This window comes from Myotis brandtii, unplaced genomic scaffold (genome assembly GCF_000412655.1).
Source record: "Myotis brandtii unplaced genomic scaffold, ASM41265v1 scaffold213, whole genome shotgun sequence".
In the NCBI taxonomy this organism is placed as follows: Eukaryota; Metazoa; Chordata; class Mammalia; order Chiroptera; family Vespertilionidae; genus Myotis; species Myotis brandtii.
The window spans coordinates 493,772-552,288 of NW_005357962.1; the positions used below are offsets into that span (position 1 = coordinate 493,772).

The 58,517-nt window shown below is 43.3% G+C and overlaps 1 long non-coding RNA gene across 1 annotated transcript; it reads left to right on the forward strand.

The window, feature by feature from the left end:
• The first annotated feature begins 48,387 nt into the window (after positions 1 to 48,387).
• On the forward strand, positions 48,388 to 54,659 carry LOC106726014. Its single transcript, XR_001362030.1, has 3 exons — positions 48,388 to 48,485; positions 53,026 to 53,037; positions 54,650 to 54,659. It is a non-coding gene; the product is annotated as an uncharacterized LOC106726014 (long non-coding RNA).
• Positions 54,660 to 58,517: the final 3,858 nt, after the last annotated feature.

A 58,517-nucleotide genomic window follows, 5' to 3' on the forward strand; every position in this document is an offset into this window, starting at 1 on the left:
GCGGGGGGAGGGCGGGAAGCAGAGTGTTCTTAATGGCACCACCCACTGCCTGGGGGAGCAGTACTAGGGGCAAAGCAGATTCCTGAGGCCCAACCGTCTGTTTTCTTGGGACCGGTGTCCAGTGGAAAAGATGAGGGATTGTGCACGGGGTCCGGGAGCCCAGCCTGGCTCAGCCTCGGAAAGCTGTGGGACTTCGCCTAGGACTAGGTCATTGCCTCAGTTTCCCCTTCTTCAGGTATATTTCTGGCCAGTTGGGATGAGGAAAGCTCCACGTTGTTTATCGAGGGAGCAGATCCGTGGGAGCCAGATCTTCCCAAACAGGAGAGCAGGGGTGAGGTTTGCATGTCCTCTTCCCACGCCACCAATAAAACACAAGTGTCCTGCAGTGAGTCTTGTCTCCCAGCCACCATCACAGCCTCCCGCCGGCCCCTCGTCACGTGCTCCGGTCCCTGCCCCAGCTTCTGTTGCTGCTGTTCTCAGCGGGGCTCCCCAGGCAGCTCCGCGGCCGCGCAGCACAGGCTGTGCTCAGCGATGTGGTGCTGCACCCGGCTCACTGGCTGCAGGCAGCTTGTTCTCTGCCCCTGCAGGGACCTGGGATGGATTTAGCCTGTTTCCTTGGCGGCCTGGTTGCAGTGGCAGCATCTGCTTCCCCACGAGGCCGAGTGAGTCACGGCCGCCCACGCTAAGCCTTGGCACAGCACAGCCCTGTGGGGACCAGGGATAATACGTCCGCAGGAAGATGGAAGGTGCGAGGTGCTTTGCACTGCCTGGTGGCATCCTGTCCTGGGTCTCAGGCCTGGTACAGAGAGTGCCCTGGGCAGAGGGCCCTGGGCTGGGCTTACCCACCCGGAAACCTGGCAGCATCTGCCTAGGGGCGCTGTTAGATCGGCCTCGGTGACCTCAGAGTGCCTCATCTTGGCTGCTGACACCCCTCAGCCCTCCCCTCTGGGTTTTTCCCAGACCCTCCCCTCCCTGAAACTGACTTTGCTCCATCCTTTTCCCACTTCTGATCCGGGTAATCTGGGGGGTGGGAGGGGAGAGTCCATCCTGTATCCTTAATGGCTGAGAGCAGGTCATAGTGCTCATCTCAGTGGCATTGCATTTAACCTTGACTTCCAGAGGCAGGGCCTGTCTAAGCAATGCTTTCTCACAATATGGTCCCTGAACCCCAAAGCACCCAGGAGCTTGTTAGGAATGCACGTTCTCAGGCCCCACCCCAGACGCACTGCAGAGTCACAGACTCTGGGGTGAGGGCTGGCAGTGTGTGTTTGAACAAGCCCCCCAGGTGATGTGGGAACCCCTGGTCCAAGGAAACGGACCTGTCCCCGTGTATTTCCGACCCCGTGGGGAAGGGAGCGCGTGGGTCCATACCTCTGTCTGCACACAGCACAGCTGCAGTGTCTGTTTTGAGTGAGCCACGCTGGGGGCTTGGGTAGGCAGTGACCCCGATCCCCTGGGGGCTTAGAGTTTCTCTAAATCACGCCCTTTCTCTGGGTTGGTTGCATCACAGGGAAAGGAGCTGCTGTGGTTTCTGTCCTAGCGGAAAGGACAGCATTACCTCACCAGAGGGGCCTCGAGGGTAAAAGGAAACCCACCCACAGGAAACGAACAGTCCAGCCATTGTGGAAGGGCCCAGGGCCCAGGGGTACATTCCCTAAGAGCTGAGGCATTTCAGCGGAGGGAAAAGGCACTGATAAACCTTATGAATCAGTTATGATTACTAATTGCTCTTTTTTACTGATCACCTCTGTGGGGGCTGGATAAATGGCCCCGTGGTCCATCCTCAAAGAGTTTACAGGAGGGTGAGAGCATGAGTCAGACTAGATTAGGCCGTGCCAAGCAGCAAACCACCCCCAAAGTCTCAGTGGCTTAACATAACAAAGGCTTATCTCGAAAATGCTCCATATCCAGTGAGGGTCTCCTCTGCTCCACGGAATCAAATCACTCAGGGGCTCGGTGATAGGGAATCCACATCTTGTACAGCCTGGGTCTGCAGCAGGAGAAGAAATAGCTGGGGTCAGACCCCCCAACACCTCCCCCCCCCCCCCAGGGGGGAAACCAACACCCCCCCCCCCCCCACAGGGGTGAATCCCATCACGTTGCTGACATTTCACTGGGCAGAATGAGTCATACGGCCTGCCTGACTTTAAGGGGCCAAGAAGTGTATGCAGAAAGGACAAAAAAAATAGGACATTAAAAAAACATTACCACACTGAGAAAGGCCACTCATTTATTTATTCACTTACTCCTTAATAATCTTTCCAGAATGCTTACCACACTTCAGGCACTGGGCCAGGCCCTGGGGAGAAGGAATTACCAGGGCAGCTGCCCTTGCACAATCCAGGGAGCATTGTATTGGGTAGGAAGAGCACCCCCTGGAGTTGTGGGGTGCAGGAGTCCTGCTTTTATTTTTCTTGTAGATGTTATGGTCTGTCATTATTATCTACCTTCCACACCAGAGAGAAAACTCCGTTACTGCAGAGCCAGGTAGGATCAGCCAATACTTGTCAAGTGAATGATTGAAAATGAATAATTATTGACTATGTTTCCCACCAGCCCCTGCCTTCGTGGAGCTTATAATCTTCTGGGTCAGAGTTGTGTAAACAACCAACTGATATATTTTTAAAAATCTCATGTCAGATAGAGTGAAATATATGTCGAGTGAAAATCCAGGCCTTGTGGCGTGGGAGCACAGAGAAACAAAGGTCGTGTTGACCACGGCTGGGGTCGGAGAAGCTGTCCTTGTTCTGTAAGTGAGAAGACTGAGGTCCAAAGAGGTTAGTGAGCCTGTCTGACAGGCTGAGTGGCAAAGTGGTTGGAGGGACCCTGCCATTTCTCTTGGTTTGGTGTTTTTTTCTACACTAATAACTAACATGCCTTTATATGTATGGAGCAGCTTACCGTTTCCCACAGCTTTTGTGTGTAACTACAGCTTCTCTTGAACACTTAAAAGCCCGAGGGCCCCCAGCCTGGGGGCGGGGGGGGGGCGGGCAGTCTGGTTAGCCTTCCGTGTTTTGTTCACCGCTGGTAGGAGATGTAGGAGGTGTTTGGTTGTGAGGCTGGGACATCCAGTCCTCCCTGCCCCGCAGCAAACACCTCCCCACGCCGCCCAAAGGAGGAGGCAGCCTTCCAGAAGGGCCCCTGCAGAGCGGGTGGGAAGGCTCATCTTCGCAGTGCTGGGCAGAGGCGGAGGGTGCCTGACCCTCCCCTGCGGGCAGTAATGGGCTCATTCTTTTCAGTTGAGCTTGCAAGTGAAAACAATGACATAAGTTCCCATCTGGTTTCCAAAGCACCTTTGAAACCGTTCCATCACAAGTCCTTCACTTTACTGGCGCTCTAAAGACAGGGCAAAGTTGGAGTTAATCATCTGGAACCTCCCTCATTCAGGCTCTGTCATCTGTGTCCTTCCTCCCTGTCAGCTGCCTCTGTCCTGCCTCTCTCTTCTCCCCTCCCTCCCCTGCCTTCCTTCCCTTCTGGGAACCTCTCCCCAACTGGGGCCCAGCTACGGCTCCATTCAGCCGAACAACCGCTTCCTGAATGCCCACTTTAGACAAGGCCGGTCTTGGTGTTGAAGGTTCCAGCGTGCGCAGGGCACAGCTGGACCTCAAGGGGCTTGCTCTAAGGTGCGGATGGCCCAGGCCTGGCACCTTCCCAAGATGCCTGCTTTCCACCTGTTCCACCTTCAACCCCTCCCCTACCAAGCACGTGTCTTGCTCAGAGTCTGCTGTGTGCCTAGCAATGAGCTAAGGCATTCCTTCCTGTAAGTTTTCACATTGGGGATTCTATGCGCATTTTCTAGGCAAATAAATGAAGGCTTAAGAGGCTATGTAAATTATCAAAATTCACAGCTAAGGAAAGCCCCGAGGGGACCCCTCAGATCGCCTGCCTTCCAGACCCATCTTCCTCACTACCTCCCCCGAAACTTGGCAGTTGACTGCTACACCAGGGGTCCTCAAACTTTTTAAACAGGGGGTCATTTCACTGTCCCTCAGACCGTTGGAGGGCCGGACTATAGTTTAAAAAAAAACCTATGAACAAATTCCTATGCACACTGCACATATCTTATTTTGAAGTAAAAAAACAAAACGGGAACAAATACAATATTTGTATTTGCATGTGGCCCGCAGGCCGTAGTTTGAGGACCCCTGGTCTATACAAACAAAGAAATGTTTAGGCTGTAGCACTATTTCCACCACCACCTTTTTTTAGAGAGTTTCTTAGAGTCCAGTGATTCTTTCTAAAGACCAGGCACGTGGAGATCATCGTTTCCTCATATTCTTGGGGTTTAAAAAACTGGATGTTTTGATCATTTCTTTACCCCCGAGATGGTAGGAGAAATCTTTCCTGAAACCACTGTGCTAGCGTTCTGGCTCGACACCTGGGCAGTGGCTGTGTCTCGGGCGTCGTGCTGGGCATCCTGAAACCGCATGGATGCTGGGCTGTCTCTCCATGTGCTCGGAGGGGGTTTCAGTGGTCTGAGAAGTGATTCTCGCTGCCCTCTTTTCACCCTGTGGTCCCCAGAAGGGCAGGCGATGGCCGAGGCCCCGTGGAGGTTTCTGAGGGTCACATCCAGGAAAATGGACAGCACCGGACGCCTTCTGGTTGCCCTGTGATTTGCATGTTGGGTGAGGGTTCCGGGCATTCTTGTAAACTGGCTCAATACTGTTTACAGCTGGATCCACAGTAAATGTTATTCTGATGTTTGAAACTGTCAAGTCCTGATTTTTCTTCGTATTTCACCTCACGCACACCAGCAGCTCAAATTCCCTATGCCAGGAGTACGGAGAGAAGAGAAGGAAAACTGTAACAGCTCCCCGATCGGCTTTTGGGGTCACCCAGCTCTCCCAGACAATCTGGGGGCTGACTGCCCGCCTCCAGACTGCCTCAGTCTCTTGTCATTCACGCGTCCATCCACGCTCGGCCAAGCCTTCCCACTGAGCGTTGCCTTGAAGGCAGCCTGGTGGGGTGCTCATCGCGGCTGGGTTAACTGCCCCAGGAAGGGGCAGACGTGGGGCTTAAAGCATGGCAGTGGGAGTCCAGGGAAAGGCAGGAAGTCGTGTTCCCATCAGGGAAGTCTCCCAGCAGAGAGTGGAGCTGGGGATGTGGGCCAGCTTCAGAGTAAAGACCCCGGTTCCCCAGGAGTCCAGTTCCAGACAGACTGCGTTATGGGGCAGGTTCCACGAGTGGGGCCTGTGAGGTGCAGGGTGGAGAACGATGCCAGTTTCAACCTTCCAGGGAGGGGTCAGTCATTTCACCCAAGGCTCCTTTTTTAGGACTGAGGCTCAACATCTGCGTCATAGAAGTAACAACAGCACGTCCGAGCTGAGCAGCAGGAAACGAAAGTTGAGCTGCTAGAATCTCTCCAGCCGAAGTCAGGCACACTGGGCACGTATTTTTGTCTGTCCAGTTCCTCCCACCCCCGGTTACTGTTCCCTCCGCACAGTTATCGTCCCCACACAGCCATGGCTACTACAGAGTCATCAGCTATATTTTGTACGGCGTCACCTTTGCCCCGTGGCCCCAGCGGACTGGTCCCAGGGTGACATCTGACCGAAGACAGGCTGAGCGGGCCCTTCCCAGAGATGTTTAAACTTGGGACCCAGGTCACTGAGGCAGCTCGTCTACGGCGATGCTAGCTGCCCTTACCAGTGCTCAGCACCTCTCGTCCTTACTGTCTGTTGTGACTGAACATGATGCGTCGCCTTTAATGGGGTCTTCCACAATGTATCGACCGGCAGGTTCTCCAAACGGGTAATGTGCCATCGATAACCTGCAGTTGCTGCCCCGCTCCTGTGAAACGCCTGAAGATTAGAATGATTTAGTCGTTTTCTTCACGGGGTTTCACAGGGCGTCTTTCAGAGCAGCCGAAAGACCCCGACCTCATTTGGAAGCAGGATTCCTTTCAGCACTGGGCTCCCTCCCAGCCTCCAGGGTCTGTCCCAGAATTCAGGCCTTCTGAGTGGCCCTTTTTATACCAGCGCCTGAGCCAAACCTTAGCTAACTTCGGTTTAACTCCTCAGGAGATAGAAGTTAGGTGAACTTAGAGGAAGGTGACTTTTTATTTCCTTAACAGCTTTATTGAGATAAAAAACTGCATCTAGATGATATATATACAATTTGACGAGTTAGGATATATGCAAACACCCATTATACCGTCAACATAATAGACATACCAAACCCCTCTCCCAGTTTCCCTGTGTCTCTTTTTTGGTTTGTTTGTTTCGTGGTAAGAACACTCCATAGGAGATGGACATGTAGGGTGGGGAGAAGTCCTGGGCTCCCCCATCGCCTCTCCAGGTCGCGAGTGGTTCCAACTGTGTCCCTCGTTAGAATAGGTGGGACTGCGGAAGTCATTGTGGTTCTGGCCCGCCCGGTGCCCATTCCAACCTCTTCTGGTAACAACACCCTGATTCTCCTCTGGGGACCCACCTTCCCCCTCTCAGTCCTGCTCTAGGAGTGGACCCACTTCCAGCCCAGCTCTTGAAGTGGACATGTGCCCCTGTTCTGGTCAGACAGTGAGTTCCATCTTCCTGGCCACTGGGTTGATGTAAAAGGAGGGTATGTGACCCAAGCCTGACGGGTTCGCCCAGGGCAGATGCTGGGATAGGGGAAGGAGGCCCCCTTTCCCACGGGGGAAGTCCAGGGATTTGAGGTGGGAGTGGGGGAGGTTCCGGCCACTGTATGTGCAGCTGGTGAGGTTAGAACCAACACAGGGGAGCTCAAAGGGAACCATTTATTTTTTTTTTAATTAAATCTTTATTGTTCAGGTTACATTTGTTCCTCTTTTTTTCCCCCCCATAACTCCCCTCCTCCCAGTTCCCGCCCCACCCTCCGCCCTCACTCCCCACCCACTGTCCTCATCCATAGGTGCACGATTTTTGTCCAGTTTCTTCCCGCATCTCCCATTCCCCTTTCCCCCCCAAGAATAGTCAGTCCATTCCCTTTCTATGTCCCTGATTCATTATAATCACCAGTTCATTCTGTACATCAGATTATTTATTCACTTGGTTCTTAGATTCACTTGTTGATAGATGCATGTTTGTTGTTCACAATTTGTATCTTTACCTTTTTCTTCTTCCTCTTCTTAAAGGATACCTTTCAGCATTTCGTATAATACTGGTTTAGTGGTGATGAACTCCTTTAGCTTTTCCTTATCTGTGAAGCTCTTTATCTGACCTTCAATTCTGAATGATAGCTTTGCTGGATAAAGTATTCTTGGTTGTAGGTTCTTGGTATTCAGCACTTTGAATATTTCTTGCCATTCCCTTCTGGCCTGCAAAGTTTCTGTTGAGAAATCAGCTGACAGTCGTATGGGTATTCCCTTGTAGGTAATTGAGTCTCTTTCTCTTGCTGCTTTTAAGATTCTCTCTTTGTCTTTTGCTCTTGGCATTTTAATTATGATGTGTCTTGGTGTGGTCCTCTTTGGATTCCTTTTGTTTGGGGTTCTCTGCGCTTCTTGGACCTGTAAGTCCATTTCTTTCACCAGGTGGGGGAAGTTTTCTGCCATTATTTCTTCAAATAGGTTTTCAATATCTTGCTGTCTCTCATCTTCTGGCACCCCAATTATTCTGATGTTTGTACGCTTGAAGCTGTCCCAGAGGCTCCTTACACTATCTTCGTATTTTCGGATTCTTTTTTCATTTTGCTTTTCCGGTTGGGTGTTTTTTGCTTCTTCGCATTTCAAATCTTTGGCTTGATTCTTGCGCTCCTCTGGTCTGCTATTGGGTGTAATATTCTTTATTTCAGAGCGTGTATGCTTAATTTCTAGTTTCTTTATCATAGCATCGAGGGTCTCATTAGTTTTCGTGAAGCTCTCCAAAAGTTTATTGCAAGCCCTCAAAATTGCGTTTTTTAGCTCTATATCCTCCATTTCTGTCATGTTTTTTTGTCTCCGCATTTTTTATGCTTTCTTGGTGCACCCTCTAGTGGTCTTTGTGCGCAGTCTTGTTCTAGTTGAGCCTTGATTGTTGTAGTTAATACTAGAGGGATTTGACCACCAGGCCGACTGGCTGTGTGAATCAGCTGTGTCTGCCGCGGAAAACTTCTGTCCTCTGGGGAGGTGCTAATCTAGCCTTTGCCTGAGGCGATCCGGCAAATGGCTCTGCGCAGGGCTTGGGCGGGGCGGGCTCAACAGGGCGGGCGGAGGGAGCCGTTATGGTGCCCTCAGTCCTGTTCCCAGAGGCTCTGCTTCTCAGAACCCCCGGAACCGCTGCAAACCTCGGAGGGAAAGCTGCCTTCCAACTGATGCCAGACACTCCCGCTTCTCCCGTTTGGGTCCGAGTCCCCAGCGATTCGCCCGTATCTGGAGCTCAGAGTCTGAGACTCCCCCCTGACCGAAAACGACAACCGCGCTCTCAGCCACCAGCCCGCTTTGCGCGCGCACCTCCGCACCTGAGTTTTTTCCACACTGCGCCTCCTCTGAGCCTCGGTGTGCTGTTATTTTTCCTTCTAGTTGAAGAGTCTCTCCTCAGCCAGCCTTCCTTGTGGTTCTGGTGATGTCCGTTCCGTCTTTTAGTTGTATTTTTGAAGTGGTTGTTTGCGGCAGCAGTCTCTGGTGTTTACCTATGCCACCATCTTGGTCTCTCCCACTTCCGCCTCCTTGCATCACTGCCTCTGACGGGGAGGGGCGGGTTTCCCGTGAGTGCACTTAAATTCCTTCAGAGCCATTTTTAGACTTTTTATTTTATAGACAAGAAAACAACTGAAATTAGGAGATATTTGAAGTGGCTCTTCATCAAGCCCAGAGGGATCTCTGCTGTTGCTATATTTAAAAGCCCAACGCCTAGCTGGCGTAGCTCAGTGGTTGAGCGTCAACCTATGAACCAGGAGATCATGGTTCGATTCCAGGTCAGGACACATGCTTGGGTTGCGGGCCTGATTCCCAGTGAGTGTGTGGGGGGAGGGGGGCGGGCGCACAGGAGGCAGCCAATCAATGATTCTCTCTCATCATTGATGTGTGTTTTTTTAAAAAATATTTTATTGATTTTTTACAGAGAGGAAGGGAGAGGGATAGAGAGTTAGAAACATCGATGAGAGAGAAACATCGATCAGCTGCCTCCTGCACGCCCCCAACTGGGGATGTGCCACCAACCAAGGTACATGCCCTTGACCGAATCGAACCTCGGACCCTTGAGTCCGCAGGCTGATGCTCTGTCCACTGAGCCAAACCGGTCAGGGCTCATCATTGATGTTTTTTTTCTCTCTCTTCCTCTCCCTTCTTCTCTGAAATCAATAAAAGCATATTTTTAGGAAAAAAGCCCAGCAGCCAGTTGTTGGGCTTCTGTCTGTGATGTAAGGAATGTGATGGTAAGTTTTGGAAGCCCCAACACTGGTTGGGAAGGAGGAAAACAGTGACCTCGCCAGGGTATGTGCCCTGGAGATGGTTTGTGGAGGTTGGGGAGAAGATCATACAGTTTTCTGTGTCAAATAGTGTTAAAATAATAAGGTGTGCACAGATTTGCATTACGATGTAAATTCCCAAAGGAAACTACAAAAAAAAGAAGTTGTTTATTAATATATAAGCAAAATGTAATCAACAGCCCCCACGTTACCACACCTAGTTCTGCTTCTTCTAGAATTCTTTGCAGAATAGCAGACCCATAGAGAGGCCTCTGCCTTACCCCCACCCTCATGCCTCAAGCAAGTCAGATGTTTACTTTCAGCCGAGAAGGAGGAGGGGTGGGGGCAAAGACTAGGAGGAATGCTAACCATGGCTAACCTAAGTCAGATTGCCAGGCTGGCCGTTGACCAGGGTTCTGTTTCACACTCTGGGACAACATAATCTAAAAGCTGGATCTTTGCACCCTGCTCTGAAGGTTAAAGTTCTGACTCAAGACTTATTCACTCCCCCTTCAATGCTATTACCTATTCATTCCTGTGCACAGGAGGTGATGTGGTACAGACAACAACAAGAACTGGAGACTCATTTTATGAAGCCAGCATCACCCTAATACCAAAACCAGGTAAAGACAACACAATGAAAGAGAATTACAGGCCAATATCCCTCATGAACATAGATGCCAAAATCCTCAACAAAATCTTAGCAAATCGGATCCAACAGTACATCAGAAAGATCATACACCATGACCAAGTAGGATTTATCCCAGGAATGCAAGGATGGTACAACATCCGTAAATCAATAAACGTAATACATCACATAAACAAATTGAAAGAAAAAAACCACATGGTCATATCAATTGATGCAGAAAAAGCATTCGACAAAATCCAACACCCATTTTTGATAAAAACTCTCAGCAAGGTGGGAATAGAAGGATCATACCTCAACATAATAAAAGCCATATATGACAAACCCACAGCCAACATCATACTCAATGGACAAAAACTAACACCATTTCCCCTAAAAACAGGAACAAGACAGGGATGCCCACTCTCACCACTCCTGTTCAACATAGTACTGGAAGTATTAGCCATTGCAATTAGACAAGAAGAAGAAATAAAAGGCATCCAAATTGGAAAAGAGGAAGTAAAACTGTCCTTATTTGCAGACGACATGATATTATACATACAAAACCCTAGAGACTCCATCAAAAAACTACTAGACTTAATACATGAATTTGGCAATGTAGCAGGATACAAAATTAACCCCAAGAAATCTGAGGCATTTCTATACACCAATAGTGAACTTTCAGAAAGAGAGATTATAAAAACAATCCCATTTACCATCGCACCAAAAAAATTAAGATACCTAGGAATAAACTTAACTAAAGAGGTAAAAGACCTCTACTCAGAAAACTACAGGACGTTGAAAAAAGAGATAGAGGAAGACATAAACAGATGGAAGAACATACCGTGTTCATGGATTGGTAGAATCAACATCATTAAAATGTCCATACTACCCAAAGCAATCTATAAATTCAACGCACTTCCCATTAAAATACCAACGGCATACTTCACAGATCTAGAACGAACTCTCCAAAAATTCATCTGGAATAAAAAAAGACCCCGAATAGCTGCAGCAATCCTGAGAAAGAACAAAGTAGGTGGGATCTCAATACCAGATATCAAGCTGTATTACAAAGCCACTGTTCTCAAAACTGCCTGGTACTGGCACAAGAACAGGCATATAGATCAATGGAATAGAATAAAGAACTCAGAAATCGGCCCGAACCAATATGCTCAATTAATATTTGACAAAGGAGGAAAGAACATTCAATGGAGCCAAGATAGTCTCTTCAATAAGTGGTGTTGGGAAAATTGGACAGATATATGCAAGAAAATGAAACTAGACCACCAACTTACACCATACACAAGAATAAACTCAAAATGGATAAAGGACTTAAATGTACGACAGGAAACCATAAAAATTCTAGAAGAATCCAAAGGCAACAAAATCTCAGACATATGCCAAAGCAATTTCTTCACTGATACAGCTCCTAGGGCAGTTGAAACTAAAGAGAAAATGAACAAATGGGACTACATCAAAATAAAAAGCTTCTGCACAGCAAAAGAAACCATCAACAAAACAACAAGAAAACCCACTGCGTGGGAAAACATATTTGCCAACGTCATATCTGATAAGGGCCTAATCTCCAAAATTTATAGGGAACTCATACAACTTAACAAAAGGAAGATAAACAATCCAATCAAAAAATGGGCAAAGGACCTAAATAGACACCTTTCAAAAGAGGACATTCAGAAAGCCAAGAGACATATGAAAACATGCTCAAAGTCACTAATCATCCGAGAGATGCAAATCAAAACAACAATGAGGTACCATCTCACACCTGTCAGACTGGCTATCATCAACAAATCAACAAACGACAAGTGCTGGAGAGGATGTGGAGAAAAAGGAACACTTGTGCACTGCTGGTGGGAATGCAGACTGGTGCAGCCACTATGGAAGACAGTATGGAGTTTCCTCAAAAAACTGGAAATGGAACTCCCATTTGACCCTGTGATCCCACTTCTAGGAATATATCCCAAGAAACCAGAAACACCAATCAGAAAGGATATATGCACCCATATGTTCATAGCAGCACAATTCACCATAGCTAAGATCTGGAAACAGCCTAAGTGCCCATCAGTAGATGAATGGATTAGAAAACTGTGGTACATCTACACGATGGAATACTATGCTGCTGTAAAAAAGAAGGAACTCTTACAATTTGCAACGGCATGGATGGAGCTGGAGAGCATTATGCTAAGTGAAATAAGCCAGTCAATGAAGGAAAAATACCACATGATCTCACTCATTCATGGATAATAAAGACCATTACAAACTTTTGAACAATAATAGATACAGAGGCAGAGCTGCCTCAAACTGATTGTCAAACTGCAGTGGGAAGGCCAGAGAGGGTTGGGGGGCAGAAGGGAGGGGAGTAAGAGATCAACCGAAGGACTTGTATGCATGCATATAAGCAAAACCAATGGACATAAGACACTGGGGGGTAAGGGAGGGCAGGGGATTGTCAAGGGCGGGGAAAAAAAGGACACATATGTAATACCCTTTGTAATACTTTAAGCAATAAAAAAAAAATAAAATAAATAAATAAATAAATAAATGTCCAGCCACTATGCTGTTGACCTGAAACTAGCATAATATTGAATGTCCACTGTAATTGAAAAAAAAATCTCTCTAGCCCGGCCAGTGTGGCTCAGTGTTTGAGTGTCAACACATGAACCAGGAGGTCACAGTTTGATTTCCGGTCAGGGCACATGCCCGGGTTTTGGGCTTGATCCACAGTGGGGCAGGAAGCAGCCAATCGATGATCCTCTCTCATCATTGATGTTTCTATCTCTCTGTCCCTCTCCCTTCCTCTCTTAGAAATTAAAAACATTTAAAAAAAAAAAGAAGAACTGGAGACAGACCCTTATTTAGTCAGAACTGAAGGAGGTTCATTAATTTCTCTCAACCTCAGTGTCCTCATTCTAAAAAGAAGAGATAATTCCAGTTGGTTTGCCAGGTCTTTTTGGAGATTTGGAAATTATATACCTGGCGCAATTCTTGGAAACTACTACCCCCTTAAGAAAGGGTTACTACTGCTATAGCTATTATCCTGCCTGTAGGCATGTATGACTGATCTAGGCATTGAGTGTGAGAGCAGATTGGATCTGTAGTGGTGATAGCAATTACAGTGCCTGACACAGAGGAGGCGCTCGATCACTGAATAAGTGCTGAGAGTCTGGAATTTGAGCCAGGGCAGCAGCCACCAGGAAATGAGTCTACATGCAGTTACCTGCTCCATTTCCTGGGTCAGTGACTCTCATTTGTGTGTGTGTGTTTGGGACATCGGAAGGGACTGACATATTCAGACAATTATGCATCCGCCGTGATTGCAACTCAATCCTTACTGCTGAAGAACAATGCCCCCCAATACCTATAAAAGCAACCCCTGTGGTTCTATCCTTGATTAGGATGCCCCCTCATGACACTGAACTCAGGTTCAGCTGCCTGCTGCTTCAAGAGCCAAAACTTGAGAGGCAGGTGCTGGTGCAAGGAAAGACAGTTTATTCAAGTGCCAGCAGCCTGAGAAGAGAGCAGACTGCCGTCCCATAGACCATCTTAACGTCTCAGTGCAGGCAGGGGTTTTACTCAGGAAGGAGAGGGACAGAGAACAAGGAAATCGGGGGGAGGGGATTGAAAGTTCTCTACATGTAAATCAGACAATCCATTCTGATGATTATCTTGAAACTGGCCAAACAGAGGTCCAGTTTTATGGTTGAGTGTCAGCAAGTCTCCCAGAGCCAGAATGTCTGGTAGCTGGAATCAGCCTCCTCCCCGAAAGCTACTGGTAGTTCCTGGAACTATTACACAAGTATGGTGCGTATCCACGGGCTACAAATTAGTTAAAAATTCATCTTTTACAAAAACACTTCTAACAAAAACAATATTGAAAGAATTGAGGGGTGGGTTACGCTCACACTGTGGTTCAGTGGGTAGAATGTTTACTGCTCTGACCTCCCCTGCCACTAACATACACCAGAAGAATTCGCATGTGTCCAATTAACCGCCATATTTCTTGGCCCCTGATTGGACAACACACCTTTCACCTTTCACAGTGCCCCAGGTTGCAGCGTGGTGCCTTGGCCTGCAGGTCTCACTCAGGTGGACACATCAACATTGCCCTTGGAATCCCAGGATTTGACTTTACAGTTTCTACTTGTCAACAATCCCAAAGGTCCTTAACATGTAGTCATTTGTAATTTGAAGATGTTGATTTAAAAAAATCAGTTTATTACATAAGTAATACACAAGTATCAGGTATTGCCAGGTACTCATACAATAGAGAAATATACAGAAGGAAAGACGTCTTCCTTTATTTGTATCAGTCAGGGTTGGCCATGTTACACTAGAGCAGTGGTTCTCAACCTTCCTAATGCCGCGACCCTTTAATACAGTTCCTCATGTTGTGGTGACCCCCAACCATAAAATTATTTTCATTGCTACTTCATAACTGTAATTTTGCTACTGTTATGACGTAATGTAAATATCTGATATGCAGGATGTATTTTCATTGTTACAAATTGAACATAATTAAAGCATAGTGATTAATCACAAAAACAATATGTAATTATATATGTGTTTTCCGATGGTCTTAGGCGACCCCTGTGAAAGGCTACTTCATAACTGTAATTTTGCTACTGTTATGAATTGTAATGTAAATATCTGATATGCAGGATGTATTTTCATTGTTACAAATTGAACATAATTAAAGCATAGTGATTAATCACAAAAACAATATGTAATTACATATGTGTTTTCCAATGGTCTTAGGCAACCCCTGTGAAAGGGTCGTTCGACCCCCAGGTTGAGAACCCCTGCACTAGAGCAACCCCCTCTTCCCCCCACCCCGCCAAATCTCAGTAGCTTATAACAACAAATGTTTATTTCTTGTTCACACTACATGTTTTTCACAAGTCAGCTACAGCCCTGCTTCTTGCCTTTTTTACTCCAGAACCAAAGCTGATGGGAAAACCTACCTTCTCTCTGGAGCATTGTCATCTCATGGGAGAAAGAACGAGACAAATCAAATGATGTCCTGACTTCTAAAGCTTTGCACAAAAGTGACCAACGTCACTTTTTTGGTGAAAGCAAGTCATGTGATCACTCCTGAGGTCAGCAGCATGGGAACACATCCTCATGCAGAGAGGAGCGCTGCAAGGGAGAGACTGGAACATTTGGTGAGTGAGAATCCATCTGCACTGCCTCCTCTCAGACAGCTTTTCCCCCAGTCTCCATTCTGATGTATTTGCCTAAGGTCATAGGTATCCCATATTTATTATTTATTTATAATATATATACATACACATAAATATGGAATACTGTACATACTGTTCTGCAACTTGCTCTGTTCACTTAATATGCTTTGAAGACCTTTCCATATCATTACTTATAGCTCCCCACCACTCTTTCTAACAACTATATGGCATTTCATGCCATTAATATATTTTGATTCTTGGTGTACTTTTAGATCTTTTCAATAATTTTAGCTATTACAAATGATGCCATGATATTTATCCTTACATGCATATAACTTTGTATACATGTGTGTTTCTGAATAATAGGTTTCTAAAAGTAAGTTAAAGTAGAGCATGTGTACATTTTAATTTTTAATAGATACTGCCAACGTGCCTTCAAAAATGCACACAGCCATCAGCAATGGAAAAGTTGCCTGATTTCCCAAATCCTCAACAACTCTTAATATTCTTTTAAAAAATATTTTTATTGATTTCGGAGAGGAAGAAAGAGGGAGAGAGAGATAGAAACATCAATGACGAGAGAGAATCATTGATCGGCTGCCTCCTGCATGTCCCATCTGGGCATCAAGCCTGAAACCCAGCCATGTGCCCTGACCAGGAATTGAACTGTGACCTCCTGGTTCATAGGCTGACACTCAACCATTGAGCCACACTGGCTGGGCTATCTGATGAATTTTAAAAATAATAGTCCCTTGTTTTAATGTATTCAGTGCATTTTCTTGTTTATTACTGAGTTTGGGTATTTGTATTTATTGGCCAATTTCACAATTAGCCTTTTGTGAATTGTTTCCGTTCTTCCCCCATTCTCTAGTGATTGTTTTTCTTTTCACATTTAAATGAGCTATTATATATATATATTTTCAATATTAGTCTTTTGTACTACTGGTTGTGAATACAAGCATCTTTCTTTTACCATCAGGAACCTGTAAAAAACCAGACACCTAGTGCAAATGTGAGCCAGCAGCCTCTCCCTGTCAATCCATCACTACCAACCAATTTCTAAAAACACAGAAAAGTTTGTATAGCAAATCCCTTAGCATGTCAGATGCATGACACGTTGCTTCCTGATGACCAAACAGTGAATACGATTTCTAACAGGCATTTAGTTGTATGTGTGCAGCCACACAGCCTCTCTGAGCATCGTCAGCATCTAGTCACATCACGGTGTTGACATCCTGTGCTTTTCAAATCATCAGCACATAACTCTGGCATTCCTCCATTATATTTGGAAAGTAACTGGAGATCTCCTCCCCCTCATACACATACTACTTTTTAAAAAATGTTACATTGGGTTTGGGGGAGGGCATCAAGCTGAAACCCAGCCATGTGCCCTGACCAGGAATTGAACTGTGACCTCCTGGTTCATAGGCTGACACTCAACCATTGAGCCACACTGGCTGGGCTATCTGATGAATTTTAAAAATAATAGTCCCTTGTTTTAATGTATTCAGTGCATTTTCTTGTTTATTACTGAGTTTGGGTATTTGTATTTATTGGCCAATTTCACAATTAGCCTTTTGTGAATTGTTTCCGTTCTTCCCCCATTCTCTAGTGATTGTTTTTCTTTTCACATTTAAATGAGCTATTATATATATATATTTTCAATATTAGTCTTTTGTACTACTGGTTGTGAATACAAGCATCTTTCTTTTACCATCAGGAACCTGTAAAAAACCAGACACCTAGTGCAAATGTGAGCCAGCAGCCTCTCCCTGTCAATCCATCACTACCAACCAATTTCTAAAAACACAGAAAAGTTTGTATAGCAAATCCCTTAGCATGTCAGATGCATGACACGTTGCTTCCTGATGACCAAACAGTGAATACGATTTCTAACAGGCATTTAGTTGTATGTGTGCAGCCACACAGCCTCTCTGAGCATCGTCAGCATCTAGTCACATCACGGTGTTGACATCCTGTGCTTTTCAAATCATCAGCACATAACTCTGGCATTCCTCCATTATATTTGGAAAGTAACTGGAGATCTCCTCCCCCTCATACACATACTACTTTTTAAAAAATGTTACATTGGGTTTGGGGGATGCTCAAATAAATTTTTTCTGTGTAAACCTTGGCCCAAAACATGTGTTGGAGAGCGATGTATGCTCTACGAAGTCCGAGTGTTAGCGGGAAGAGGAGTCCCACTGAGAAAAGAATGCCTGGGAGGCAGCTGGTGAGATGTGCTCTGTTTGCTGCCAGTCTGGCCATTTTGGTTTTTTTGTCTCTTCCTCCCCCGGCTTTATTGAGATATAGTTGACATATAACATTGTGTCAGTTTTAAGATGTACATTGTGATGGTTTGATATATGTATATATCGCAAAATGATCATTAGAGTAAGGGTGATTAGCATGCCCACCACCTCACATAATTATCTGTGTGTGTGTGTGTGTGTGTAGGACATTTAAGATCTCTTAGTCACTTTCAAGTATACAATACAGTATTGTTAACTATAGTCACCTGCAGTGCGTTAGATTCCCCAGAACTTACTCCTCTAAAACTGGAAGTTTGTATCTGTTGACCAGTATCGCCCCATTCCCCCCACCCTGGTCTCTGGTAACCACCATTCTATTGTCTGTTTCTGAATGAGACTTTCTGAGATTCCGCATATGAAGTGTGACGTACAATATTTGTCTCTCTCTGTCTGACTTGTTTCACTATCTCGGTATTATTTCTAAACAATGCATACATATATTTTAAAGGTGTTCGTTTTGTGTTTACTTCTTTAATCATCACGGGAATTAATTATGGGGCAAGGTGTGAGGTGGGCTAGAGGGAGTGTAACTTATCTGTGTTCCTAACAGGTAGCATTTTAACCCAGCACCATTTATTGACTATATCCTCCTTTCTCTAATCGGTTTGAAATGCACCACATATTAAATTCTCAGTGTTTTAAAAACATGTGTCTGTATCTCAAGGCGTCGTATTTTATGGTGGAGCTAGTGTATGGGAGCGCACATCTCAGGGACCACGAGATGAATTACCAGCATCCGTGCACCCACACAGGCATTCTCTGCTCATTGTAGTTATTGTCGCCACGGTAAAAACTTCATTAGGGGTGGCAAACTCTTCCGAGAGCAAGACAAGTGCTAGTGTGAAATGCTGTTATAAATCGCCGAGTCCTGCAGTCACAGCTTAATAAGGTTATTAAGGGGTCATTTTACTAGTATTTTTCCAGTTATCCTTCAGTACGTTTTACTTAGGGCCTTTGTAGGTTTGATGATGTCCAGGGATTCGAGGATTCAGCAGTCCTGGGTGAGTCCCTGCAGACGTCCAGGTTCTGTGTGGTGAGCTTCCTGGTCCCCGAGGTTCAGAGATTCTCCTGCTACCGGCACCACTTGGGGGCGGAGGGGGGGTGGGGGGGGGCAGTGGGGTGAGATCCTTCCAAGGGTTTCCATCCTCCTCCCTTGTGAGAGTGAAGGCTGCCCTCTCTACCTCCACTTCTTTCTCTCATCGTCAGTCCCTCCTCATGCCATGGCGATCTAGGTGCCCCTTCTCGGCACCTCAGAAATGCCTCATGCAATCTAGTCAGAGAAGTGGAAGATGCTGGGGTGGGTGGGGGCAGTGGGGTGCAGCTGATATTGTATGGCCACTGCCTTTGAGCCCACTGTGTCCGGGATGGGATTAAACCAGATAATTAACAGAAGAGTGGACAACAGCCCAGAGAGAGAGATGGAGAGAGGGCCTTAGGAAAGGGGAGTGGGGCGGATGTCTGTCCCGGCCCCGCCTCTCCTAGGTGAGTGTGCCCACCAGCTCCTTAGTGTCCCAGGCCAGACAGCTCCATCCACACCGGAGGGGAGATTAGATGACACCTTAGACCAGAGGTCCGGCGTGGGCTGAGGAGACAACACTGGCACCGCAGTGGCTGGCAGTCTGGGCCAGGGCACGTCAGGCCACGCGCTGCCCTCCAGCCGGCCAGGAGGTGTCCCGCTCATGTCTTTCCAGGCCTTCACTTCTGGGGCCCGAGCCCTCAGTGCCCAGGCCAGGGCTTCTCCAACTCTTCCTACTCAGCCACCCCCAGCTGGAAGCCTCATCCCCAGCTCGGCAGAGGCATAGCCAGCCCCACCCCAGGCAAATGTGGGGGTTCCCTGCTGTCTCCAGCTTTCTCTTTAAAACTCAAGCAAAGATTGTGTTCTACGTCAACTATCTGTGCTTGTTTGGATATAAAAATTGTGTTTGCAATTCCATGCCTAACCTTCACTCCTCTTCCCCAGTATAAAGTTCAATAGTGCTCTGTATTTCATGGGGCTCATTACAATTGTAATGAATTCACATTCGCCTAATTATTCATTCGCTGTCTTTCCCATTAGACTGTAAGCTCCAGGAAGGCAGCAGCCATGCCTGTCTTGCTCAGTGAATTCCCAGTGGCTCACCAGTGCCTGTCTGAGGCTGTGGCTTTTATTTAGTCCCTTTTGCCTTCTTATAACAAGGCTGACGGGAATTCCAGTCCTCCTGCAGATCAAGTGTTTGTGCTTCCTTCCACAAGCAGAAGGGCCTGGGCCGTGGCCTCACAAAGGCGTTATTGTTCACGAGGGGTCCAGGTGAGAGGCGCCATCCATCACAGCTCGGGGCCCAGCCCTATCCCAACTCCTGGCACCCTCCCTGTGACAGCGAGTCAATGACATCACCTCCCAATTTACACAAAGGGGAGCCTATTCTGAAAGCCCTCTCCGGAGGTTGACTTCAAGCTCCGTCTTGCTGTATCAGGTGTATAATATCATAACTCAGACTTTCTCGGATTCCGTTCAAGCGAGATAGATGACTTGGTACGTATTTGATTTATCTAAGTTTCCTCAAGTCAGAGAAGAAATTGAAGGATGTTTTGCTGAGGTTAGGAAAACAAGCCAATTTGGAGAAGGAGCTGATTTCTCAAACATGTAATTGTAAATTATCTCCATCTCCCTCACCTTGGGGTCTCATTCTCCCATCTCCTTCACAGATTTTCAGAGACAACCCTTATCCGTATCATTCTTGATATCTACCGAGCACCACTCAGAAGATGTATTGGTTAAAAAAATGCAAATTCCACAAAAGGGCATAGCGCTGTCTCCAAGTTTCATGCAAAGATGTGGTCAAACAAATTTGTCAGCATTTGAAGACAATGCTAAAGGAAAAATAGTAAGAAATCTGGGTTGTGGAAAATTATGACCATAATTGCTTATATTTATTTATTTATTTAAGTATATTTTATTGATTTTTTTACAGAGAGGAAGGGAGAGGGATAGAGAGAAACATCGATGAGAGAGAAACATCGATCAGCTGCCTCCTGCACACCCCCAACTGGGGATGTGCCCGCAACCAAGGTACATGCCCTTGACCGGAATCGAACCTGGGACTCCCAGTCCGCAGGCTGACGCTCTATCCACTGAGCTAAACTGCTTAGGGCTGCTTATATTTATTGAATATTTATTATATGTCAGATACTAAGTCGAGTTCTTTGCCTGAATGGGCTTGTTGAATCTTCACGGCAACCATTTGAGTAGGGAGAATTATTGTTCCCATTTCATAGATGAGGAAACTGATTCTTGGAGAGCTGATGTAACTCTCCCAAGATAGTGCCCAGCGGGAAACAGAGCCAAAGCTCTGGTGCTGGCTTACATCATCCTGTGGTTCAGAGTCCTACCACTGGCCATGAACAAGCAATGGGCACTTGTGTTTTGGAAAGAAGCACATTTCCATCATGCCAAGTACATGTGCTGGTTAGCTTGCGTTGTCCGATTCAGGGCCTAACAGATTTGTTTCAATGAACAAATGCATCAAGGTCTGTTCTAAGTGGCTCATTTGTTGACTCTTTTTAGGTGATAGAAAATCTGTTGTTCTCTTAAGGATGGTAAGCACTGCCTCTTCCCATCCAGCCCCCTCACACTCAACAAATGAAACGCTCGTAAGTGAGTTTGGCTCATTTCTGAGTTCCAGCAAGACCCACATTTCTGCTTGACCAGCCGTCACACAGGACGTTCTGACCAGCAGCGCTCTTTTGAACGGTGCTGGCGTTCCAGTCCCTGCGTAAGTTCTTTCTCCCATAGCAGCAGCCCTGGAGTTACTTTTAGTCACTGGAGTTGGTTGGAGTTTTGTGGCTGTTTCCTGCTGTGTTTACAGAGAGCTCCCTGCAGGCCACGTAAGCACAGTGCAACCCTGGCCCTGCAGTCACTGGCCTTCCTGCCTCAACCTGGTCCACAACCATCCTCCACTTTGAAAAACATTTCCAGTTCCCTTCAGTTCAGTGCAACAGGGATGGGTTGAGCAGATACTATGAGTCCAATGTGGTGCTACTCCAAGTTGGGGGGCACTATATTACCTATTAATAATAGCTAACACTTAGGAATGCCTGCTTCTAGTCAGACATTATGTCACTGCATGCATCATCTCGTCTCATTCTGTCACCCTCTTGGTCCCATTTTTTCAGAGGAGGAGGCAGGCCAGTGGATGAGCCCCAGGCCATTCAGCTAACAGACTGAGGATCTCGCGGACTGCAGCTCTGACATCAGAGTCTGAGCTTTTAACTCCTATTCTTTCATGCCATTTCAGCACGTTCCAGGAAGTCTAGAGATAGGAGCTGGGGTAGTTCTGGAAGATTCTATGGAGGAAGTGGAAGTTGAGCTGGATTCTGAGATTTACACTGGGGAGAGGGTAGAGCAGAAAAACAAAACACACAGGTTCTCTTGCTCCTGTTTTTATTTATTTATTTATTTTTCCTGCAGAGCAATGGAGAAGGAAAATTGGTCCATTTTGTAGTTGGCATTACTAATTAATTTTAAATTCCACACCTGCCTTGCCCTTTGAGCTTAATCTTATTATAGCAGATCTCTCCACATTTCTTTTGTTTGTGTAGATTTTGCACGCAGGGGTTTTAAGTCAATCAAAGAGCATCTGTGCTGAAAGGAGTTATTTTTGTGTGCGTTAACTTAATCGCCCCAATTCCTCTCCGAATCAACAAGGAAAACCTTTCTAATTCCTGTTTTAGAGGTAAAGTCATGCAGTATGGGAAGAAAGCTAACTATCCCTTTTTTATTTTTAGTCCATGGTAGATGTCCAGAAAAATGAATTTATACTGTTTGGAGGAAGGGCTGAGATCAGCACATCGAGGCTGACCTTAGCAATGAAGTGTCCTTGACAGGAACGCTTAATACTCATGATGAGCGAGCAAGATATTTCAATAGCAGAAAGGGGACAGTCTGAGGAACAAATTTGAACTTGAATATCCTACATATGACATCTGGATACAGCACTGTCCTCTTTTATTCCACCTTGTACCATCTCACCATGAAAGTACCTCATATAAAGTGTTCTTTCAGAAATAGCCAGACTTTGCAAGTCATTTAATTTCCCCCAGGTCATTGGCTCCATGTCCTTGTCTTTAAATCTTCCACCGCTTTAACAATTTCAATCTTCTTTTTTTTTCGCTGAAAATAATTTTCCCACAGCCATATTTTAATGCATATAAGAAGGAAATTACTTGACTTTTATTTCGCATCTCTAAAAGAACTTTTCCTGTCCCAGAGAAAGTTAGAATCAGGTGACTTTCTTCTCTGTAGCTGGGTAACTTAGTCTCTCCATCCCTATACAGAAATACGCATCATTGGTCGTAGCCATATAGTGTGGGTGGGACCAAGCCTACCTATCAGCTCCAGCAGATAGCCCTGATTGGTCCAGTGATTGGCAAACTGCGGCTCGCGAGCCACATGCGGCTCTTCGGCCCTTGAGTGTGGCTCTTCCACAAAATACTGACTTCTGCGCATGGGCCACGAAGTTTCAATCGCACTGTACGTGTGTGCCCACACATGGTATTTTGTGGAAGAGCCACACTCAAGGGGCCAAAAAGCTGCATATGGCTCCCGAGCCGCAGTTTGCTGACCACTGGTCTAGGCCATTGGCAATTCAGTTATGATCACAGGATTTGGCTCAGGGATGAGCCAATCTGCACAAAGCTTTGTGTTGCTGTTGACTGATTGCCAAGGACAACCTCTCCTGTTTCCTGAGCATAAGTCAGTGCGTAGGCCTGATTGCAGCCAGTTCTCCTACAGTCATCAGGAAGTTAGCCCTAGGAAGCAGCCAACAGTGGGTATAAAAGAGTAGTGAGCTAGAAAGAAAGCGAGTCTTCACACATTTTAGCAATCAGTGCAGTCCACTGTAGCTCTGGACTCCCAGTTAGCCAATAAATCCCTTCTTGATGATGAGTTTCAATTAGGTTTCTTTGTTACTTTCAACCCCAATACACCCAACTACTGAGCAGTTGAACTCAAAAGCAATACTATACCCCAAAATGCAATTTGTCCATTCAGTCTAACAGTTGCATATTGGGTCATTAACTTGCACCCTTTGATGGTGTATTAGCTAGGGCAGATTAGGCTGTTACACATAAAAATGGACTTTTCACTTGCATAACAGTCGGAAGCAAGGGTTCCTGGTCAGCATGTGGCTCTTCCACATGGTTCAATTGGCTTCCCAGGAAGCCTGGCTCCTCGCCCTTTTGGCCCGCCCACCCCCTAGGCCTTGTCATCCTCCTCATCAAGGAAGGTAAAGGAAGATGAAGGGGACACCCCTGCTTCTTAAAAGGCGTGGCCTAGAAATGAGACAAACCATTTCTACTTTCCCTTGGCTAAGACTCAGTCACATGGCCACCACTAACAGCAACGGAGCCCAGGAAGAAGTGGACTTTTGGTAACTAAAATAAACTGCAGGGGATTATTAAATTACAGGAGAAAACACCAACAGAGCAGCGTGCAGAGTGTCAGCCCAGGTGTCCCATCTCCAGAAACGCATCAGCTTTGTCTCTCTCGTTTCAGCCCTGGGCAAGCTTCTGCTCCTGCTCCTCTTCAGCTGAGTTCTTGCTCTGTTCACTCATGCTGACCCCGTTGAACCCACTCCATCACCCACTGGCAAACTATGCAGGCTTTACTGAAGATCTCGTATAGAGACTGAAGTGTAATCAAACTCTTCTGTGAACCTCTGCTCTTTCCTCCAAATATCTCTTCCCAGGTCATCAGTCTCCCCTCTTACTCTTCTCTGTTACTCTTCTCTGGCTACATGCTTCCCCTCCACCATCACCAGTCCCTTTTGTAACATGCCCACTCAGCCAAACAAACACCTGGTAGGAAACCAAACACCAACAACATACGTATTTTTCTAAATACTCCTCAGGAAACTTAGGAAATAATTCACTGAGTAAGAAAGGTCTCTTCTTGGGGCAAAGCTGGGTAGGGAGTTGCTAAATAAGAAAATAAATTTTTGCCATAAAAATATATTTTCACAGATAAAAGACTAGAAGACTATTCCTACCTAAACTGTCAAGAGTGTTTATCTCTAGGTAATCTAATTACAAATGGGTTTTTTTTCTCTTGTATGTTTCCATACTTTAATTTTTGTAATTTTAATTTTTTATAGTATGTGATCTGTTTGTTTAATAATCTGTAAAAACCACAGTAAAGAAATATATATTTTGCTTAATTTTATTGAACATTAGGGAAATGTAAATCAAACTACAATGAGATACCACTTCACACCCATGGCTATTATTAAAAACAAACAACAAACAAACAGAAAATGACAAGTGTTGGCAAGGATACAGAGAAATTAGAACCCTGCGCATGTTGGTGGGAATGTAAAATGATGCAGCCACTGTGGAAAACAGCATAGTGGTTCCTCCAAAAATTAAACATAGTATCATCATAGAATTCAGCAGTTACCCTCTGGATTTATAACCAAAAGAATTGAAAGCAGGGTCTCAAAGAGCTCTTTGTACATACCTATGCTCATAGCAGCATGATTCCCAATAACCAAGACAGGAGAGCTACCCAAATGTCAATCAACAGGTGAGCGAATAAACAAGATGTGGCATAAACATATGATGAAATATTATTCAGACGTAACAGGAAAGAAATTCCGACACATGCACATGGAGGGACCTTAGGACATTCCGCTGAGTGAAATAAGCCAGTCACAAAAAGATAGAGGTTGTATGATTCCACTCCTGTGAGTACTTAGAGTAGTCAGATACATAGGGACAGAAAGTGGAATGACGGTGGCCAGGGCTTGGCGAGGGGACCATGGAGAGTTGATGTTTGTTGGGTCTAGAGTTTGAATTGGGAAAGGTGAGAACACTCTGGAGATGGATGGTGGGTGATGATGATAATTGTACAACAATGTATATGACTTAATACCACTGAACTGTACACTTAAAATGGTTAAAATGGTAAATTTGGTCATGCATATTTTACCATAAGTTTCTTTAAAATAAATTTATCTTTCCATAGTCAATTTTATGAGAATTTTTTACTTGGAGAGCTATAATCTCTTTTGAATACCAGATATTTCCCTCGTTTGGGCTTTATCATCTATACGGTATTCCTTGTAAAATAAATTTCTAAGTGACATAAGGAAAAATACTTATTTTACCCAGTATTACACAAGGCTCAGGGCTTAATAATATGGCTTCTCTTATCCCAGGATTTGCCATGTAATAAGTGAGAAAGACAGGTAGGCAATTAACTGCGGTCCACAGGGAAATGAAACAGCCGGCCAAGGGTCCAGATATAAGCAGAGAATTCTGAGCAGTTCAGGAGGCTTCCCAGAAACGTGGTGTCTAAATTGGCCCTTGAAGAACATGTAGGAGTTTACTAGTGGAGAAGTTGTGAATGTGGGGTGAAAGAAAGTGGGATACATAAAGAAAGTGAGATACAGAGATGGAGGGACGGCACTGGGACGTGAGGAAACCAGTTGGCCCACCAGAGCCGGCCCCTGAGGCCTCTGCCCAGTCATCAGGCTGAATGGGACTCTGAACCTGTCTGGCTGAAGGCCAGCGGGGAGGCAAGCTCAGGCCTGGACGTGGCAGTGCTGTGTTTATCGGGGAGATGACCCAGAAGTGGGCTGAGCTCCAAAAGCTAAGTCAAAGCCACCCATGTGTCAGGGCCGGAGCTGAGACCTTGGCTGGCTCGGGGGTGGGTTCTAGAGAAACACGGAGCGTGCCAGGGCCTCCTGTGCCCACAGGGAGGTGGCTCCCTGCTTGTTGGTGCCTGATTGTGCGCAGCTGTTGGTTTCGTCGTCTAACACTGAAAAGGCGTAGAAGCTTTTTTCATTAAATCCCAAAGCTACGTCATGTTTTCTGTTGGCCTCTGGGACTTGGCCAATCTGCAGCACACGTCTTCCCCCGATTCCCACATGCGTGGCTTTGCCGCGGGAGGGTGGCGTGCAAATGGTGCACAGCTGTACAACCATCGCCCTGGCCCGGGTCGGGGTGGGGGGAGAACGGAGCGTGCTCGGGAACGGGAAATCCGTGGGTGCTTGTCAGTCACTCTGCGTCGTGGGATGTGGGGAGATGAGCTTGCTGAGAAAAGGAGACCGAGGGCATGTAGGATTATAAGTCACATGTTGTGGCAGAATGCACAGGAGAACGATCAGCCAGCACTCTGAGGGAGGAAAGTTTAACCTTTATTTCGCAGATCTGCTAGTCCAGGGGAATTCCGGATCCAAAGCCTGAACTGAACTCGTGGGGAGGCCCTGACCTACTAGTATATATCTCCTCCTGTGGCGGGCGGGCCCCTGAGGGTCCCTGCAGCTCTGCCCAAGTCGGTCAGAGTGGGGAAGTAAGACTACAGTTTTAACCAGATACTGAACTAGGTTGCAAGCCCCCCTCCCCCTCCAGGCCCCTCACCAACCCCTATTTTCCTTTTCACACATAGTCAAGGTGTGTCGCTCCTGTCACTGCGGCTATTTCTGCTCTTCGAAGTCTCCACCATGTGCTGGTCCCTGCCTCCTACTGGGCACTTTTATTCCAGGCAGCCACAAAGATGGTCCTCATCTCCAGCCTCCCTTAAAGGGGTCCTGGACCCTGCTCCCAAGGCCACAACGGTGTCAATTACCCATGAGCATCCACAGCCATCCCTCATCTGGCCATGGCTGGGGCACAAGGTGCAGGGACAGGCTACGTGGAGGATCCCACAAACATGCCTCTCTTGTTTACCAAGTTCCCAGGATTCAGCCACCTCCCTGACACTCTCTTACGCACAAAACACAGAAACCTCTACCCTCCTTCCTTCTTGGAGGGCTCCTGAATTCCCCCAGGTGGGCCTGACTCACACAGAGCTGGAAATCCCCTGCCTGGGGTCAGGGCACCCAGGTCTGGGAACACAAAGCCCTTGGCTGTCTTTCCTGGAAGGGAAAGGGGAAATTCTCTTTCCTTTGTTTTGGCTGATAAGCCAGAGTAGCACAAAAGGTAAACTACAATTAGTTTCTGAACATCTCACATCATGGCACATTGTTGATGGTCTCACTCACCTGAACACCTGGGCTTACTCATCTGCTATGGAGCCATGGGCCCTCCCACCTGTGAGTCTGCTCGTGGGTCTTTCATGGCTCCTTAGGATGTAACTCTTGGACACTTTCGGGTGGTCCTTTAATTGCTCCTTAATTCCCTTTAATTTATATTCAGTGCTGCTCCAGGTGGCACCTCCCACCTCATCCCACTCTGTCTCCTGTCACTCCTAGTTGTTGCACCCAGGCCCAAAGCCCCAAAGAATCTGACCTGATTTTAGTGCAAAGTCACACTGAGGCAGCAGGACCTGACCCTGACAAGGAACCATTGAGGGTTAGGAATCTGAGGTATGAACCCTCCTCACCGTCATATGAGTCTTTATTGTTCCCAGTTTTATGGAGAGATACACAGCACTGTGTAAGCTTTAGATGTATGGCATAATGACTTCATACGATTCTAACACAACTTTTGAGCTAGGAATCTAGTTTCTTGGGGTTAGGCTCTGCCCAACCCAGAGAACTGTCATTGGTGTCAGCAGATGTCCCGGGTTCCGGTCAAGAAACCCTGGGATCCAGTGGCCTGAACTGAGCTCAGTGGACTGGCCCCTTGTTTCTGGGCCTTGGAGTGAGTAAGTGGCTCAGGGGAGGCGCTTTTCTTCGTTCACTGAAGAAAGGACTGACTTGGTTGGCTTTTCCCAGCGATTTCTTTAAGGAACCTGCCAACCTGGCAGGTTCTATATATTTGATTTTCCGTCTTGACCGGGTTCCCGGTGAAGCTGAAACCAACCTTCCCTCTGATGTCCAGACTCAGGGCCTTCACAGGTCTTTGTGCTGGAGGATCTGCTCACATTGAGGCCCCTCCGGGGCTCCCTCCCCCAGCTCCTCCTGCCTTCTCTGAAGCTCCACTTGAGTCTCCTGTCTGGTATGTGGGAGGTATGTCAACAGCTGTAGGCTCTTCTGCACGTCAGCTCCTGACTTCCTTACCCACCTTTCCCGGGTCTGGAGGCTGTGTCCTTTAACCTCCTCCTTGGTGGAGCCCTCAAGGGGTTGGAGGGCCTGCCGCCGTGCCTGCTGCAGCCTGTGTGCGCGAACAGATTCTGCATCCAGCGATCCGATGCTGCTCTCCAGATTTATCGCATCGCTCGCATTGCCAGGCCGGCCTGACATTTCAGGCATGTGAACGCGAGTGTCTGGCATGGCTCCCTCTGCAGGCATAATGAAGGCGGGAGGGGGAAGAGCTCACTTCTCAGGGAGCAAATGTGTGTCAGTGACAAGTCTTCCTGGCAACAGCACCAGGAAGGAGGTACCAGGCTCCAGCATCACAGCCAGAATCGTCACACTGATGGCTGCATTGCACTGCACAATTTTCCTCCTCGGTTGCTGACTGCAATGGTAAAAAAAAGAAAAAAGAAAGAAAAAGTAAAAGGAAAGGAAAAGAAATGTTTGGTACATGCATTCTCTAAATGATATCCTCTAACCTGCCACCAAACAGGGAGACTGATGACCTGAAATGCCACCAGGCTCTGGCTACCCCTGGCTGTGTTATCTTCTATACTAAAAAAAAAAAACCAAAAGAAAGACGCAAATCGACCGTACCTTCACCACGCCCACCAGCCAATCAGGAGTGAGTATGCAAATTAACCCAACAAAGACAGCAGGCTAATTTGCATACACAGGTGCCCAACGGCTGGGGGCTGGTCGCTTGAGTTGTCGTGTTGCCATGGGGAGGACACAGACATTCTGCACTACCCCAGCCTCTCTGGGCCTCTGGGCAGCCTGAGAAGGTGGAAAGGTGGTTCAGGCTGGAGCCAAGGCGGTGCTGGCAGCCAGAGGAAGGAAGGTCCATTCTTGCATGAATCTTCGTGCATCAGGCCTCTAGTGGTGGAATAATAATAAATGAGCGCCTGCTGCGGAGTGAGAGGCACAGAGACAAAGCTGGAGGGGCAGAGCTCATTGGCCCTCTGCTTGGGGAGTAGGACCCAACATTCGGGAGCCAGGGAGGTAGCCTTCGTTTTTTCATATTTTCTAGTTTCTTAGGCATGTGCTGCTAACCACAAAGTTTCCTATTTCTCAAGGAATCTATCAGAATGAAGGGGGAAGTGAAATAGGCCTGACCCGGACATCCACACACTTGAGGCTACCTGGAAAGCAGTGTTGTTTCTACTTTACTCTGATCACCATGCCCCAACACAAGGTGAAAGCGTAGGACAGCTGCGTTGAACTGAACCCGGCCTGGCTCTGTTTGCTCATCGAGTGCCCTTGAGTGTGTCTCGTTACCCCCTCCAGGCACCCGTTTCACCATCTGGAGAAGGAACCGCTGATCTCTTAAAGGTCATCCCAGGTCTGACATTCTAGGATTCCAAGGTCAAAACCAGTTTCACAATCCTAAGAAAGCATGGAATTAAAAGTATTCCCATAAATGTTTATCTCAAAGCCTGATCTCCGGGTTCTGCTTTATCACCGCAGTGTGAGCATGCGAGACTTCAGGCTAACATTCCCACGCACGCATCATTTAGCAGTATCTGGGATACATTTACATTTTTAGCATCGGTGTAATTCTACTTGGTTTGATGCCACAGGAAGTTCAAGCCTGATTCAATTAAGGGATTTTATAAAATGAGTTTTTAAAAAGGAAAGACAATGCGTTGCATATGTTATACCATTGTTCTCTGCATTGTTATTCAATCCGGCACGTTGGGGCGGCTGGCGCTTCAGTCCAAGAATCTGTTAGCAATCCTACAGTTGCATTTTTACTATCTTATTTGGCAGCATGGAATTTAAGATCTGGATTGGACCTGCGAGGCAGGCAGGCACTGCTACGAAAACAAGCGCAGACAGCCTTTTTGTACATTTCGCATACCTCTCAGCTCCTAATGTCGCTTTCAGATTGTGGGCCTGAAACAGTAAACAGAAAAAGCCCTGATTGCTAAGCCTGGGGATGAGGAGCGTGGGGAGCACCACGGAGGATGTGTCCAATCTGAACGTGCTTCCCCTTCCACCTAAAACAGCCACCGCACCAGGAAGGAGATACCAAGGTTTCAATTCCTGCCTGTGGGAGGCCGGCAGAGGCCACCGTGCAGAACCCTGCCCCGTCACAGCTGCAGGCGGCTTTCCCACGGGGTGCACAGCGAAGAGAAGCAGCCCTCCGTGGAAACAGCGTGGAAGGCTACCCGGGACCTCACGGGAGAACTCTGAGCCAGTGCAGAGGAGAGACTGAGGAGTTGCAGCCACTGCATCGACACCTCTGGTCTGAGTGAGCAGACAGGGCCGCAGGAGAACCCAGAAGAGAACCTCAAACCAAAAAGGACAAGAAGCAGAACTTCTGAGATGACCCCAGCGAGGTATGAGATGGGAGGGGAGATGGCAGGGACATTACCCAAGTCCTGCTGGGCCCGTGTGGTTGCGGGGAGACCCCGAAGCTTAACCGGCGGGAACTCTAAACTCTCACGGACAAGGCAGTACCCAAGGTCAGGCCTGAGGAAGAGGGGCGTTGAATACTGGCGGGTGGAAAAAGAAGTCAAAAGCTGGGAGAATAGAGGGCAGGGGAGGGTCAAGGCCGCAGATTCAGAGCAGAGATGTGAGTCCTAAATTTCTGGAGTTCTTTCATATGATGCTTGACCTCATGTCGTGAGGATGACCATTTGGACAAAGACAGTGGAATAAGAGGATCCACAGGGGATCAGGACAGAATTATTTCCTTTAGAAAATGTCCTTAGATATTAGAAGTTAATGCTAGAACCACAATCTGTACATATCTGTCCCCGTTGTACTTTTGGCCACAAGAAACAAGACTCAGCAGATGGAGTCTGCACTACGAGGGATGTGTGTTATAATAGGAAGGTAGGTGAGATTGGACAGTGCCTGGTTCTTCCAGTCAGGGCCCCAGACCTATGGCAGGGACCCAGTTCTTTCCTTCCCCCCTCTCATCCTCACACCGGCCCCTTAGGAGGACTCTCCTCATGGCTTCTGCGGTTTTAGGCATCCTTGCAGGCAATGACATTCAAGACAGAAAAAAAGGGTTACCTCTCTCGGGTGTAACTTTTTGAGACAAGGAACCCCTTCCCAGAAGTGCCTCTTGCAACTCTCCCTCACATCTTTTCAGCAACAATTGCACTGCATTGCCAAGCCCTTGCCCAGAGCTATCTTTTGGCAAGGTCGGCCCCAGACAAACAGAGAGGCTGAGACGGATAAAGGGTCATTCTGTGGGCTCTTTCCTTGAAGTGCATGGCCGTTCAGGCAGGGTGAATGGACCTGGGATTCAGTTTGCGAAGGAGAAGGATTAAGGATCCAAATAGGCAATGGCGATGGGACTGCAGGGTGGGGCTCCCAGCCAGGCCCGCCACGCCCCTCTGTGGACTCTCAGGTGACACATCAGGGCTTCTCAGGTAGGAAGAGACAGCGCTCACACCTCACCCCCCTGACCCAGCCCTTTTTACCACAACACTGCTCTTGTCTGGTAACACTTTGAACCAGTGGTTCTCAACCTTCCTAATGCCTCGACCCTTTAATACAGTTCCTCATGTTGTGGTGACCCCCAATTTCATTGTTACAAATTGAACATAATTAAAGCATAGTGATTAATCACAAAAACAATATGTAATTATATATGTGTTTTCCGATGGTCTTAGGCGACCCCTGTGAAAGGGTCGTTCAACCCCCAAAGGGGTCGTGACCCACAGGTTGAGAACCTCTGCTTTAAACCATCTTAGTTAAGGCTCAATGCAAGACAAATATTTTCTTTTCAAGTTTATTGAGATATACTTGACATATAACATTGGGTAACATTGAGGTGTGCAATGCAATGATTTGGTACACATATATGTTGCAAAATGATCACCGCACTAGGTGAGCAAACATATCATCACCTCAAATTAACTGGTATGTGTGTGTTGAGAACATCTAAGATCTCCTCTTAGCAAACTTCAAGTATACAACACAGTATTGTTAACTATAGTCACCATGCTGTGCGTTAGAGCCACAGAACTTACTCAGCTTATAACTGGCAGTTTGTATCTATGGACCAACATCTTCCCATTTCCCCACCCCCACTCCTTGGCAACCACCATACTACTGTCTGTTTCCGTGAGTTTGGCTGGTTTTAGATTCCACAGGTAAGTGAAATCCTACAGTATTTGTCTTTGTCTGATTCATTTCACTTAGCATAATGCCTCAGGGTTCATCCGTGTTGTTACAAAGGGCAGGTTTCCTTTTTTAAGGTTGTGTGTGTGTGACATTCTATTTATCCATTCATTCATTGGTGGACACTTAGGTTGTTTCCATACCTTGATTGTTGTAAAGAATACTATAATGAACGTGGAAGTGCAGATATCTTGTGAGAGAGTAATTTCATTTACTTCAGATATATACATGGAAATGGGATTACAGGATCTTATGGCAGTTCTATTTTTAATTTTTTTGAGAAACCGCCATACTGTTTTCCATAATAATTGTACCAATTTACATTCCTATCAGCAGTGTACAAGGGTTCCCTTTTCTCCACATCCTTGTTAAAACTTGTTATCTCTTGTCTTTTTTTATAACAGCCATTCTAACAGGTGTGAGGTAATATCTCACTGTGGTTTTCATTTGCATTTCCCTGATGGTTAGTGATGTTGAGTATCTTTTTATATACCTGTTGGCCATTTATAGGTCTTCTTTGGAAAAACGTCTATTCAGTTCCTCTGCCAGTTTTTTAATCAAATTATTTGTGGTTTTGCTATTGAGTTGTATGAGTTCCTTATATATTTTGCATATTAACCCCTTATGTGCTTTGTGGTTTTTAAGTATTTTCTCCTAGTCCATAAGTTGCTTCTTCATTTTGTTCATTGTTTCCTTTGCGGTGCAGAAGCCTTTTAGTTTGATATAGTCCCACTTATTTATTTTTGCTTTCGTTGCTTGTACTTTTGCTGTCATATTAAAAAAATAATTGCCAAGACCCATGTCCAGGAGTTTTTCCCTATGTCTTCTTCTAGGAGTTTTAAGGTTCAGTTCTTACATTTAAGCCTTTGATATTTTGGGTTAGTTTTTATGAGTGGTGTAAGACAGGAGTCCAATTTCATTCTTTTGCATGTAAATATCCAGTTTTCCCAGCACTGTTTATTGAAAAGATTATTTTTTCCCCCCACTGAATATTCTTGGCTCCTTTGTGAAATATTAGTTGGCTGTATATGCATGGGTTAATTTCTGGGCTCTTGATTCTATTTCATTGATCTATGTGTTTGTTTTTGTGCCAGTACCATACAGTTTTAAATACTATAACTTTGTAGTATAGTTTAAAATCATGAACCATGATGCCTCCAGCTTGGTTCTTCTTAAGAATGCTTTGACTATTCAGGGTTGTTTATAGTTTCATAAAAATTTTAAGATAGTTTTTCCCATTTCTGGGAAAAAAATGCCATTGGCATTTTGATAGGGGTTGCATTGATTCTATAGATGACTTTGGGTAGTATGGACATTTTAACAATATTAATTCTTCCTCAAATACAGGATATATTTTTATTTATTTGTGTCTTCTTCAATTTTTTTATCAGTGTCTTATAGTTTTCAGTGTACAACTCGTTTACCTCCTTGATATACACTTATTCCTCAGTATTTTATTGTTTTGTTTTGGATGCTGTTGTGAATGAGATTTTTTTCTTTATTTGTTTCAGATATTTTATTATTAATGTATAGAAATGCAACCGATTTTTGTATGTTGACTTTTGTATCCTGCAACTCTACTAAATTAATTCATCAGTTCTAAACAGTGGTGTAATCTTTATTTGTGACGGATATTGGCCTATACTTTTCTTATAGTGTCCTTATCTGGCTTTGGTATCACGATAATGCTGCCTCATAAAATGAGTATGAGAGTGTTCATTAACACTTGGAAGAATATGAGATGGGTTGGTATTCATTCTTCTTTAAATACTTGGTAGAATTCACCAATCAAACCATATGGTTCTGGGCTTTTCTTTGTTGAGAGGTTTTGATTACTGCTTCAATTCCTTAGTCATTATTGATCTGTTCAGATTTTCTATCTCTTCATGAGTCAATCTTGGTAGGTTGTATGTTTCTAGGAATTTATCCATTTTCTCTAGGTTATCCAGTGTTTTGCTGTATAAATGTTTCTAGGGATATCACTTGTAATGTCTCCTCTTTTATTTATAATTTTGTTTGAGTCCTCTTTTTTTCTTGGTTAGTCTAGCTAAAATTTTGTCAACTTTGTTTATCTTTTCCAAGAAACAACTTTTAATTTCATTTACTTTTTCTATTATGTTTCTAGTCTCTGTTTTATTTATGTCTGCTTTAAACTTTAGTATTTTCTTCCTTTTGCTAACTTTGAGCTTAGTTTGTTCTTTTTCTAATTCCTTAAAATGTAAAGTTATGTTATTTACTTGAGATATTTCTTTTTTCAATGTAAGCAATTATTGCTATAACCTTCCCTCTTAGAACTTCTTTTGCTGCATGCCATAAGTTTTGCTATATTGTGTTTTCATTTTTATTTGTCTTAACACATTGCGCACCAGTAGTTTTATTGCTAGCTTTACCCAGTGGCCAGATAAGTTTCTATTGAACAAGTACAAAGAACGTTTTACAAAGTATCATACTTTAAAAAGATATTAGCTTGTAAGAACATGTAATAAATAACTTCAAAATGCAATGGGTATTTAATTTTAAGGCGTGCCTTCAACATTTATGTAAAACATTGTGTAATACGAAAACACAAGAATGCTCATGATCCGCCTGCAATATGTTAAGATACTTTCTGGTTTTCCTTTAAATATCCTTATTCACCCATTGGTTGTTCAGCAATGTGTTGTTTAATTTCCACATGTTCATAAATTTTTCAGTTTTCCTCCTGTTGTTGATTTTTAGTTTTATACCATTGTGATTGGAAAAAACACTAGACATAATTTCAATCTTCTTAAATTTGTTAAGGCTTGCTTGGTGGCCCAACATGTGATCTATCCTGGAGAATGTTGCATGTGCACTTCAGAAGGATGTGTACTCTGGTATTGAGTGGAATGTTCTAATATGTCTCTTAGCTTCATGTGGTCTACTCTATAGCGTCATTCAGGTCCGAGCAAATTTATTTTGCCATGAAATTGAGATATATCAAACATGGCAGTAATGAGATGTTGTAATTTGATAGAAACAGCTAGGGGTTCAGAATCACACAGGTTGGTTTTATTCTTGAATCCATTTTTTGGTTGAGAGGCAGTGGGCAGTTACTTCATTTCCCTAGACCAGTGATGGCGAACCTTTTGAGCTCGGCGTGTCAGCATTTTGAAAAACCCTAACTTAACTCTGGTGCCGTGTCACATATAGAAATTTTTTGATATTTGCAACCGTAGTAAGTCAAAGACTTATAATTTTGCTATTTATTTTATATATTTAAATGTCATTTAACAAAGAAAAATCAACCAAAAAAATGAGTTCTCGTGTCACCTCTGACACTCGTGTCATAGGTTCACCATCACTGCCCTAGACCAGTGATTGATTTTTCTTTGTTAAATGGCATTTAAATATATAAAATAAATACCAAAAATATAAGTCTTTGTCTTACTATGGTTGCAAATATCGAAAAATTTCTATATGTGACACGGCACCAGAGTTAAGTTAGGGTTTTTCAAAATGCTGACACGCCGAGCTCAAAAGGTTCACCATCACTGCCCTAGACGCTTCTTAATCACCTCAATTCCTTTGGCATGTGAGTTCTTTCTTGGGAGGCAGAGATGTGAGACATACCATGGCAATGAGTGAAGCAATCTGTAAGTCTACAAAACCTAGGGCTGTGGACAAGGTGGCACAGGAAACAAATGTCCCCATTTTTCTCTCCTCCTACCCTCTGATTTGTTACTATTCCCCCACCTTGGCCAAACCCAATAAGAAGCCAAAGGGACAAAGAAGGGTGGAGAATGGAAGGGTGGGGAGCTGTATTATAAAGGAGAATAACCAGTACAGTGTGTGTGCCTGATATTTACTAGCAGGTGTATGGATATGAAAGGATGTTATTTTTATTTTCAGAATTCTGAACTTAAGTTTTGGAAAAAAGAAAAGTTAAATGTCCCGTATATAAGAAACAGGCGTGGCACACTAGGCCATGTGATAGGGATTAGGGCCTCCCGCTCCTCTCAGCTGGAGGTCAGGGAACGCGAAAGGCCGATGGCTGTCTACCGAAATTCAGCCTTTTGAGGACACCTGTGAGAAGTGTGTTTGGAATGGCTGTGTGATCTTCCTGCCCGTGTGCATGCATTATGCTTGCCCCCTGAAACTGTCTTCATGTGCCAAATGAGTTCTTCCACTCTCTCTAAACTGGCCTGTCAGTGTAGCCAGACGCGCGATAAACAAGTCTGACAGAAGCTGTGGTAATGACACCCTGCAAGGCCATCTGTCTTCTGCTGTGATGACAGCAGCCATCGTGCACGCATCTTGAGTCGTTTTCCTGGAGTGATGGTGACTCCAGCGGACCATGCAATACAGCCGCACTCTGTTCCCGGTTCTCTTCGGTGACCAGCGAGTGATGACAGCGCACTCTTCCGTTCCAAACTCAAGAGCCAAACATCTGCAGTCCATGCAAGTTTCTCCTAGCTCAGAGATGAGTCAGTGTGTGGTGAGAATAAGTGAAGTATAAACGGGATCGGATGAGTATGGGCATTTAAATGTGCACCTTTCTCACACCTCCGTCCTCACTCCCTACTGTGTTCTACTCCTCACCTTTTTCCATTTATTCCCCCGCCCCAGCTTTTTGCCCTCCTCATCTTCTCCTTACTGCAGAGCCACTAACTCCAAGGCCCCTATCTGTGGATTCAGGTAAAATGAGTCAGCACATCCGACCAGATAGCTCAGCCTTATAGCTGTGGAGCACGGTCTCCAGCCAGCCCCCCAGGAAAACCAGCTCAACTTCTCCAGCAGATCAGTTTTCCTCACTAATTTACCTTGAAACAGTAACTGTCACAGCCTCTAGTTTTGATTATTTAAGACCTCCGGTGTCGGTTCCTGGTTGTTTATGCCACAAATTACACTTTCCTGGTGGCTTGATTCACAGGTATGCCAGATACTGACCAATTCTGTTCCGAGAGGACTAATTTTATATTCCTTCTCTGCTAACCCCTTACTCAATTTCCTGTTCTGGTGAGATTTTACATGTTACCTTTAAAATAAACACTAAAGATCTTTCTCTCCTCCTGCTCTCCACTTGTAGCAAAAGGAATAAAAGAAAAGCATATTGGAGGTGTGTGGGGGTGGGGGGAGGGAGGAGGGAGGAGAGGGACAGAGACAGGGGAAGTAGGTATTCTCTTAAAAGTAAGAAATTAAGCTCTGGCCAGGTGGCTCAGTTGGTTGGAGTGTCATCCCATACACCAAAAAGTTGCGGGTTTGATTTCCAGTAAAGGCATATTCCTGGGTTGTGGGTTCAATCCCCCATCAGGTTGCATATGGGAGGCAACTGATTGATGTTTCTCCTCTCTCTCTCTCTCTCTCTCTCTCTCCCCCACCCTCCCTCTCTAAACATATCCTTGGATTTTTTAAGTGTCTCAACAACTACAAGTTAATTTAAAATTTTATAGATAATTCTAAAAAAAAGGAAGACTTGGTACAAATTATGTTTCTTCTATACGCAGCAGTTGCCTTTATGTAATGAATATGCGGAAGAACTTTTTGTTATTTGTGCCTGGAGTTATTTGCTTCAATTATCTTACTGGATTTCAATTCTGCCTCCTCCTCTTCCCTTGAAAGAGAGAACATTGCTTATCAAAAAGGAGATCCAGTTCCCTTCTAAAGTATCAGGTGTCTGTAATGTCGCCAGAAAGTGTCCATAAACAGCCTCCTCTGCAGAACTGGTACAGGATCCTTGCTCCTATTCGGTCTTCGCGTCACATTCGAAGAGGTACAAGCTTGAGTGTCACACCCTTAGAGCAGTGCTTTACAACCCAATTTGCACGAGAATCGCCTGGGGGATTGTGTGTAAGTGTGTGTACATACCCAAGCACACTGATTTCCTGGGCCTCACCTTGGGGAATCTGATTCAACTGGTCTGAGGTAGGGCCAGACATTGGAGGTTTTTTAAAGCTCCCTATAGTGCCTGGCTGGTGTGGTTCAGTGGTTGAGCATCAAACTATGAATCAGGAGGTCATGGGTCAATTCCTGGTCAGGGTACTTCCCCAAGTTGTGGGTTTGATCCCCAGTAAGGGGGCATGCAGGAGGCAGCCGATCAATGATTCTCTCTCATCATTGATGTTTCTATCTCTCTCTCCCTCTCCCTTCCTCTCTGAAATTAATTAAAAGATATTTAAAAAAATAAAGCTCCCTATTGATTCTAATGTGCATCCAGGTTGAGAATCACTGGCTTAGAGCTTCAAGAAGTCTGCCCATGCCTGGATTTGTTGCCCTATGAACAAGGTAAATTTCTTTTGAAATTCAAAGGCTATTCTTTAGCTCGTTGCCTATCTACAGCTGATGACACCCAATAACTAAAGAGAAAGGAAATGCAACACCTAAAGTCTACAAGGTCCGAAGTTATGAAAAGTCAAATGCTCGAATCTGAACACTGGGTGGGCTATGAAGATCCGTGCCTCCCTCCTTCCCCGCCACCCCACCATGTGCATGCATGCTTACCTGCACATGTGCGCGCACACACACAGTGACGTATGTAGCTCTAAACGCAAATTCCAGCTTTGGTCTACTTGGCACAAAACACTGAAGCAGCTGGGGCCTGTCAAAATGGTCTTCCTGCCCTTACCGGGCTGCAGGTGACCTCAGCTTAGTGACACGTTGTTTTCCGTCTTAACTTATTTGTTTGGAATTCCAACACACGTTCCCATAGAAATGGTGTGATCATGGTGGTAATGTCTCAAGTTAGCCTAGTACAACCTTTAAACCCATAAAACAGCTGAACCAAAGCATATAAAGGGCAATCACTGTGGATTTAGAGCACTAACAACATGGGCCCACGTTGCTGGATTCCTATACACTGATACGTTCCCTGAAAGGATAATGGCAGAGGCAGGAAGAGCAACACAAAATGTCAGTGATACAGGGAAGGAGAAAGGAGTAGATCAAGCTCAAGGGTGAGAACTGGCTTTGGAGACCGAGGGAGAGGGCATAAGAGCTGAATGTTAAGACCTAAGGAGGAGGATGGGGTAGCTGTGAGTGAGGTGGTGTGAGAGGGGCTGCCTGTTTAGTAGACAAATACCTCACAAGGAGATATTGGAAATCTTAAAATTCCCAAATATGTAAATGGGGAGCTGTTTAAAGAGGCTCTGGCTTTTTTCCAAATCACATGTCCCTGGAGATTTTTCTGTTTTTTTTGTTGTTGTTTTTTGTGAAGATCTTGGTATCCCTGGACCATGTTTTTTATTTAAATAAAAATTTTAACCCTCTCTTGATTGCCATTTCTCACAAAGAAACAGAGTATTGTTTCCTGGAAGTGGTAAGAACTGTAGGGAGCTAGAAGCACATGCTCTGTCTGAAAAAGCACCATTCATTACCTACAGGCAAAGGCTCCCAAAGCAGGCTGCTTGCCCAGTTCTCTATTTTTTTCAAGAGAAGTGAGAAGTAGAGATATGTATATGGAATGTCTTCATTTTAGCCTGGAAGTACTAGTTAATGTAATAAGACAAGACAAGTAAATAGAAGGCATACAGATTTAGGAAGAAAGAAATAAAACTATCTTTGTAGATGACATGGTTGTCTATGTAAAAAATCCCAAGAATGGATTAATAAAAACCTTGAAACTGATAAGCAATTATAGCAAGGTTGCAGAATACAACATGATTCACACAAGTCAATTTCTTTTTAAAAAAATATATATTTTATTGATTTTTTACAGAGAGGAGGGGAGAGGTATAGAGAGTTAGAAACATCGATGAGAGAGAAACATCGATCAGCTGCCTCTTGCACGCCTCCCACTGGGGATGTGCCCGCAACCAAGGTACATGCCTTTGACTGGGAATTGAACCTGGGACCCTTGAGTCCGCAGGCTGACGCTCTATCCGCTGAGCCAAACCGGTTAGGGCTACAAGTCAATTTCTTATATAATAAAAATGAAAATTTGTTATTTGAAATTAGAAAAACACCACCATTTACATTAATATAAAATTTTAAATACTTAGGTATAAATCTATCAAAATATGTATAAGACCTGCCCTGCACAAGGAAAACTACAAAGCCCCTGTGAAAGAAAGTAAAGCTAAATAAACGAAGAGGTTTTCCATATTTATGAATAGGAAGGCTTCACATTGTTAAGATGTACATTCTTTACAATTTGACATATAAATTCAACACAAACCCATTCAAAATGTCAGTAATTATTTTTTATTTTATTTATTTTTTCAGTAATTATTTTTTAGATATAAATAAACTGATTCTAACATTTATATGGGATGGCAAAAGACCCAGAATAGCCAACACAACACTAAAGAAGAGTTAGAAGACTTATAAAACCCAACTTCAAGACTTAATACAAAATTACAGTAATCAGGACAGTAAAACAATAGATAAATAGGTCAGGAACAAAATACAAAGCCCAGCAATAAACCCACTGTGGAGGAAAAGCCCCAAAAAGTCCAAAATCAGGATCAATTCTGAAGAACTGACTGTAGCCTTCTTCAAATTCATAAGAGCTTTACTAGGAGAAACTTACATACATGGGAAAAGCAGCTGCCCAGCGGTGGTGGGCCAGGAAAAATCCACACCCCTCCCAGGATAGCGTCCCTTTTGTTGTTGTTGTTAATCCTCACCTGAGGATATTTTCCATTAATTTTTTTTAGAGAGAGGGAAAAGGAGAGGGAGAGACAGGTAGAGAGAAACACCCATGTGAGAGAGACATCTCGATTGGTTGCCTCCCACATGTGCCCCAACCCAGGCCTGTGATTGAGCCTGCAACCAAGGTACGCCCCTTGACCAAACCGATGACCCTTTGGTCCAGGGGCCAATGCTCTATCCATTGAGCTAAACCGTTAGGGCTAGAGTAGGCGGGTAGTCACCAGAATGAACAATACATTCCTAAGTTAAAAGATAACATCAGGCAATTATCACATTCTATACATGCACTAACCCCCCTCCCAGGGCATGATGTCTGCCTTTGGGCAGCATTCTGGCTTTCAGCTTTCCAGGCAGTCAGCCAAGCACGAGGGTGCAGGGTCACCGAGAGGTTTGCACTCACAGAGAGTGCAGCACTTCCCAGATGCCTTTGCTGCGGGAGCCACAGTACATCTCTAAAGTGAGCTCCCGGACACCCACGCAAATATAGTCAACTGGTTGTTGACAAAGGAACACAGCTAATTCAATGGAGAAAGGATCATCTTTTCAATAAATGCTTGTATCCACATGCAAAAAGTTAATCTAGCCATGTCCGGTTGCTCAGTGGTTAGAGCATCGGCCCACGAACCAAAGGGTCGCAGGTTCAATTCCCGGTCAAGGGCATGTACCTTGGTTGCAGGTTCCATCCCTGGCCCAGTCGGGACATAAGCAGGAGGCAACCAATTGATGTGTCTTTCTCACATCCATGTTTCTCTCTCTTTTTCTCCATGTTTCTCTCTCTTTTTCTCTCCCCCCCCCACCTCTCTCCCTTCCACTCTCTAAAAAATCAATGGAAAAAATATCTTCAGGTGAGGATAAAATAAATAAATCTAGACCCAGACATTACACCTTTTATAAAATTAATTCAGAATGGATTAAATCCCTAAATGTAAAATATAAAAGTTCTAGAAGATACTGTAAGAAAAAATCCTGGCAAGCTTGGGTTTGTCAATGACTTTTGATACAACACCAAAAGCACAATCCATTGTTAGGAGAATGCAAAGACAAGACACAGACTTAGAGAAAATCTTTGCAGAACACATATCCTGTGGGACTTGTATCCAAAATATACAAAGAACTCAAAACTCAACAATAAGAAAACAAACAACCCAATTAAAAATGGACAAAATATATCTGAACAGGCACTTCACCAAACAGATATACAGATGGCAAATAAGCATATGAAAAGATGCTCACCATTGTGTGTCATTAGGGAACTGCACATTAAAACAACAATGAGATACCATCTACACGCATTAGAATGACTAAAATCCAAAGCACTGGCAATAGTACATGTTGGCAAGGATGTGGAGCAACAGGAACTCTCATTCGTTGCTAGTGGGAATGCAAAACAGGATAGCCACCCACTTCAGAAGATTGCGTGGCAGTTTCTTACAAAGCTAAACATGGTCTTATCCGACAACACAGCAATCCTGTTCCTTGGGACCAACCTGTGGTTCGGTCAATATTATCAGATAGAAGGAAGCAGATCTACAGGGCCAAAGAAAATCTTCAAAGTTTTGAAACAGAGTGTGAGGGGTAAGTTTTGGAGAAGAGGGTCACTCTGTTTCCAGGTTAGGTCCAGATCAGTTCAGTGCAAATTAACTGAAATCTTTTTACTTTTTATGCCCAGTAGATGCCTTGTAAGTTGATCTTCACTGGGCTGTGCTCTAGGAGACTGAGAGAGACAAAATGGTCCATGACATTTACAGTTGAATAAGGGAAGACAAGCACACAAACAGACTTGAAGTTAGTCCCAGAACAGGATTCCTTTTTTTTTTTTTTTTTTAATTATTGGTAAGTGAGAGAGAGAAACAATGATTTGTTGTTCCACTTATTTATGCATTCATTGGTTGATTCTTGTATGTGCCTTGACCCAGATTCGAGCCCACAACCTTGGTGTATTGGAATGATGCTCTAACCATTGGAGCTGCCTGGCCAGGGCCAAGTCACAGAAGAGGATTCTATGGAGCTAGGGCATCCATTGGAGACAATAAAAGAAAGCTTGCAAGGTAGAGGGAAATTTTGGAAGAGCCTTAAAGGATTGGTAGACTTTTTATAGAAGGAGATCAGACAAGGTGACAGTCCAGGTCAAGAGGGCATTGTGAGCAACAGTGCAGATCAGTAGACCCTTATCAAGCATTAAGCACTAGATGGGACTCTAAAATGTTCCTTCTCTTCTCTGTCCTTGGGCCCAGTGCTGATGGGAAATTTTCTTTCTTTTATATACCTTCCTCCCCTCCCCTCCCATTTGCCATCCCTTCATCTCCCCTTTCTCACTCTATGCCTGATAAATTTCAGATCTCCTTCTGGCATATTTCTCTCCCCTAGACAAAGAACAATGGTTATGACCTAATAGAATTCCATTCTCCTTGACCCTGTATTTATGAGCTTTTTCTGGGATGTTTCTAACAGCCTCACCTAAGTTCTCTGATTTCTGACTTAAAAAAAAAAATCTTTTTTAAATCACACAAAGCTCCATTAAGAGATGAAAAGCTTTTGCTATGTGGTTATGAGGTGACAGATTGTGTTGGTGGGCCTAATGTGGAATGGTTCCTATTATTCGCGAGCAAGTGATAGTTAATGGAAACCTAGGAATGAAACGCAACTTGCCAACCTCAAGTGCAGCCTTCACCAACGGCAAACCGCTTAGTAGGTGTGTTATCCCCATTTTATTCATTCTGTAAGCATTTATTGAGCATTTACTCTGTACCAAGTACTGTGTAGGTTTAAGGGATAGACGTATAAAAGACATTTGTAGCGCACATCCTAGAAAAGGAAAAAAGAAAACATGATAGTGTGATAAGTAGTATGACAATGGCTAGAACTGTGCTTCTCAAAAGTAATGTGTATGCAAAATCACGCAGGAATCTTGTTAAAAGTATATTTCATCCAGTAGGTCTGGGGTTGGGCAAGTCTGTTGGAATTTCCAATCTACAGAAAAGAAGAATATCAGAAATAGTAAAAACATGGTACATATAAAAGACTACATCAGCTAAGTCCTGCATGAAGCAGATGCCATGACAGAATTAGACATACCAACATAAGTCTTAGACTTGAATAGTAAAATAATTAATAATAATAATAAAATAAAAATTTGATTAACCCCCCAAAAAATAAGAAAGGAAGGAATGAGGAACAAAAAACAGATGAACAAATAAAGAACAAATAGCAATTGAACACCTAATTCTAGTCATTTCCATTTGTACATCAAAAGTTAATAAACTAATCCTCCAAGTAAAAACCATGGGATCAGACTGGATAAAAATATAAAATCAAGGCCTACATATATTCTATCTGCAAGAGACACACATTAAATGTAAAGACTCAGATTGAAAGTAAGAAGATGAATAAAGACATAAGAAAGTTGGAGTGGCTAAATTAAAATCAGACAAATGGACTTTAAGACAAAGAGTATTACCAGAAATAAAAAGGGACATGTCATAATAATAAGTTTTAACTCATAAGGAAGACATAACAGTTACAAATGATTCTTAGAAAGTTAAACACACACTTGTCTATGAGCTGTTAATTCTGTGCCTACGTAATTAACCAAGAGAATGGAAGCATGTCCACAAAAATGCTTATATAAGAATGTTCATAGCAAATTTTATTCGTAATAGTCTCAATTTGGAAACAAATCAATGTTCATCAACAGGAGAATAGATAAACAAATTTTGTACATCAATACAATGGAATACGACTTGGAAAGAAAACAAAAACCAGAGCAGACACAGCTAATTCACACAGCCAGTCGGCCTGGTGGTCAAATCCCTCTAGTATTAACTACAACAATCAAGGCTCAACTAGAACAAGACTGCGCACAAAGACCACTAGGGGGTGCACCAAGAAAGCATAAAAAATGCGGAGACAAAAAAACATGACAGAAATGGACGATATAGAGCTAAAAAACGCAATTTTGAGGGCTTGCAAAAATGTGCTAGAAGCTGCCAATAAACTTGAGGAGAGACTCACGAAAACTAATGAGACCCTCGATGCTATGATAAAGAAACAACTAGAAATTAAGCATACACGGTCTGAAATAAAGAATATTACACCCAATAGCAGACCAGAGGAGCGCAAGAATCAAGCCAAAGATTTGAAATGCGAAGAAGCAAAAAACACCCAACCGGAAAAGCAAAATGAAAAAAGAATCCGAAAATACGAAGATAGTGTAAGGAGCCTCTGGGACAGCTTCAAGCGTACAAACATCAGAATAATAGGGGTGCCAGAAGATGAGAGACAGCAAGATATTGAAAACCTATTTGAAGAAATAATGGCAGAAAACTTCCCCCACCTGGTGAAAGAAATGGACTTACAGGTCCAAGAAGAGCAGAGAACCCCAAACAAAAGGAATCCAAAGAGGACCACACCAAGACACATCATAATTAAAATGCCAAGAGCAAAAGACAAAGAGAGAATCTTAAAAGCAGCAAGAGAAAGAGACTCAATTACCTACAAGGGAATACCCATACGACTGTCAGCTGATTTCTCAACAGAAACTTTGCAGGCCAGAAGGGAATGGCAAGAAATATTCAAAGTGCTGAATACCAAGAACCTACAACCAAGAATACTTTATCCAGCAAAGCTATCATTCAGAATTGAAGGTCAGATAAAGAGCTTCACAGATAAGGAAAAGCTAAAGGAGTTCATCACCACTAAACCAGTATTATACGAAATGCTGAAAGGTATCCTTTAAGAAGAGGAAGAAGAAAAAGGTAAAGATACAAATTGTGAACAACAAACATGCATCTATCAACGAGTGAATCTAAGAATCAAGTGAATAAATAATCTGATTTACAGAATGAACTGGTGATTATAATGAATCAGGGACATAGAAAGGGAATGGACTGACTATTCTTGGCGGGGAAAGGGGAATGGGAGATGCGGGAAGAAACTGGACAAAAATCGTGCACCTATGGATGAGGACAGTGGGTGGGGAGTGAGGGCAGAGGGTGGGGCGGGAACTGGGAGGAGGGGAGTGCATTTATCATAAAAAAAAAAACCAAAACCTGCTGTTACAATAACATGGATAAATTTTGCAGACATTATGCTGAGCAAAGAAGTGAGAGACAAGGGAATACATACTGGGTGAGTCGTTTTATATGAAATTTTATAGCAGCAAAACTCATCTATTTTGAAAAAAATTTTGCTTCTGGGACACAAGTGAACTTCCTGGGTGGTGAAAATATTCATTATCTTGGTAGAGATATATGCAGTTGTTAAAACCCATCAAATTGTTTATATAGCAAGGGAAACTAAGAACTTGTAAATAAATACAAAGATGTATAAAACGTGGTTTCCTCAAAACAAAACAAAAGAAGAATAGTTTTGAGAAAGTGATATACAAAAGAACACACGGTGACTTCATGAGAAACAGAATCCACCACGTACTGCAGAACCTTTGTGTTTTCCTTTACTTGGGGTTGGCGACCCATGATTTAGAGACATTGAATCGCAGCACCTGAACATACACGTATGGCATAGTTTGTTAGCACCCATAACAGTAATCTCCAAAGGAACAGAAGTGCAATCTATAGGTTCCAATCCAGCAGAAGGGAAAAAAGAAAAGTATCCTCAACTTGGTCATCTCAAACAGAAGGTTCAACAGGAGGAAGGAAGAAGCAAAGGGGAAAAACAGAAAATACAAAGTAAAACGATAGAAGTTATTCCAAATATGTCAGTAATAACAATAAATGTAAGTTAATTCCACAGTTAAAATAGAGACATTAACAAATTGCATTTTTAACTGTATTTTATCGTGGTAAGAACAGTTACCATGAGCTGTACTCTCTTAAATTTAAATTTTTAAGTATACAATATAGTATTGTTAACTGCAGGTTCATTATTATTCAGATCTCTAGAACTTAATGATACTGTATAACTGAAACTTGATGCTCATTGATTAGCAACTCTCTATTTCCTCCCTCCCTTTCCCCCCAGCTCCTGGTAACCAATTTTTGGATATTTCACACTGGCTTATTTCACTTAGCATAATGCCCTCAATGTTCATCCATGTTATCACATATTGCAGAATTTCCTTCTTCTTAAAAACTGATTAGTATTCCATTGTATGTTTATGCTACATTTTCTTGTCCGTTCATCCATCAATGTACATTTAGGTTGTTTCCACATCTTGGCTATCGTGAATGGAGCTGCAATGATCATGGGAGATCCTGATTTCAATTCTTTTGGATAAATATCAAGAAGTGAAATTGCTGGATCATATAGTAGTTCTATTTTTAATTCTTTAAGGTATCTTCATACAGTTTTCCATAGTGGCTACCCATTTTCCATTGTTAACAATAGCATACAAGGTTAGAATTTCCCCATATCCTCCCAACACTTGTCTTTATTTTTTGTGGTTTTGATTTGCATTTTTCTGATGATTAGTGACATGGAGCATCTTTTCATATGTCTGTGGGCCATTTGTAGGTGTTTTTTTTTTGTTGTTGTTGTTGTTTTGTGAAATGTCTATTCAATGTTGTAGTCTATTTTTAAATTGGGTTATTAGGGGGATTTTTGCTACTGAGTTGTAAGAATTCCTTTTTTTTTTGCAGTTTTTGTATCTTTGTATTTAGATGAGAAAAGTTTAAGAATTCCTTTTAAAAAAAATATTAACCTCTTATTTAATATATGACTTGCAAAATTTTTTCCTATTTCATAGATTAAGTTTTCAGTCTTTTGTTTTCTTTGTTGTGCATTAGTTTTTACTTTGATGTAGTTTTACATATATATATTATTATTTTGCCTGTGATTTTGGTGTCTTATCTATGAAATCGTTGTCAAGATCAATGCCATGAAGCTTGTCCCCTATGTTTTTTCCCTAGAAGTTTACAGTTTCAGGTCTTACTTTTTAGTCTTTAATCTATTTTTAGTTGATATGTGTGTGTGTGTGTGTGTATGTGTGTGTGTGTGTGTGTGTGTGTGTGTGTTATAAGATAAAGGCCCAGTTTCATTATTTTGCATTTGGGTATATAGTTTTCCCAACACTATTTATTGAAGAGACTGTTCTTTCCACAATATGTATTATTGGCACCATCAAAGATCAGTCAACCATATATATGTGGATTTATTTGGGGCTTCTCTAAACTGTCCTATTGGTTTATATATCTGCCTGATGCCTATATAATACTGTTTTAATTACTGTAGCTTTGTAATATAGTTTGAAGTCAGGGAGTATGATGCCTCCAGCTTTGTTCTTCTTTCACAAGATTGATTTGGCTATTCATGGTCTGTGGTGATTCCATATAAATTTTAGAATTTTTTTTTTCAATTTTTTAAAAAACGCCATTGGGATTTTTAAAAATATATTTTTTTTATTGATCTCAGCGAGGAACGGAGAGGGAAAGAGAGATAGAAACATCAATGATGAGAGAGAATCATTGATCAGCTGCCTCCTGCACACCCCACACTGGGGATTGAGCCCACAACCTGGACATGTGCGTTGACCGGGAATTGAACTGTGACCTCTTGGTTCATAGGTGGATGCTTAATCACTGACCCACGCCAGCCAGGCATCATTGGGACTTTGATAAGTATTTCATTGAATATGTATGTTTCTTTGGGTAGTATGAACATTTAACAATATTATGTCTTCTAATTCATAAAAACAAGATATTATTCCATTTATTTATGTCATCTTTTCATTTCTTTCAAAATATTTTGTAGTTTTCCATGTACAAGTCTTTCACTTCCTTAGTTAAGCTGATTACTATTTTATTCTTTTTGGTGCTGTGGTCAATGGGATTGTTTTTCAAATTTTCTTCTCACTTCATTGTTAGTGTAAAAAGAAAACAAACAAACAAAAAAACCCAGGTAAATAAAGCTGTAAGAACATGCTCTAAAAAGTACAAATAAAAAAGATTATCATGCTAATGCTAATCAAAAGAAAACCCATATACCAAGATTAGCAGTAGATAAAATAGAATTTAAAGAAAAAGTTTAATAGGCTTTAAGAGTGATACTTTACAACAATAAAGAGAAAAGTCTACTAATAATAGTAATAGTTAGTATTTAATTAAGGGGGAATTGTCATAATGTCTACAAGTTACATTTAAGTGCTTCACCAAAACAAACAAACAAACAAAAAAAGTTGGGGAAAATTCACTTCAATAACTCATGAGACAAAGAGAAAAATCGTAAGAATTTATAAAATATTTAAAATGAAAACAAAAGCCTTACATATTAAAGCCTGTGGAAAACAACTAACGTAGTATTTAGAGGAAAATTCATAGCCTTAAATAAACTTATTTAAGCAAGAAAGGATTTAAATAAATGGGCAAATCCTTACACTCAAATAGCTAAAAAGATTGAATAACAGAGTAAGTCCAAAGAAAGTAAAATTAAACCAATAATTAAGATATGAGCAAATGTTGATGAAATAGAAAACAAATAATAGATTCAATAAAACCAAGGACTTATACTTTGAAAAAATTTAAAAGCTCAAATAAACAATATTAACTCAAAAAAGGAGTTAGATACAGTAGCTATATACAATGCAAAATTATGAATGTAATAATACAAATGAATGTTGCCATTAAATTTTAAAAACTTAGATAAAAATATGTATTTTAAGAAACAATTGCCAAAATTAAACTAAGAAGAAGTAGAATATTTGTATATATTCCCTAAACCAGGCAAATTTTAGGAGACTTTCAAGGAACAGATCATTCCTATTTTTTATTTTCTGTCTGAGAATGGAAGGAGAAGGAAAGCTTCATCTTCAATTTGTCATTTTGTTCATGTACAAATATATGGATAAAGTCCCAGCAAGAAAGTTGCTGGATTAAGGATATATGCATTTGTAATTTTGTCATTGTTATGTCATTGTTAACATAAAGATCATGCCAATTCACACACTTCCATCCACAGTGTATGAATGGAATGCTTGCTTCCACATAACATAACAATGTTCTCAAAATTTTTAATCTTTGCTAATCTAAGTGAAAAAAACTGGTATTCCGTTCCAGTTTATCTTTTCATTCTTTAAAAGCCATATGTAAGTAACTCTTTTAGGAATACTACTTGTATTCTCTGGCCATTTTTATGTGTTTGTTTTCTTATTGATGTGTAGGGACTCTCTGTGAAATATGTTTCAAGTTTTTGCCATTTATTATTTGCATTTAGATTTTGTTAGTGATGTTTTTGACATGGAGAATTTCATTTTTCATGTAACCATATTCAATAGTCTTTCTAAAGGGGCTTTTATCTTATATGTCATATATGTAAAGACTTTCCCACTCCAAGATTATTTTTAATCCTTCTATCTTTTGACCAACTGGGAAATTACTATGATGTATGGAGTGAAGTAGGGATTCAATTTTATCTTTCTCCCCACAGAGCTGAAAGTGCACCGAATGTGCTTTTTCTGCTGTGCTCAGGGTCATGCAGATGATGAGGGTGCTGTAATGAGCCCTGACTAAGCTGTAAGGGAACACAGGAACATTTTCTTGTGAAATACCATACCTGAGATGAATCTTAAAGAAAATGTAGCCCTAACTGGTTTGGCTCAGCGGATAGAGCGTCGGCCTGCGGACTCAAGGGTCCCAGGTTCAATTCCGGTCAAGGGCATGTACCTTGGTTGCAGGCACATCCCCAGTGGGGAGTGTGTAGGAGGCAGCTGATTGATGTTTCTCTCTCATCGATGTTTCTAACTCTCTATCCCTCTCCCTTCCTCTCTGTAAAAAATCAATAAAATATATTTTAAAAAAAGAATATGTAAAAATTAGCCAGGCAAATAAGGACTGGAGAATTGAAATAATTCACCAGCTAAAGACAAGCACGTTAGAGAGGGAATGACAGGAGACAAGTACTGAGGGGTGAGCAGGGTGGCCTGGGAGGCCACGCTTAGTTAGAAACTTGAACTTTATTTTGCAAATGAAGGGGGACGATTGAAGATTGTTTTTAAGTGGGAGAAGGTAATATGCTCAGATTTACATCTTAGAAGATTATTCTGACAGCACTGTGGACATGGATCGGCATGGGGTAAGCCTGGAGGCAGCAGAGCCCATTTAAGTGAAAACTCGCTTGAAAAAAAAGAAAAGAAAAAACTTGATTTTTGCGAAGATCACCTGCTTCACATCTCTTGGTGAATCAGTGGGTTGGAATGGGCCTGAGACCTAAGTATCCCATTTTTAATGATTTCTTTATAGCCAGTGGTTCTCAACCTTCCTAATGCCACGACCCTTTAATACAGTTCCTCATGTTATGGTGACCCCCAATTTCATTGTTACAAATTGAACATAATTAAAGCATAGTGATTCATCACAAAAACAATATGTAATTATATATGTGTTTTCTGATGGTCTTAGGCGACCCCCGTGAAAGGGTCGTTGGACCCCCAAAGGGGTCTCGACCCACAGGTTGAGAACCGCTGGACTTTAGACAAAACCAGCAGCCAACTTGCCAGGAAAGGATAAAACCTACCATAAGTGGTGTTAAGTGTGACTACTTTAAAGCCCAGAGTTAGAAACTTGAACTCCAGTAAGCTCTCTGAAACCTGAGTGCACAGCAATTTCACATCAGCTATCGGATCTCCTAGTTGGAGGGCAGCCCGGAGGTCACTCTCCCACCCAGCACTGGAATCTCTTCCAAAACACACCCAACAGATGGCCTCGGGGCGGCCATGTGAACATTCTCTGCCTTCGAAGGGAGCTCCCATGCCGCCTGTTCCCCTCTCTGTTGGTCAGATCTAAATATAGAAAGTTCTTTCTCATATTGAGCCAAATTCTAACTTCCTGTTACTTTCACCTGTCGGCCAGCAGTGTCTTCTCCCTGGGTCTCTTTTCCTCAAAGAAAAACCATTAGCCTTAGAGAGGAGGCATTAGGAAATGCTATCTTAGGGCCACATAATGGTTATAATGCAGCAATTTTCAACCTTTTTCATCTCGTGTCACACATAAGCTAATTACTAAAAAGCTACAGCACACCAAAAATATGTTTTTTGCCAATCTGAGCCCCCAAAATAGGTATAATAAAAATAGGTATAATAACAAAACAATAACAGTAATTACCTACCCTTTTTGCTCCAAAGTGACTTTTTAAAAAAAATCAGTTGCCTATACTTATATATAAGATTTCTGTTACCAAGAATTAACCAATCAGACGCAACCTTATTATGTGACATGACCCATAAGATGCAAGTCTATTATATGACCTATATATTTATGGTTCACACCAGACGGCTGTTGTTTATTGGCTGTTGTCATTTTTGTTTTTGTTTTTAATTTTAATTTGACAATCTAAGGGAAGAGAGGCCAGTGCCCCTGACTAAATAGTCAGGTATTGCATGTTTTAAAAATTCTTGTGGCACACCAGTTGAAAATTGCTGTTTTAATGTTTTAAAAGTACCAATGGTTGCACAAAAAAAGTACCAACGGATGCCATTGAACTGTGCGCTTAAAAATAGTTAAGATGACAAATTTTATGTTATGTGTTTTGCCATAGTTCAGTGGTCGGCAAACCACGGCTCTCGAGCCACATGTGGCTCTTTGGCCCCTTGAGTGTGGCTCTTCCACAAAATACCACGTGTGGGCGCGTCCGTACAGTGCGATTGAAACTTCGTGGCCCATGCGCAGAAGTCGGTTTTCAGCCTGGGCGAGTCTATTTTGAAGAAGTGGCGTTAGAAGAAGTGGGGGTTCACACCATTTATTGCCAACTTATCGTCCTATAACATAAGGGTGGATAAAACAAATAAATAAAATGAGAGTGGGATGATCATGGGCAAAGACAGGCATACCTCCTTTTATTGTGCTTTGCTTTATTGTACTTGACAGATACTGTTTTTTGTTTTGTTTTTTTTTTTACAAATTGAAAGCAAGACCCTCTACCAATTAAAGGATTACCACTTGCCTATTGTGACACTTGCTTTATTGTTATGGTCTAGAGCCGTGGTCGGCAAACTGCGGCTCGAGAGCCACATGCGGCTCTTTTGCCCCTTGAGTGTGGCTCTTCCTAAGCCTTAGGAGTACCCTAATTAAGTTAATAACAATGTACCTACCTATATAGTTTAAGTTTAAAAAATTTGGCTCTCAAAAGAAATTTCAATTGTTGTACTGTTGATATTTGGCTCTGTTGACTAATGAGTTTGCCGACCACTGCCATAGTTCTTAAAATTTTTAGTTGTTTAAATGCCAACAATACACTGACCAGTTAAAATAACATGGCATGATGCTTTGAGCTTTAAATGTTGGTGGCTCTTCAAAATGGCAGTGAATTTTAATTTTGCCTCCCTCTAACTCAGCAGTTCTCAACCTGTGGGTCGCGACCCCTTTGGGGGTCGAATGACCCTTTCACAGGGGTCGCCTAAGACCATCGGAAAACACATATATAATTACATATTGTTTTTGTGATTAATTACTATGCTTTAATTATGTTCAATTTGTAACAATGAAATTGGGGGTCACCACAACATGAGGAACTGTATTAAAGGGTCGTGGCATTAGGAAGGTTGAGAACCACTGCCCTAACTCACTCTTGCTTCCATCTCATAATGTTTTTAGTTTACTCCCATCCCTTCTGTCTTTCCGCCAGGGTCTCAGTTGATCTCTGAGAATCAGGTTGTTCTCTCTTTGGCTGCCTCTGAATCTTGATGGTTCGTATAATCATGTGAACTTGCTTTAAAAGGAAATCTAGACTAGGATCATTAGATCAATTATTTCAGGTTGAAAATTATGGTCCTTTGAACCCAACAGTCCCACCTTGCTCTAACACAGTCCTAGAGAAGGAAAGATTTTTCAGATATTTCCATTCCAAAATGTTATGACCTTTCAACCTGTGCAAGAGGAGCTTCATTTCCAAAAGAGGAATCTGAGCGAACACTCATCACCCCAACCAACCAATGATAATAGTGGAGCTTTTAACTGGCTTATTTTTACTAATCCATGAACCAGTTACCTGCTTGTCACACTCGCTTCAAGTATGTGATGACATTTTTTGGTTTGCATGAGATATTTACTACAAAATTTTCTTGCTAAATAGTGAAGCTGACTTTTTCTATGGGGACAAGCTCTCTCATGACCTCAGCTCATCAAACAGGCCAATCGTTGAAGTGCTGCTGCTCTCTCTGCCCTGGGCAGCTAGGAGCCTGGGTCTTTGGGGTCACTCTGTACCCCACCACTCTCAGCCTCATGGGCTGTGTGGCGCCTGCTTTAGTCACAACCACAGGGGTGCTTGTTGTTTGTCACTTATAGCTGCAGATCATCTGAATGAGGGGGGATCAAACTAGAAGCCATTTCACACAGCAACTGATCCTAATGTGTTTAACATTTGAGGCTTTCCCTTCAAAGTTAAAGTCTTCTATGAAAAATACCAATTTTAAAATTTGATGTAATATTTAACTGCTTATTCCATGTTCAGTTTTCTTTCCCTTTTAAAAACTAATGTATGTACCTCAGAGAGATGAATGTGGTTTTGTCATAAAGGTTTACATTTCCCTAATTTTGATAATCTTCTTAGTAGATCTTGATTCTTTCCAAAACCACAACCGTAGGAGATGTCATACTTAGATCCCTTCCCCATAAGATCTCTGCAAATGTTGTGTTTTTAAAAAATTGGTTAAAAACAAATTTTGACTTCTGATAATGGCAGAGCAACTTGGTTGGAACCAAGTGGAAACTTTAGAACTGAAAAGTATAATAATTGAAATGAAAAGTTTATTGGATGTTTTTAATATTTTGGAGGCAGCAAAGAAAGTGAACTTGACGATAGATCAAAAGAGAACATTAAAAAAAGAAAAAGAAAGAAAAAAACAAAAATATCATTTAATCTGTAGCATATAGATAAAAGTCTCAAACATTTAGAAATTAGTCAACATAAAAATCTATAATTTATTTCACAAATGAAATTTGAAAATATTTGAATGGGAGTATAATGAAAATATAAGATATCAAAAGTCTGTGATGTATCAGAGGAGTGAGTACTCAGAGGGAATTGTGGGTCTTTAAATGCTTATACTAGGAATGAAGAAAACGTAAAATCAACCATCTGCGCATCAATTGATGACTGGATACATAAAATATGGTATACCCATACAATGGAATATTACTTGGCAATAAAAAATGAAGTATGGTACATGCTACAATGTGAATTAACCTTGAAAACATTATGCTAAGTGAAAGAAGTCAGTCACAAAAGACCACATATTGTGTGATTCCATTTATAGGAATGTTCAGACTAGACAAATTATAGAGACAGAAGTTAGATTAGTGGCTGTTTAGAGCTGGGGGAAGGGGCTAGCAAGGGGTAGGGTGACTGATAAGGGTATAGAATTTCTTTTGGGGGAGTGATGAAAATGTGCTAAAATGTATTTGATGTTGGTTACACAACTCTGTGAATATACATAAAACCATTAAATTGTATACTTTAAATGGGTGAATTGAATAGTATGTGAAGTGTCTCAATATAGCTGTTATTTTCCCACCCCCCCCAAAATCTAAATTTTCCACATAAGAAACTAGGAAGAAAGTGAGCATATTAAATCCAAAGTAAATAACAATTAGGAAATAATAAACAGCACAAGTCAATGAGCTAGAACACAAATGAACAGTAGAGAAAATAAAGCTAAAAGTTGGTTCTTTGAAATGATTATTAAAAGTGGGAAACACCTGGCAAGACTGATAAAGAAAAATGAGAAAATATTAATGACCTATATCATGAATAAAAGAGGATTAAAGTCCTACAGACATTGGGCCGGTTGCATGACTTGTGTATGTGCCAAAAACTCATTAAACTATATGCTTAAAATGGGTGGATTTGATTGTAAGCAAGCTATGCCTCCATTAAGCTTTAAAAGAAGCAGTCAATGTAATGCACCTAATTAATCGACTTTAAAAAGCACGATTATATCAGCCAATGCCATTTGTTCAGCTTTGGGATAGAGGACTCTTAAATTAGTTTTATTCAAACTGATCTAAGCATCTTTCTCGCTGGTTGATAATGGTGACGCCCCCACCTCTGCATCTCTACTATGTGAGTGTACACCTTTCCAAGGCTGTGCTATCACCTCTTGTCAGGGTACCCCATGATTTCTAATAACCGTTTCAACCCTGCCACTGCCCCTTTTTATTGTGCACTTAAGAAAGTGCAGGCGAAACTCTGAGATTTACTTGTGCTGGCCATTTCTGTCTTGGCAGGATTCTAAGAACTAGTCAGTGACTAATAGCTACCACAGTGTTCTGACCTTGTTACAACAAAATCCATACTCTGAGCACAGGTCTGTCCATTCAGTGGTTTCTTTTCCCCTGTGGTGGTTATGTGTTACAACAAAACAAAGTTCAGCACCTGGATGTGTGAGTGAGGGAGGATCAAATGGGCATAGACCAGGACCTGTGGGAACCTCACCGCAGGTCTACGACAGAGAACAAGAAAAGCCTGAGATTTTCTTTTAAAATGTAACCAGAAGACAGTTAGTTTCTACTGAATAAAGGGGGGCGGGGGAGGTAAAAATAAACTTTCTTTACTCCCATGTTATTCACACGGCTGAAAACCATCAAAGGGAGGGTCTTTTATGATTCTTGAAGGTTTTGTCAGTGAATGTTACCACTCTGGCTTTGTGTCGTCTCAGACTTATTCTGAGCAGCATTGCTCTCACCAAGTGCTAACCTTTGCAATAGTAGGGCTTCTGGGAAGAATCTTGAGGCAAGATGGAGGGGTCTTTCTGTGTTTCTCCATGTACACAACAGACCCAGTAGGAATACATTGTGGGGCAGTAGAGTTCAGGGTTTAATAGAATGAATTTAGTGTCAGACAAACCTGTGATCCAGACTTAATTTTGCTATGAATTAGGTGTATGGTTTGGGGCAAGCTCTTTAACCTTTCTGATCCTAAGTTTCTTCATCTGTAGGATGACCATAATAATACCATCTACCTCATAGGGTAGCTAGAAGAGTTATATACAATAACTAGAGGCCTGGTGCATGGATTTGTGCACCGGTGGGGTCCCTTGGCCTGGCCTGAGATATCGGGCCAAAAAACGCCTCTCCAACATCCTCTGAGGTGTCCTGGATTGCTAGAGGGTGGTTCTCGGGTGACACACCCTGGAATCGGGCTCCCTCCTCTCTAGGTCCATGTGCGTCACCCAAGAACCGCAGCTGCCAAGTCACCGCAGCTTGGCAGCCCCTGCATTGAGTGTCTGCCCCCTGGTGGTCAGTGTGCATCATAGCTACCAGCCAATGGGCTGGTCGCTTAGGCTTTTATATCCTATCTAATAAAAGAGAAACATGGTAATTAACCGTAACTTCGCTACCCTTCCCATGGGCTAATCAGGGCGATATGCAAATTAGCTGCCAACCAAGATGGCGGCTGGCTGCCAGGCCCCTGAAGCGAACAGGAGGCTTGCTTGCTCCAGTGACGGAGGAAGCCAAGGTTCCCCGCCTGTCTTGCCGGCCTCTGAGCTTGCACTCTAAGAAACATTGTTGCAAATATAGAAGCTAAACAAAACTCCAGAAACCTGCTTTCAGTCAGCCAGGATCTCAGAGCTGGAGCGAGCAGGACCGAAACAGTGTTACAATTATAGAACCCAAACAAACCCAGATCCCTGCTTTCAGCAGCCAAGGCCTCAAGCTGGAGCCGGCCTCAGAGCTAAAGCTGGCTCTCAGCTCCAGTGACAGCTATAGAAGGTAAATAAATCCCAGAATAAATAAAAAAAAGAAAAAAGGAGAGGTTGGGAGCTTCAGTCGCCCGCCAGCCTGAAAACGGCCCTCAGCCCCTCACCCAGACTGGCCAGGCACCCCAGTGGGGACCCCAACCCTGAAGGGGGTGTGACCAGTGGCAAACAGCCATCATCCCCTCATCCAGGCTGGCCAGGCACCCAAGCAGGACCCCCACCCTGATCCGGGACACCCTTCAGGGCAAACCAGCCAGCCCCCACCCGTGCACCAGGCCTCTATCCTATATAGTAAAAGGGTAATATGCCTCCCAGCACTGGGATCAGCAGAGCCGAGAGACCTCCCGAACCCAGGATCAGCGGAGCCGCGAAGCCTCCTGGCACCGGAATCAGCGGAGCCGCGAGGCCTCACTGCCCTGGTATCAAGCTGAGCCGTGAGACCTCCCGGCCTGGGATCAGCGGAGCCGCAAGGCCTCCTGGCCCCTGGAGCAGCGTGACGGGGCAGCGCCCAAACCCCCTGATCACCCTGCGGCTCTATGTGTGACAGGGGGCGGGGCCACAACCTCCCTATTTGCCCTGCTCTGTTCCTGACAGGGGAAGGCGCCCCAACCCCCTGATTGGCCCTGCTCTGTGCCTGATAGGGGGGAGCTCCCCAACCCCCGG